The 70,272-nt window shown below is 40.3% G+C and overlaps 3 protein-coding genes, 1 long non-coding RNA gene and 2 pseudogenes across 8 annotated transcripts in view; 4 read left to right on the plus strand and 2 right to left on the minus strand.

Moving 5' to 3' along the window:
* Window positions 1–1,789: 1,789 nt before the first annotated feature.
* Window positions 1,790–4,984, minus strand: LOC113568948. Of its 5 annotated transcripts, none has more exons than XR_004776268.1 (7): window positions 4,032–4,984; window positions 3,877–3,945; window positions 3,691–3,783; window positions 3,549–3,578; window positions 2,956–3,062; window positions 1,938–2,265; window positions 1,790–1,836 (listed from the first exon to the last, which is right to left on the minus strand). XR_004776268.1 is itself a non-coding variant. In XM_035527969.1 (6 exons), exons 1-6 carry the CDS (start codon window positions 4,438–4,440, stop codon window positions 2,143–2,145), a joined length of 831 nt encoding a protein of 276 aa, XP_035383862.1. In that variant the 5' UTR covers window positions 4,441–4,984; the 3' UTR covers window positions 1,917–2,142. The 5 variants fall into 5 exon arrangements, 3 of the variants coding, with proteins under 3 accessions (XP_035383862.1, XP_035383860.1, XP_035383861.1); XR_004776267.1 differs by lacking the exon at window positions 1,790–1,836 and adding an exon at window positions 2,403–2,863 and having other exon boundaries at window positions 2,183–2,265; XM_035527969.1 differs by lacking the exon at window positions 1,790–1,836 and having other exon boundaries at window positions 1,917–2,265.
* A 5,381-nt stretch (window positions 4,985–10,365) lies between these two features.
* Window positions 10,366–12,237, plus strand: LOC118241708 (annotated as a pseudogene).
* A 365-nt stretch (window positions 12,238–12,602) lies between these two features.
* On the plus strand, window positions 12,603–26,963 carry LOC113569180 (antigen WC1.1-like). Its single transcript, XM_035528173.1, has 20 exons — window positions 12,603–12,687; window positions 12,855–13,163; window positions 13,426–13,728; window positions 18,116–18,246; window positions 18,493–18,799; window positions 18,909–19,223; window positions 19,326–19,685; window positions 19,918–20,232; window positions 20,648–20,953; window positions 21,074–21,136; window positions 21,347–21,661; window positions 22,489–22,542; window positions 22,634–22,777; window positions 22,867–22,965; window positions 25,062–25,124; window positions 25,383–25,439; window positions 25,536–25,610; window positions 25,903–25,965; window positions 26,077–26,139; window positions 26,534–26,963. The coding sequence occupies exons 2-20, from the start codon at window positions 12,869–12,871 to the stop codon at window positions 26,548–26,550; spliced, it is 3,345 nt and encodes a 1,114-aa protein (XP_035384066.1). The 5' UTR covers window positions 12,603–12,687; window positions 12,855–12,868; the 3' UTR covers window positions 26,551–26,963.
* A 4,682-nt stretch (window positions 26,964–31,645) lies between these two features.
* LOC118241709 lies at window positions 31,646–36,792 on the plus strand (annotated as a pseudogene).
* A 3,302-nt stretch (window positions 36,793–40,094) lies between these two features.
* Window positions 40,095–41,656, plus strand: LOC118241673. The gene is made up of 3 exons (XR_004776300.1): window positions 40,095–40,177; window positions 41,203–41,265; window positions 41,535–41,656. It is a non-coding gene; the product is annotated as an uncharacterized LOC118241673 (long non-coding RNA).
* Window positions 41,657–45,121: 3,465 nt separating this feature from the next.
* The window catches only part of LOC118241710 (protein O-mannosyl-transferase TMTC2-like), a 27,012-nt gene continuing 1,861 nt past the window's right edge, over window positions 45,122–70,272 (minus strand). Inside the window, exons 2-18 of the mRNA XM_035528174.1 lie at window positions 59,657–59,725; window positions 59,080–59,307; window positions 58,594–58,712; window positions 56,896–57,103; window positions 55,761–55,919; window positions 55,568–55,666; window positions 55,269–55,377; window positions 54,215–54,720; window positions 53,989–54,103; window positions 53,655–53,740; window positions 53,213–53,397; window positions 52,406–52,484; window positions 50,925–51,046; window positions 50,141–50,222; window positions 48,926–49,040; window positions 47,470–47,533; window positions 45,122–45,371 (exon numbers count right to left, since the gene is read on the minus strand). Coding sequence (XP_035384067.1) covers window positions 45,192–45,371; window positions 47,470–47,533; window positions 48,926–49,040; window positions 50,141–50,222; window positions 50,925–51,046; window positions 52,406–52,484; window positions 53,213–53,397; window positions 53,655–53,740; window positions 53,989–54,103; window positions 54,215–54,720; window positions 55,269–55,377; window positions 55,568–55,666; window positions 55,761–55,919; window positions 56,896–57,103; window positions 58,594–58,712; window positions 59,080–59,307; window positions 59,657–59,725 — 2,525 coding nt within the window. The 3' untranslated portion in view covers window positions 45,122–45,191. The remainder of the gene's footprint in view (window positions 45,372–47,469; window positions 47,534–48,925; window positions 49,041–50,140; window positions 50,223–50,924; window positions 51,047–52,405; window positions 52,485–53,212; window positions 53,398–53,654; window positions 53,741–53,988; window positions 54,104–54,214; window positions 54,721–55,268; window positions 55,378–55,567; window positions 55,667–55,760; window positions 55,920–56,895; window positions 57,104–58,593; window positions 58,713–59,079; window positions 59,308–59,656; window positions 59,726–70,272) is intronic.

Consider the following 70,272-nt stretch of genomic DNA (forward strand, 5'->3'; position numbering starts at 1 on the left):
TGACGCTGGGACACAAGGAAGGCCCACTGCCTTGTCCAGGGAAGCAGCTGTGAAGATACAAAAGGAGAGACAAATCAATTAGTCACACAGTTAGAAGTCAAACTTAAGGAAACTTATTACATTACTGTGAGTGTGCTTACCGCTTCAGACTCTCTGTTCAAGCTACAACAGAGGTCTTAGATTGGCTGCTTTTTAAACCATTCCTTGACAAGTCTCTGTGAAGCGGTGGGTAGGCAACACTGCCCTCGTCACTCTCTGGCAGTTTTTCCCAGAGAGCAACGATGCTGTCTACCCTCTGCTGTGTCACAAAGGCCTGGTGACGCAGGTCCACCAGACTGTTGGCCAGGTTTACTACGTGATGGTAACCTAGAACAGCAGCAGGTCCCAGGCTCTCCTGAAAATAAAAGAAAGAAAAATACACTTTTTGACTGAAGCACACAAACATTTAATGCTCTCATATATAGTTGAACACCATTTATTTTGGAATGGTTAAGACTTGTGTTGTACTGTACATGTAAACACAAAGTGAACAGAAAGAACTACAATGTACTTATATCCTCCTTATCCCCAGACAAAGCCTGAGTCTGGGTAGCAACTGGGCCATCAGGCACGGTCTGCTAGGTTGGCCCAGTTGCAGAGGATTTGGCTCGCTACAACCGGGTCCGCAAAGAAGCAGCCAGAGATCGAGGTCCCACTGCTGCGTGATGGAGATGCGGCAGTGGTTCAAGACTCATTGAACCCCACGTCCACATCCTTGAATCCATCGTCCTCCAGCTCTGGAAAGTCCTCATCGCTAAGCCCATCTGGAGCATCTGTATCCCTGCCGACGTCCTAATGCACAGGTACTCCACCCCGATGAGTTCACCTATACAAGTGTGTTGAATACATCCCAGAGGGGAAAAAAGGGCTATGTGTGTGTGTGCGCGCGTGTGTGAATATGAGAGAGCGAGAGAGAGCGAGAGAGAGCGAGAAAGAGAGAGATTGAGAGGATGTTACATGTATACTTTCCAGGCCTAGTGTAGTCCAGCTGGAGCCTAAGGAGTTGCTCGCTCAGCTGGTTGGCATAGTCCTGCAGCTGGCCGCTGTAGCAGACCTAAGTAGGATCACTTCCCTCCACTGCTGCTGCTACTCAGTCCTCGTTCCACCTCACCAACCGTTCAAGCAGGTATGCCTGAAAGTGCAGGGCACTTGCACTTGTACCTGCAGCAGTCAAGGAAAGGAGGCTTTTAGTAAACAGTGCTGACATGCATACCGAGAGCGAGAGAGAGGGACTTACCAGGTATGAATGGGTTCAGGTGCAGGTGGAACGACTCCAGGGAAGTGGAACCGCGTGCACAGCGATACACGGGCAGGACGACCCCTCCCCTGGTCACCTGCCCCACCCTCCTGTACAGCTGTACACCAAGAGGGTCCTGAATGCAGTGGAGGTGGCGCCTCTGGGTCTGCCACATGTCCTCCATCTTCTTGCGGTCCAGAAGCCTGACACACATTGTATCCGTCACATCCATATAGTCTTCCATCAGCTCCTGGATGAGCAGCTCGGTCTCCTGGGCCCTGCGTGTGCGGCAGAGAAGACAGTGCCAAGCCAGCTCCTTGATGGTGGGTCTGCTGAAAGACCCAGCGTCATTCAGGCGGCCTCTGGACTGAGGGGGCCTCCCCGCGCTCCGACTGCTTGGCCTCCTGTAGATGGGCCACATCATCCACGTCCCACTCGAAGACGCAGAAGGAGAGGTAGCCTATGAAGAGGCCGTAAAGCTGGTGACTGTCCATGGTGACACCCACTGCGAACCGTCGCATGAAGTGCCACACGTCCAGCCTGACAACCAGCTGGTCCCACTCGTGGAACATAGGCACACAACACGTCACACATGTGACAATCATGCATATTGTAGAGGTTACTGTTCAGCGGCGTGCGTGCGTGTTGCACCCTAGCTTACCTTCTTTGTGGAGTCCATCTTCAAAATGGCTCCGTAGATGGAGGTAACCCTGGCCTTCGACTGCTCAAGCTGTGACAGCACATCTTGCGCGTATACTGTCAGCAGTCATTTTGGAGTGGGCACCGACACCATCGGGGGCAGCTGGTGGGTGATGGTGCTGGGGTCGGTGCCCAGGGATAGAAACTTCTTGAGCACGAAAAGGTACTCAGAGGACTTGGCCAGCCACTGCTGTCTGTGCCTGATGCACAGATGCCTGTGCAGCGAGGTCACACTGTTCCCCAGAGAGCGACCCCACATCAGGCAAACGACCCCCTTGTCGCAGGACAGGCTAAAGAATGCCAACACAAAATCACACAGAGGAACCAACAGGTCACACATTAATCCATCACAAAATATCTCTCTCACACACACACACACACACACACACACACACACACACACACACACACACACACACACACACACTTGTATGTCAGAACCACTGGGAACTTCGCCCAATGGACGGGGTTCAGCTGATCCAATATGTCCTGCGACTAGCCCGCCACCTTCTTCTTACAGCAGCGGCACTACAGATTCACAGTGGCCATGAAGTACCAGCCACTGAAATCCAAAACCCTCCGGAAAGTCTTGTACAGCCCACAGGCCGTCAGCTTATGGACCAGCCGACGGCACTCGGGTTGTGCGTAAAGCAGCTTGAATGCCGACATGCGGTACGGCATCCACAGGAACAGTCTGCTGTGAAAGAAGGCGTTGAACGAAGACGGAGGTTGCATGTAAACCAGCCAGGGTCCGGGAGGCGACCACCACAGACGTAGATTCTTGGTCAGCACTGGCCTCCCAGACTGCTCTCTGTTGAAGAGCACCCAGCTCACCCACTGATGCTGCTCTCTGGGCAGCATCTGCTTCCAGCCCTCAGGCAGAAGCACCTTAAACGAACAAACAGATGCATCGTATATATGTGCTTGGTGTTTTCCTCAACCTACCACAAAAACACCAGAGGCGGGGTGGTGCTGCTCACCTCAGCAGTGGGCATTGGCTGCATTTGCGAAGTCTGCTTTTCCGGTTCAGCCATCTGCAGGGAGCGCTGGGGTGGTGCAGGGACCTCTGGAGTAGAGGACAAGAGAGCTGGAACAACACACATTAATGAGCTTAGAAAAGGGCAAAAGATGTCACTTGACATCACAGCATGGGTGCACATGAACCTGCAGGGACGACTAACACAGCCAAGAAGCTGAAAGTATCTAATGCTACTGAAGACTGAGCTGCTCCCAACCCACCACTCTATGACAACAGCAGTGTAAAGCAAATCTATATCATTATGTTTAGCTATGGTAATGAAATAAGCAGATGGAATGAAGATGATACACTTTACATTTAGCTGACACTTTTATCCAAAGCAACTTACAATTATTACTGAGCACAACTGAGGGCTAAGATCCTTGCTCAAAGGCTCAACAGTGGGCCTTGAACCAGCAACTTTCCAATTACAAGTCAAATACCTTAACCACTGAGGTACCAGTGCCCTGCTTTAGCCAGCAAATATGAAGAGCACCACAGAATGAATTAATAACCGTGCAGGTCATTCTAACACCACCATCTCACATCACCTACCTGACCGCTTCCAAGTCCTTCCCATTATAGCTGCATTACAATGTATCACAACAAAACATGTTACAGTCAGGACAAACAACAAGACAGACCTTCAATTTTATACTTGTGTAGTTCACTCAGTCCATTCAGCAGCACAGCTCACCTTCAGCGTCCAGTTCCATGGACACAGCCAGCAGCTTGGCGTAGGAAGGCTCCTGTGCGCGCCTGGCTTTGGAACTCCGATGGCTGAAGACGCCTGCGTACAGACACAAGGAGCAACTTCAGACACAAGAAAGGGATCACATTCAAAGGCACTCAATGAATCAGTCGTCCACACGCACACATGCACCTGCTTTTTTGCAGTGCCTCCATCTTGCTCTCAGGCCTAACCTTCTGCCGCCAGATCCACAGGACGTAACTGGATTAACAAAACGCCGCGTGTAACTGCAAAACCTTCCATGTTCCAATGCTGTTCTGTTCGTCATGCATGAATTCAACATCTACCTCCTCTTCTAACTGTCCTTATCCTCATACAGGTCCCTATACGAGACGCTCTGATGTTCCCCGAAGCCGACGAGACGTTGGTCCTCCCACCCAGGAGAGGAGGACCTGTCCCTGTTTGATGGACCGCCAACACCATGACGGCGTATCCCACTTCGTGGCTCAGCAGCCATTTAAATGTTTCGCCCCGGTACTGGACCGTGCTCTCGCTCAGCACTGGCCGGGCGTTCCCGGGATCGCCCACGCTCGCCACCACGCGGTCCTTGGCCTCCTCCGTCATCCTCTGGGCGCTCCAAACCCAAGACGGGGTCGGCCGACGCTTGTAGGCGTTGGACAGCTCCACGGTCTCGGGCGAAGGCTGGAGGGTGGGCTCGCTAAAGGTCTCTCGCCTGAATGCGGACTTGTCATCCATTCTGTCCAAAATGAAACAAGAGAGGAAAAGACACAAGCGTCGTGCACACGCACGCGCGTCTGCGGAGACAAAAGACGTCTTACTTGAATCGCTAGTCAATACACAAACTGTAGAAAGAAGAACACACACATCAGTGTCACATATAGAATATCACCAAAACGGTCGCGTTTTGCTTAGTGAACACTTCTAAGGAACGCAGTACACCGCTGCGCGTCTGCAATACATTAAATACATAGAATACAGCATTATAGTCAATCTCGAGTTGTAAAGCACCACTCCAGACGCGCATGCAAGCTATCTGGGTCCATTTAATCAGTCATTTTAATGTCATCTAGTCAGACACTGTATTTCGGACATAAACGACCTAGCTCGGTCGGTCGGTTCTAGCTGCTAATTAAATCTCACTTTTACAGTACATTATTGACGTACGTAGACGTAGAGAATAAAAGCCATGTAAAGAACAAGAGCGTAAAAGTTACAGAGAAAACGAATCGAAGAGCTAAACTTCAAACAATAGGCGAACCCGGCGTTACTTACCGCACGCCGTGAGAACTGACAGCAGTGTTGTGACAGCTACGAGACGGCAACCGTATAGCAACGAGAGAGCCAATGAAAAATCGAAAGTCACATTGGAACAGGCCAATGGCGCTCTGCTGACTTTGGAAAATAATTTGTAACAGACCAATGAGAGGACGCAAGCCTTTTAGAACCACTTGGAACAATTTGGAACAACATTGGAACAAAAGATTGTATGTCATGCACGCAATAGGCATTTAATCTCCCTACCAATTTGTAAAAGGTGTGGAAAGCAACGTTCACATGGAACATTTGTTGGTGGCATGCATTTTGCGTAGCGCATGCCAGTAAACCAGAGGAACATTATCTATATACACTTTCTATATAGTAATGTCACTGTAGCTATCCTAATTATAACTCTGCTGTCTCTCACTAGCCGATCAATAAATATGTTTTGTCTCTAACCTCACATATAGCGAATAATCATCACTAAACGCATTGTCAGTCGTGATGTCACTATATCTCTCAAAATCTCTCTCTTCTCACAAAAAACTTCCACAACAAGACTCTCAATTTTTCGTGACGTTTACGGTTCAGACTGATGTATGATCAGGTTTATTTCAGACACCGTCAATTAAACGTAGAAGCTGCCGGTCTTCATGCCACCTGTCGAAACAGGTGAAACGCAACAGAACACCCTTCACCTTTCGGAGCAATGTTTCGAAACACTGCGCTTAAGAAATTCAACACAAGAGTCGAAACATCCGTACCAAAGGTATCATTACTACTGTGAAGTAGTGTTGATTAAAACAGGAATAAATATTAATCGGAATTCTACTGTTGTGTATTTGTGGAAACTGAAAATTGTAGTGGGCTTGGAAAAAGCCATCATTTTTACAAATGATTTTATATTTGTATGTGTAACAGGCATGGTACAGACTAAACTAAAAAATAAACAATGAGCTCTTTTAGAAGAATGGAACTGTAGGGTTATAAACGGTGTTTCTCTCTTTACTACGCTCAGTTTTAGTATTTTAACCATTTTATAGTATATGTAAAAACAGCTTACGAAACCTTCCTCTTTTGCACTTTTTAGACGTCTCCTTAATGATTCGCTTCTGAAAAGCGTCAGTTTTCAGCGTTTCCGAACTTTTTCTCTTGAACGCAATTTCGCGGGCGAACGATGGGAAAAATTTTTATTTTACTGAGAATTCATCGAAAGAACATCATGCTACACTGAATCAAGCGAATAACAAATTCGCAATAGTACAGCGATAGTAATGGCCGCTTTCCACGTGTAGGGTGGGCTGGCTGAGTGCTTTCAATGTTCATTTGACACTGTGGGACAAGCCTACAAGTGAAAGACAATACGCTTACATTATTCACTTTATCGCTGACTCACAGGTTAAGGGAAAAAAGTCTATAAAGTAAATTCCGCTTTCAATAATTTGATGGCTACCTACGAAATTCTGAGTGGCGTTTGCCATGAGACTTTTTTTTCTAAAAGTTTAACTATTTTAAAATCCCAATCCCTACAGCATGATTACACCATTTACTATCATTCTGGATTCTTTTGGTTGGGGCTAATACCTTAATATGTGAATATGATGGAAGTTTCACATGTTTCCTTTGCTCCCTGATTCAGGTTTTAAAAAATAATAATTATATGTTTTAACTCATTTCTACGCATGTGTAGAGGAGTCGCGTTTGGCACCGGTTATTTATCAGTGCTTAGATCAGCTCTGTGCAGGTGGCATTAAAGCTGAATCTACACTGAGCGCTTCCTCTCGCTGAAATCAGTCTCCTGTATGCTGGTGACTTTCTCACCACACTCTCCTCAGTCACACGCCTCTAGAGACGGGAGGTGGAGTTCTATTCATCCGCCCTGACGTTCTTTTGATATATATGGAGAAATTTTTAAAAATACTTTTTTGATTTGTCACTGAAGATGTTTGATGATTATACTTCTCTGTCTAATAAGGTAATAGTGATTGTGATTGGTGGCTGTTAGAAACTCTCTCTCTCTCTCTCTCTCTCTCTCTCTCTCTCTCTCTCTTTATAGGGGGCTAGGGGGACCCAGTTTCTTCAGTCTCTCTGTGGTAGTGGAGTTAAAGGTTGCCTGCTGAGTTTAACAAAGAGTGTGTGCAGGGCAGAGGAAGATGGACAGCTGTCTGACTTTAATTCTTCTGATGTCCACAGTCACACTCACTACTGCTGGTAAGTCCTCATGTCAAAAACACATTTGAGCACATAATCATCATCATCATCATATTATTATTATTATTATTATTATTATTATTATTATTAATAATAATAATAATGTGTTTGCTTATATCTTAACACTATTGTAATTTAGTTATTCCTTGACTTTTTTACATCTGTAGCTACACATAAAAGAAGGGACAGAATAAACAGGCAGGCATACATAGCCATACATAACTCATGTGCAGTTAATATGGTCTTTTTATCTCTCTTTTCCTCTATCTCTGTCTCTGTCTCTCTTTTTCTATCTCCATCTGGTATCTTCTATTTGGTATGCAGACAGTGTGAGACTGGTGGATGGTGGTCGCTCCTGTGCTGGGAGAGTGGAGATTTTTTATAGACGACAGTGGGGAACAGTGTGTGATACTCACTGGGATATGAAAAAAGCTGCAGTGGTATGTAGAGAGCTGGGCTGTGGGGAGGCTGTAGATGTACTGGGTAATGCTCACTTTGGACCAGGATCAGGACCAATCTGGATGGATCAAAGGATATGTACTGGATCAGAGCCTACATGGGAAACATGTGGAGCTTCTAAAATTTTGAGACAACTTGAATGTAATCATGATAAAGATGCTGGAATGATCTGCTCAGGTAAACCGTACTTATTCTCATTCTGAAATGTAATTAATTTTTTCAGTGGTCCACTTTAAAACTTTGTTTAATTGTAACATTTTAAACATCACACTTCCTAAAATCTTTTTGCCAACTATCTTATTTATTTATTTATCTATCAAAAAAACAAATGCTAAATGATGAAAAAAGTCTTTAGAAGAAACAATATTAGATGAAATGGAGATACAAAATTACTGATGCAAATGGAGTCAAACTTTGTTTGGGAATTATATTAGGCCAGGGAACTATCTAATCTTTTCTTGTGTTAATCTCTTTCAAAGTTTACTATTATCTGATAGTGAACAATAACATTCAATAAAATACAGAAGAATGTATCATGCAACATTATATTTATATATTATGTATATTGTGTTATTACTATAGTATTATTTTTTGGTCACACTAGGGAACAAAATAACTATTAAAAGACTATGTTGATGTTATAATATTTGCAATCTGATGTATTTGTCCATTTCTGTAGTATGTGTATAATACACTATACAGTAATTATGCTAGGTTAGAGTATATACATTTAGAGTCTATTTAAAAAAACACAAAGGTGTATAATTAATAATATAAAGTAGTTTATTATATGTGCAAAGTACATAACAATCCACAATTTGGAATGACCTGAAGATTCCATATAACTGGTAAAGGAGTTTGTTTCCATATATAGTGTTGTAGTATATGAAACCATAAATTAATTGTCTTGGTCTTAGGGTAGGAGGACTCAGATTTGTAAGCTTCACATTTTCACTCGACCATCAGCAAATATGACCATAACAAGTAAATGATGTTCATAACTGTCACTGTGGTATAGTATTTTGAAAGATGTAGCATTTCCACAGACAATTGCTTCCAAATTTACAGTTTTAACAGACTAAGACAATCTGCCTTCTCAAAGTATAACAGGTGGTTTCATTTCATGTAACTTAAGTGATAGTGTTCGTATTTGCTTGCTGGTGCGTGGTTATGTGTCCTCAACAAACATAGATGGCAGCTTTGTAAAATTATTATTATTATTATTATTATTATTATTATTATTATTATTATTATTATTAGTAGTAGTAGTAGTAGTAGTAATAGTAGTAGTAGTAGTAGTAGTAGTAGTAGTAGTAGTAGTGGTGTTGGTGGTGTTGGTAGTAGTAATATAGCTGCATAATTTTATTATGTATTTCATATATTTGTAGGTTTTATGTATTATCATTATTATTATATCTATGATGATATTGCTCAGTCTTCCATTTTATCAAAACACGTGGAATTTTACGTAACAGAACGCATGTAATTGATCCTTTCCATAACAGCTTGATTTTTTTCTGTTCATTCATTCATATTACTCCTGTTTTCATTTAATAATACACATGAGTATATGAACCTCTTTGTTTGGTTTAAACTTAGCTGACCTAAATTGAGTTGACTTTAGGTTCTGACTTCTGAATAACTTTTATAAAAGTACACTAGGGACAGAAATGTCTTAATTATATCGTTTGCCTACATAAGTTTCAATACAGTTGGGCTGAAAATATCATATTTGACTATTTATAGATTATATATTATTTAATGTCACACACAACATACAATATATTATATACACAAATTTAATATTTAGTATATTTGAAGTATATCTAATGCATTTTTACAACATGCAAAAATATCGAAGTGGTCAATTTCAACAGTTCCAATGGAGGATGAAATTTAAAAAAATAAATCTAAATCAATCAATAAACACAACCATACATAAATAAGTTAATAAATGGGCACCATAAAAGCAATGTATTTATCGATTTATGGATTTCTTTCTTCAATATGGTAAACCAACATAGTAGAGAAAGCAATGTGTTCGATTACTCTTGTCTTGTTTTGAATCACATTGGCAGATTAAATATTTCACACCAGAAGTTTTGCGGCAAGGCGAGAAAGACGTCACAGCTTGTCACAACGTTTGCTATTTAATGCCAGCTTTTATCCCCGATGTATGTATTCAGATTTCTATGCCGTGGCGATTCTAACGTCTATTGGGGCCCTATGCAAAAATTCATAGAGGCCCCTCCAACCAGTGTTCATCGCCATTATCTTATAAATAATCTGACACCAACAAGAAATAGCAAAATGTTAACTTTTTATTTCAAAAGTTAACAGTACTATTATTTTCAGAATATAAATATAAATAACAACATTTTAATGAAAGTATATAGTCTTCATTATATTAAAACCATGACAGATATGGGAAATACAATAAAATACACAAACCTCACTGCACATATAGCACAATAATGTATAACAAACAATACACCTCAGTAATTCAGAGAACACTTTTACAAGCTTCTTTCCGTCTAAAGTTCATAAATTAGCATTCATAGCTTGACATTTAGCTCAGTTAGACACAGATTTCATCAGTTAACTAGTGAAAAAATTATGTTCAAATGATCTAATTCCCCCCTCCAAATCACTCCATTACCTATGCTCTGTAAAACTACAGGTAAAACATTACCTACTCTAGAAATTGCAGAGACCGTGTTTATTTCAGTAACAATGCCCAAGAACAAGTTGACTGGTTATGAAGTGTTAATACTATAACTACTAGCTTCTACGTTCTGACAGCCTGATAGGCTAGCTACACTACTGAGTCAACTAGCTGTCAACTACTGACTCTGACTCATGTCATGGAAAACTGAGCTGGACACACTAAGATGCTTTGCAAGCTAGGTTAGCTAATATTAAATGTCAAGGTAAACAAATGAAATAATGTAATTCTAGTGGATGTTATTCAAGTGTGTCTCTCCCTCATTTAAGGCTAGACTTGCAGGAATTAGTTATTAATAATTATATTTAATTAGTATTATCTGCCCCACTCACTAGTAATGCTTTTTCTCCTCATCCTCTTTTTTCTTCTTTCTCTTTTCACTGCCAGAAGGATAACTCCTCTTAATTTTTGTTGACTGACTTGTGTTGGTGACAACCCGTTGTCATTATTAAACAAATCTTGAACAATACTTGCAACAGGAGGGAGTGGAGTCAGACAGGGCTCGCTTAGGGAACTGAGGTCACAAACTGTCATTGCAAACTTTGCACATTGCCATTGATGTAATATAAAGTTTGTCAGTTTACAGAATTTAATGATTTTTGCTACAATTTCTCAGCTGTTTTAAGCTGTTACAATATTATGGAACAATTCACAAATGTATTTGGTTTGTGGAGGTTTAGAAACCCATTGGTATACCAGTCTGTTGTCTGTGGAATAGGATTACTATCATGCATGCTCTGCAGTGAGACTCCTCTCAAAGGGTTGGAACCAGCTGAGGGAGAGAGAGAAACAAAACAAAACAACCAAAAAAGAATAAATGAAAAAGAAAGTCATGAAGAAAAGGAATAAAAACATAGTTAAAATGAATCAAAAGTTAACATGGTTTTGTGAAATCTGTTTTAGCATTTCTTAGTCATTACATTAAGTTGCATTTGTCTCTATTCCTTGTACTAATATTTTAGGAGTGAGGCTGGTCGGTGGTCCTCGCTGCTCTGGGAGGGTAGAGGTGCTTCGTGGGAAAACCTGGGCCACAGTGTGTGATGCTGACTTTGACCAGCAGGATGCAGAGGTTGTGTGTAGAGAGATGGGCTGTGGGCCTCCTGTGGAGATGCTGGGAGCAGCTGCTTTTGGCAGAGGGGAGGGCCAGGTGTGGGCAAAGGAGCTTCAGTGTAGAGGCAACGAATCTGATATTTACTCTTGTCCGACATCTTCATTCAAAGACAGCTGCTCTCATGAAAACGATGTGGGTCTGTTGTGTGCTGGTAAGAAATACATTTATTTTAAGTAATTACATATTTCCACATCTCCCTTTGCTTATGTACTACACTTTCACATTTAGAATAGACTGTCTTCACTCTATTCATTCTGTCTCCCACAGACAGTGTGAGACTGGTGGATGGTAGTACTCACTGTGCTGGGAGAGTAGAAGTTCTTCACAGAGGACAGTGGGGATCCATGTGCGATGATGACTGGGATATGAGAGATGCTGCAGTGGTGTGTAGAGAGCTGGGCTGTGGGGAGGCTGTAGATGTACTGGGTAATTCTCACTTTGGACCAGGATCAGGACCAATCTGGATGGATGATATAGACTGTAGTGGATCAGAGTCTACACTGAAGAACTGTAGATCCGCAGGTTGGGGTAAACATGACTGTAATCAAACTAAAAATGCTGGAGTTATCTGCTCAGGTAAACTACAATACATCTGCATATGATATCTGTACTGATTGTAATTCACAACCTAATATAGACTTAGTCACTATGGCTCTACATTCAAATGTCTTTGGCAAATTTGTGTGTTTTTATAGGTATTATATTTCTTAAACCTTTCTGACTATTTGTGTTTGTCATGTCTTGTATGTTGGCAGTATTTTGTACATAAAGGTTTTTACTGATATTTTATGACATTAAAGAAAACCATATGAGCCATGCATTAATTAGAGCATTACCTTAATATTAATCTATTTAAGCATTACTTGGTCATCACAATAAGTTATATGTGTCTCTATTCCCCATAATAATATTTTAGGAGTTAGGCTGGCTGGTGGTCCTCGCTGCACTGGGAGAGTGGAGGTACTTCATGGGAAGACCTGGGCCACTGTGTGTCATTCTGACTTTGACCAGAAGGATGCAGAGGTTGTGTGTAGAGAGCTGGGCTGTGGGCCTCCTATGGAGGTGCTGGGAACAGCTTCTTTTGGCAGAGGGGAGGGCCAGGTGTGGGCAGAGGAGCTTCAGTGTACAGGCAACGAATCTCAGTTTCACCTCTGTCCCTCATCATCTACACTTAAACACAACTGCTTTCATGAGCATGGCGTGACACTAGTGTGTGGGGGTAAGATTTGGAGTAATTCATATATAAACATGTATTTCTCAAACTGTAATTATAAGTTATGTAAGATTTTAAAATTTTTTTGTATCGCTTGCACAACTGTCTCTTTTTCTGATTTGTTTCCATACCTCTCTGCCTCTTTCTTTCTTCCTAATTTTCATTTTGAACAGACAGTGTAAGGCTGATGGATGGTGGTGGTCACTGTTCTGGGAGAGTGGAGGTTCTTCATAGAGGACAGTGGGGAACAGTGTGTGATGATGACTGGGATATGAGAGATGCTGCAGTGGTGTGTAGAGAGCTGGGCTGTGGGGAGGCTGTAGATGTACTGGGTAGCTCTCACTTTGGACCAGGATCAGGACCAATCTGGATGGATGATGTGGACTGTACTGGATCAGAGTCTACACTGAAGAACTGTACATCAGCAGGTTGGGGTAAACATGACTGTAATCAAACCAAAAATGCTGGAGTCATCTGCTCAGGTAAGATGCTCTAAATTTCAATATAAAACTCAAATGCTAGAGTTTACTACTCAACATTTATTAATTTCCTTGCCTTTGTCATTTATGAATCTAAAAATATAATGCATATTAATGTGTTGTTCCCACCTCCATCTCAAGATTTTCCATGACTTTTAAGGGTTGAGACTTTAATTGTCCAGCAAATACATTCACATTTCAACATGTGAATAATAATAATTTGGAAGCACTGAATTTTCTTTGTTCTTTTAAGATAACACTTTAGGGGTCAGATTAGTTGGTGGTCCTCGCTGTTCTGGGAGAGTAGAGGTGCTTCATGGGAAGATCTGGGCAACAGTGTGTATTGAAGACTTTGACCAGCAGGATGCAGAGGTTGTGTGTAGAGAGATGGGCTGTGGGCTTCCTGTGGAGGTGCTGGGAGCAGCTGCTTTTGGCAGAGGGGAGGGCCAGGTGTGGACAGAGGAGCTTCAGTGTAGAGGCAACGAATCCCAGATTCACCTCTGTCCAAAATCATCTACTCTCAAACATGACTGCTCGCATGACAATGATGTGGGACTGGTGTGTGCTGGTAAGAAATGCATGCATTCACAGTTAATCTTGTATTTTTCTGACACTAATCATGTATGTTATTTACAATTTAAACCCATTGTTATATGTATATTTTTTTCTATATATGAATTATATATCATTTTAGCATTTTCTCTTTGTAATGGTGATGCTGAAGCTGGGGAAGTGTTATGATTAATTTGCAGATTTTTTGCTGTGGAAATAGTTAAAGAACACAGAGCAACAATAAGTGGAGTCTTAACAAGCATAGAGGCAGAAAACCAGGGAATTATTCTATATCAGGCAGCAATGCCAAAACACAAATGGCTAAGATCACAAACCAATAAAAAAGGAGGGTCAGAAACAAAAAGAGCCAAATGCATCAGATAAACAGTACAGAAATGCAGACAGAGAAAAGTGGCAAGACTTCACAATAAAACAAGCGAGTTTAAATAATACATTTAAAGAGTTCCAAACAGTTCTTAGTGTGCAGAGTTACGAACTATGGAAACCAGTCAGTATTCTGGAGCAGATGTGCTCTGGTGGTGGAAGTGGGAAGTGTCTAAGGCCTCCATCTGGTGGCCTGTGTGTAACAACAGTGACTTACATGACAATTACGCATACCCCCCTCCCTCCCAACTTAATCACTCTCTCTCTCTCTCTCTCTCTCTCTCTCTCTCTCTCTCACTCTTGCTCTTGCTCTCTCTCTCCCTGACAAACAGACATGGTGAGGCTAGCGAATGGCAGCAGGCCTTGTACTGGGAGAGTGGAGATTCTTCATCAAGGACAGTGGCGAACAGTTTGTGATAAAGGCTGGGATATGAGAGATGCTGCAGTGGTGTGTAGAGAGCTGGGCTGTGGGGAGGCTGTAGATGCAGTGGGTAAAGCTCACTTTGGACCAGGTTCAGGACCAATCTGGATGAATGAAGTGGCCTGTAGTGGATCAGAGTCTATGCTGAAGAACTGTGGTTCAATTGGAAGGGTTAGTGACTGTCATCATGCAGGAGTTATCTGCTCAGGTAAATAATACTAATCTTTAGAATGGATATATTTACCTCGACTGGCATTTCTGCATATTTGCTAGCTTTCAGACTTTGTTATACCAGTTATGACATTACAAATTTTGTGCATTTCAGTTGTATATTTGTTCAATAAAAGGAAAGCATGGCATCATTATCATTAGAAGCTTCTATGGACATGATCCTATGAATGTGACATGCTATGATAGATCAGTTGTTAACAATTCTTGTGGAGTTACTTTTTCAGATAAAACAGCTGTGCTTTCTTTCTTCAGCATTTGTAAAGGAAATTAAAATATCCCTTGTCACTTATTAGACCACCCACAAAACCTATTTTCTAATAATATATTTATTATTTGCTGCCATTAAAGAAGAACCATGCATGAACTAGATAGATAGATAGATAGATAGATAGATAGATAGATAGATAGATAGATAGATAGATAGATAGATAGATAGATAGATAGATAGACAGATAGACCGATAGATAGATAGATAGACAGATCACTTTATTAATTCCAGGGGGAAATTGACATATTGCAGTAGGTCAAGTTACAAAAAAGGCAACAGTGCAAAAAAGCAGATAAAACCAAAACAAATTACAATATATAAAAATAAGAAATGTAATAAGAACTAAGATACAAAGATATAGTATGTATGTCTTTTGCAAAGTGTAAAAATAGTGAGGTGTCCGCTTATTCCGCTCATTCACTGTTTACCGTCTAACAGGCAAAGTGACAGTGCAATACAAACATTCACTGAGGTGTGTATATATGATTGTGCAATGAATGCAGAAGAGAATGACAACAGAGTGGATATTAATAATAAGCACGATTATCTAATGCTCAATACTACTCAGTAGTGTCCCGACACAAAGAAGGATTGTACAGTGTGATCGCAATTGGAACGACTGATCTCCTGTACCGCTACTTACTACAGCAGAGCAGAATGAGTCTGTGACTAAAAGATAATAAGATAGCACTCATGGCAACAGACTGGTAGAACATTATCAGCATATTGATGCACACATTAAAGGAACTGAGCTTACTCAAAAAGTAAAGTCTACTCATTGCCTTCCTGTACACGGCTTCTGATGACACCAAGGTATTTGTACGTTACCACCTGCTCAACATCCTGATCCTTGATGGTAAAAGGACTGGTCATTGTCCTCCTCCTCTTGAAATCTGCCACCATTTCCTTGGTCTTGTCCACATTGAGGAGCAGATGGTTCCTCTCACACCACTCTACAAAACTGTTAACCGCATTTCTGTATTCTCCCTCCTTGATACATCCAACCACCGCAGAATCATCAGAAAACTTCTAAAGATGGCATAGGTCAGACCGGTACTGGAAGTCAGTAATTTACAGGGTGAATAAGAAAGGTGAGAGCTCAGTTCCCTGTGGTGCTCCAATGTAACTGACCAAGACTTCAGATCGGCTTGCTCCCAGCTGCACGTAATGGGGTCTGTCAGACAGGTAGTCCTTGACCCAGGTGATCATGGACATGTCCACCTGCATTCTCTCCATCTTCTCCCCAAATCTGAGAGGTTGGATGGTGTTGCAGGCGTTTGAGAAATCAAAAAAGGTGATTCTTACAGTGGAATTGTTCTGATCCAGATGTGCATGTCCCTTCTGCAGTAGGTAGATAACAGCATCATCCACACCTACCTGCTGCTGGTAAGCAAACTGCAGAGGGTCCAGGAAAGGGCTGACTATAGGTCTAAGATATGACAGCACTAGTCTTTCGAGGACCTTCATGACATGAGGTGTGAGCACCACCAGTCTGTAGTCATTCAAGGAAGAGGTAGTGGACTTCGTTAAAACAGGAACTAGGTAGGAGGTTTTCCACCGCATTGGTGGTCCACTGTTTAAGGCTCAGGTTATAGATCTGCTGAAGGATCCCACACAACTGGGTTGCACAAACCTTCAGTACCCTTGGGTTGATTCCATCCAGCCCTGCAGCTTTGTGGACTCTAAGATTTTCCAGCTGTCTTTTCACCTGGCTGGTTGTTACTACTGGGTGGGGGAGTTGTGAAAGTTGCGACTCAACAGATAATGACTGTAGGGTGAGAGGGGGTGGGTACTGATGTTTAAGAGGTGTTGATGTTGAGGAAGTGGGGGAGATGCCTCTGCAGGTGTGGACGGAGGGTGTTGTGCTGAACCAGTTAAAAAACACATTCAACTCATTGGCCTTGTCTTGACTGCCCCCAGCAGTCTGTTGCCTTATTTTGAAGCCAGTGATCTGATTCATGCCTGTCCACACCTCCTTTGCATTCTGCTGAAGCTTCATCTCCAGCTTCCTTCTATAGCCTTCCTTGTTCTCCTGGATTCTCGCCTTAAGCTCTTTCTGCACTCCCTTCAATAGTTCCTTGTCCTTAAGTCTGAAAGGCTGTTTTTTCCTATTAAGAAGTTCCTTCAGGTTTTTGGTGACCCATGGCTTGTTGTTAGGAAAACAACGTACCCACCTGACAGGAACAATGAAGTCAGTGCAAAAGTTGATATAGTCGCTGATGCAGTCTGTGATACTGTGATAATGTCCTTGCCAGTTTGTAGTCTCAAAGCAAACCTGCAGAGCCTCCTCTGCCTCTGGTGACCACCTCTTTATTGACTTATTTGCCACAGGTTGTTTTAAGACAACAGGCCAGTATGTGGGTGACAACAGAACCAGGTTATGGTCTGATATAGTCTAGTGAAATATTCTAAAAAATCAATAATGTAAGTAGTTTCTATGTTACTAGAATGTGTTCCATGGTCTCTATTCCCCATACTAATATTTTAGGAGTGAGGCTGGTTGGTGGTCCTCGCTGCTCTGGGAGAGTGGAGGTACTTCATGGGAAGACCTGGACCACAGTGTGTGATGCTGACTTTGACCAGAAGGATGCAGAAGTTGTGTGTAGAGAGCTGGGCTGTGGGCCTCCTGTGGAGGTGCTAGGAGCAGCTGCTTTTCGCAGAGGGGAGGGCCAGGTGTGGACAGAGAAGCTTCAGTGTCGAGGCAATGAATCGGATATTTTATCCTGTCCAACATCATCTGCAGTCAAACATGACTGTTCTCATGACAGTGATGTGGGACTGGTGTGTGCTGGTAAGAATTCTGTTTTTAAAAACTGATTTCACATTTTACATAAAACACATTTTCTGTGTTAAAAACCCATTGTACATGATGATCTGTCTATCTCTCTTTGTTACTCTATCATGTTCTTGTTCTTGACCATACAGGAAGTGTGAGGCTGGTGGATGGTGGAAGTCGATGTGCTGGGAGAGTGGAGGTTCTTCATAGAGGACAGTGGGGAACAGTGTGTGGTGTTGGTATAAGTACAATAGCTGCAGTAGTGGTGTGTAGAGAGCTGGGCTGTGGAGAGTTACTGAGTATTAATGCAGGTTACATACCAGGGTCAGGACCAATTTGGATGAGTCATGTGGACTGCAGTGGAACTGAGTCTACAGTGAAACACTGTGGATCATTGGGCTGGGGTGAACATAGCTGTCTTCATTATTATGATGCTGAATTATTTTGCTCAGGTATGTTTAAATCAGTGTGTTTATTCAATCAGTCTATTTTCTATTAATCACTTATAGAATGATTTGTATAAACATCTGAGAAATATCATATTTGTGATTAATTCTAGACCCATCACCCACAGAACATAGATGAGATGATTCCGATTTTAAATTTCATAGTATGTTTTAAGTAACTGAATGATTATAGACCATTTATTCTTATATGTGTTGTCCATGGTATTAATGATTTTACTTTACACACAGGTCACAAAATGCCCAGACTTACACATGGTCCTCACCTGTGTTCTGGGAGAGTAGAGGTGCTTCATGGGAATACCTTGGCCACAGTGTGTGATGCTAACTTTGACCAACAGGATGCAGAGGTTGTTTGTAGAGAGCTAGGATGTGGGCGTCCTATGAAGTTGCTGGGAGCAGCTGCTTTTGGCAGAGGGGAGGGTCAGGTGTGGACAGAGGAACTTCAGTGTAGAGGCAACGAATCTGAGGTTTCTCTCTGTCCAACATCTTCAGTCAAACAGAACTGCTCCCATTACAATGATGTGGGACTAATATGTTCAGGTTAAGTATTTGTCATTTTTCTGCCAGAAATATATTGTAACTATGAGATACTAAGTTAAGCTTTGTTCTTCTCATTTTAGAGATCTGTAATCAGTTCTATGTTTTACAGGTCACACAGCAGTACGTCTGTTGAATGGCTGGGACTCCTGTTCAGGTCGAGTGGAGCTCCTATACCTCAGTGACTGGGGCTCAGTTTGTGGGGCTAGCTGGGATATGAAAGCTGCCAGTGTCCTCTGTGGACAGCTGAAGTGTGGGAGTGCTGTGGCTTTGTTGGCGGCGGACTGGTTTGGGGAGGGGAGCGGCCGCACCTGGGCTGATATTTTTGATTGTCATGGGAATGAGACACACCTGTCAGAATGTCCCATCTCATCATGGAGTCGAGCAGCATGCTCTCATAAACAGGCTGCTGGAGTCATCTGCAGTGGTGAGCTCTTCCACTCATGTTCACCACATTAGTGAAATTAGTGATGTTTTGCATGCTAAAATAAGCTTATTAATTTACATGTTTAATTATATTCCCATTCAGGTTCATCTCAGGCCTTTCATGAGGGGCAAGTGCGGTTGTCTGGAGGGAGGGAGTGTGAGGGGCAGGTTGAGGTTTACTTTATCCAGGACTGGAGGAGAGTTCTCCTGGACTCCTGGAGTGTATCTGAAGCCTCTGTGGTGTGCAGACAGCTGGGCTGTGGCTCTGTACTGAACTTCTCCAGCTCCTCTCCATCCAGTCCTGATCAACACAGCCACATGTGTGTGAGGGGTTTCAATTGTTCTGGGAGTGAAGCTCATCTGGGGAACTGCAGCACTGCAAACCTCCTCAACCTCTCCTGCAGCTCCATGGAACAGCTGTCAATCACCTGCTCTGGTAAGTGTTACATTAACCTAAAAACTGGTAATTGTTAACAAAATTAATAACATGCTTGCCTATTCTACTCTAAAATCTACACCAGTTGTGTGAGGATTCATGACCTTTATGTCACATTAACAAAAATAATAACCTCATGTGCTTATTTTGGTGGAACAATTCTATGTAAATCAAAACCAGAGTTTAAACTGTCTGAACTGTTCTGGACAATTAAGGTGTGACTGTGTGTGTATACACACTTTGTGTGTGTGTGTTTCAGCCCACTCCTCCATCAGGCTGGTTGGATCTGGGGGAGACTGTGCAGGAAGGCTGGAGGTTTTCCTCAGTGGATCGTGGGGGACAGTGTGTGATGACTCATGGGATATTGAGGATGCCCAGGTGGTGTGCAGGCAGCTGCAGTGTGGAGTGGCCCTCAGTGCCCATGTACCAGCCTGGTTTGGTCCTGGAACCGGGCCCATATGGCTGAATGAGGTGCAGTGTGAGGGGAACGAGACGTCCCTGTGGAACTGCAGGTATCAGTCTGGAGGAAAGCATGACTGCAGACACAAGGAGGATGTAGGCGTCGTGTGCTCAGGTGGAGTATGCTGACTGCAGCTGTTCTTGAATTTGATTTGCTTGTCTTTTCTTCTTTAAAGTGTATAGTGATAACATAAAATGTAACACCAGTTGCACAGTTCAAAGGCAAGTGTCAAATGTAAAAGTCTATGACATTAAGCATACAAGAATGATATCTAATAATTCTGACAGAAGATAACCCAAAACTGCACCAAAGCAGTGTCATATTTAATAATGCTCATTTTAATTTGCTTTTAGCTATTTATGTTAAGAAAGCTAAGTTTCATATGGGTTTAAAGAAACATAAAAAAAACAGTAATTAAGACACTGATGGCAACTGTGCATTTATACTTTGGGTAGAGTGAGCTCTTGTAGAACGGTCTAAGAATCATAAAGATTAACAAAACAGTTGTCTGCATATTTTCTCTCACCAGAGTTTAAAGAGATCAGACTCACTGAGGGGTGTAAAGGGAATCTGGAAGTGTTCTACAATGGGACCTGGGGGAATGTGTGTGTGAATGAGATGAATGAAGAAACAGCAAGTTTGATCTGTCAAGAGCTGAACTGTGGGAAAACAGGCAGGGAGTCTGGGGCCAGAGCAAGAGTGGAATCATCTCCTAACTGGCTGGATCAGGTGAAATGTAGGAAACATGACTCCACTCTATGGCACTGCCCATCTGACCCCTGGGGGCACAACAAGTGTGATAATGACAAGGAGGTGGCTCACATTACCTGTTCAGGTAGGCAGATTCTCCCTGCATGTAAAGATTCTTGCAGATATCAAGTAGCTGAGAAGTTAATCATTAAATGCTCATGAGCGTTAAATCTGCAATCATAATTTCTTACCATACTCACAGAAGAGCAGAAACATTTACAAAAACATGTGAAATGCTCTTCATTTCCCCATCAAAGCCAGTGCTCAGGTAAGGATGCATTAATTAATGAGAGCATTAAATCAAAATTCTTCCAATATCTTACCCATCATTGCAAATTTTAATGGATTATTCAACATCAATACTTCACATAGTCAAAGTTGTCACGAAATGTGGTATCTGCTGAACCCAGACAGTTATGTTACTGCCCTAACTGTCCTGTGCAGTATTTTCTCCTCATGTCATATGTCTGTGGTATAGTTCTGCTGCCTCTCAGGCTGAGTGGACCAGAGGGAAGCTGCTCTGGGAGGCTGGAGGTTTATCATAATGCTGCGTGGGGCTCCATCTGTGATGATCAGTGGGACATCAGGGATGCTGAGGTGGTCTGCCGACAGCTGGGCTGTGGGAAGGCACTGAGTGCTAATGGGAGTGCTGCCTTTGGTGCTGGTGAAGGGGCGATCTGGTTGAACAGAGTGGAGTGTAGAGGGGATGAAATTCACCTGTGGGACTGCAGTTATTCACTGAAGAACCACACTGACTGCTCCCACAAAGAGGATGCTGGCATCATTTGTGCAGGTTAGAGGAGACCTCAGACAGGGTTTTGGATTCAATAAATAACTCCTTTGACAAATTCAGTAGCTGAAAAATAGAAATTGTGCTTGCAATGTTTTGATGTTTTTTTTTTTTTTTTTTAGTTTGTAGGCTAATTACACCTTGTTATGTATCTCTGGGTGTTGTACCTGGTGATGAGGGATAGACCTGTGCAGCACATCAATTATTAATGTTGCTGTAAGCAAGGACTCTCATTGGGTGGACGTTTTGTCACTGAGCCCTCTGTCCTCACATCTCATCCTTGCATCTCTTTGTCACATCCCCAGAGGGAGGAGTTAAGTCATGAGGAAGAGGTGCAAAGAAGTGAGAACAGTTAAAGAAATGAGAAGAACCTAGTAATGAAGTTCTTCCCTCCTAAGTAATGTATAGCCCTGAAAATGCATGTCCTTATACATTGAAGTAGCATTAGTATACAGTCAAATCTGAATAAAAAATGAGCAAATATAAATGTCATCTGCAGCTTCATTATTCATGAATTGCTTTTTGGCTTACCAGAACTGCCAAACTCACAATTAAATATTGACATTTGGTCTGTGACAATGAACACCAGTGACAATGATAAATGTTTTTAATAACCTGAGAAATGCTGGATTTTGCAGGTAAATCGTTGTCAACATCAATAACAACAATAACAATAATATCAAAAATGTCTAGAAAGAAATGTAAATTAAATGATATAACAGACATATACTTGCTAGGGTCAGTTAGAGAATAAAGCTAATTATGACTTTGATTTTGTATGTTTGTGTGAGTTCTGTGTCCACCTAACTGATTTGGTTCTCTATTTCTAGACATCTCCCTGACCCCTGTGATTACAAGCAAAGTAACCACCAACTCCATCTCAGGTCCTCTTTTCATTCCTCTGCCTCATTTTTTTTAAATGTTCAAATGAAAAATACTGTTTATACACGTTCTCCTTTGCAATTTCCTGTCCAGTTGGTAAATCTGAGATGACAACCAGTCGACCTCTACCTCAACCAGTTACCTCTTCAGTGGTCCTGCTGGTACTGGGAGTGCTGCTCTTCCTGGCCTTGGTGCTTCTCTCTGGGCTGGTTTACCAGAACAGAGTGCTCAGGAGAGGTAGGGAACATTCACATATAATCTATGGTTTCCGACATTTTACACCATTAATTTGCTGAAGCCATGTTTCCTCATGTCTTCACACCCAGTGCTCTATAAGAGGAGGCATAAGACTTTGCCTGAAGTAATCTATGAGGAGATTGACCACAGAATCACCAGTGGAAAAACTCCCATCTCTGTTCAAAAGGGTGAGTAATATGGAGGGTAATATTGCAGGCAATCCTAGTGTGTATGACACAGAGATAAAAGAAAAAGACAGAGTGAGAGAAAAATGAGAGCTTGTGTGTTATATTTGTTATTTTGAAGCTGTGTGACTGTATCGCACTCTTTTCATACCTTATGACATTTCACATCTTGCTGCTCACTGCATTAAGAGATCTGAGCAGTATCATAATAAATGTCTGCTTGTAAGGCAAGGCATGTTTTAATATGTAGTACCTTTCATGCACAATAGGAATTCAAAGTACTTTGCTCAAATGTATAGAAACATTGAGTGGAAAAAAGTTTTAAATAAAGGCTGAGATCTGTCACCTCAGAAAGGGCTTTAAAAAATAGGAGTAGATTTAAAGTAAAGTAAAATTACAAATTAAAAGATAAAGATACAAGAACATTGTCAATCTAAACAATGATTGCTGTTAATGGCCAAATGTAATCTCCTGTCTTTTCTTTGTTCAATTTGGTGCCTTTCCAGTTGTTTATCTCTAGGCACTTTTTTACATGCTGAATATGTAAAAGTGATGTAAAGTAATATATTTAAAGAATTATCTTCTAAACTGAGAGACACACAGAATTAAGGACATAGCTCAGCCCCTTTGTTTTCCAGTCAGTAGGAGGGGCAGAATTGCACATATGCATTTCTGTTGCTCCATTCCCTGCTCTCTGTAAGGTGGTCTCAATCCCAGGTTAGCTGGGTGATATCAACAGCCTACTGGGTGAGCAACCACGCTCTAACAATGGTGGGCCCGTTTGCCGAACAGTTAGAGCCTGGGTCAGGTAAAACAAAAGAAAAAACTAAACACCACGCTGAGCGTGGAAAAAAGGGAGAATAAAGGACGCCAGGGGAAGAAATGGCAACCCCGATGCACTGGGGAAAACTCAAACTAAAACTTCCCAAACAAAACCACAAAACAGGGAGGAACTTGAACGGCTAAGGGAAGCATCCGGAGAAAGACAGACTTGAGAGGGAAAACTGGAGAGGGGAGGGGACGTGTGAAAACACGGACACCCTCACAGCACAGAAGTGAGGTGTAGTACGAGAGCTCAGACCTCAATACCTTAAGTTACAGGCTAGGAGCTTAGCTCAGAACTTTGGCAAAGACCCAGCACTGAATGACTGGTTCACTGGGCTTATATAAGGTCTAGCCCAACTGTTGGGTGTTAAGCCTGATTAGTGGTGTGGTTGACTCAAGGCCTCCCTCTGGTGGCTGGAAGGGGCCTCAGCCTGGTGCCAACCCTTACACTCTCTGTCTCTTACTACTTCTACCTGTTCTGCATATGCTTTCTCTCTCCTTCTTCTCTTCTCACTCTTGTTCCCTGCTCTCTCATTTGTCATGTATTAAATGTAAATTACTTTTTCACATGTTACATTTAAGCATTTACATTTCATTTTAATACTATTTTCACATGTTCTCATCAAATAATCTTATGAAATGTTTCCTTTGAGAGATAAAACTACATGTGAATTGTGATTTTGTTTTTGCATCACCAGTTCATGCTAATTAAATAACACAAATTTGCAAAATGAATAGTTTACTGCTTATATTTCTCATTTTAAGCTTGTTATCTAGTTAGCAGTGCCCCCTTGTTAACTTAACCAGTGCCTTCATTTTAATGGTTCAATATGTGTTTTTTGGTAAGTGAAATGGTTATATGTGAGTACATTTTAAATGATCATTACCTTGTCTTCTGACTTGCTTTTAAATACTGGCATCACTATTATTATTAGCTGCTCAAGTGTTTGGAAAGATGCTGGGTCATTATGGGACCTGTAGTCCCTGTAGTGAATTTATATGGTATAGTTCTACTCAACAAGGTTAAAATATAAAGCATTATGGATTTTACCAGTGATTATAGTGGGGCATGGAAACATTTCAGTGGGGCACATGCTCCATTAAATTGGGTCTAGTGACACCCCTGGATTATTGTATTTGTATTGTATGGAAACATTGCAGTCAACTGGACAAATATTCTGTTGTTCTCACAGCTCATTATTATCCCTGAAGGAAGATGCTCGTGATTTCCTGTTTCAAGCATGTTTCATGATTGCTCTGTTCTCTTCTGATAGAATATATCGATTCAGAGGCTCAGCATTCTGGTTATGAAGATGTTGGTAAAGAGCTTCTCTCAGGTAAGGGTGGGATTACATCTCACAAAGAAATATTAGAATTGATAGAAATCATAGTGTTCTTTAATAATGTTACACTTCCAATCAATGCTGTTTTGTTGTAAACATACAACTTTTTAAAAACTCTTTAGTCAGTGTGCTGTGGGTGCCAGTTGTGGTACCTTGTAGAGTTTTGGTGACTGTTCTCATAGACAATTCTCTTTGGATGCAACATGTATCTTAATATAATTTACAAGAAATGCACTTTTCTTTCGGTTTCAGCAAAATCTGTCAGTGAAGAAAAGACTGAGTATTATGATGATGCTGTCACCAGTAGTGGTCTGTCATTTAAATTTGTTTAATTCCTCACTTCATTAAAATGAAAGAGATGATGATGACTGAAATTACTCCATCAGCTCATTTTATTTGATTTAGGTGATCTAGGGACAGAAAATCCACAGGATAATTACAATGACATCACACATGGACAGACACCTGATACTGTAGCAAGTATGCTTGACTAAAACCCCCTTGCTTCTGGAAAATGTAGTTCTACTAATAATTTCATTACTCACACTACTGCCCAAATAGGTAACTAATTTGCTGTCAATTTGCGACACTGATACAAGGCAAAGCTGCACAAGGTTGAAGTTGTAACATTGACAGTGATACATATACTATCAATTATTTTTCTTAAGCTATTTTTGTTAATTTTACATCAATTTGCACTGTAAATTTTAAACACATAAAATAACACTCAATGACACTGATGTCTGATGGCATTTATCTTGTGTTTTGATAGAGGATGTCATGGAGATCTATGATGATGCTGTTACTGTTGGACCAAACTTGCATGTTACAACAGGTTGGTTTCTCTTAAAATGATAAAGGAATTCTCACCACAAGAATCAACACATTATTAATGTCAGACTTGTTGCTCATTGGCATTAAAACTTGTTTACATGTGCTGGTGTAGCTCTCACTCCAGAGTACTATGATGATGTCATCTCCCCTGGACAAGATTCTTTAGGTGGTACAGGTGAGAATACAGTGGCGGTTTAGGTGGAGCCCATTATAATAGGTTTCTATTTCTCTTTACTTGCACATTCCAGCTGCACTGCTTATTAATAATGAGAGACTGGCCTTTCCGTATCATTTGACACATGATGTATTGTAGTGTAATGATAATGTGTGCTGTGAGAATACGGACCAATCTAAAACATTATAGACATGTGATCTGTGTGCTTTGAAGAATCACCAAATCTAAAAAGCATCAATAATGTATGTTTAAAAAAAGATTTGACTATTATATTATGTTTTTATTATATCAACACTGTTTTGTTATGTTGCAAGGCACCCTGTATTTGGAACATACAGAAATATTAATTTGCAAAACTAAATTGGTATATTTACTCTTGTTCTTTTACTTGCAGACTATGATAACCTGTAAGACACAGAGGAAAGGCTTCAGTCAGAGAAAACCTCATGAATGAGAGTGCTTTTGCTCAGGAAATGACATTTGACCTCTTGAAACTCAAACAGTGTTTAGATCACAAATGGTTCAATGTCTTGCTTTACCCTTTTGCCAGAACACATTTTTGAAAATCATTTTAAACATAGAAGCATCATAGAAATACAATATTAACCCTTTTATATACATATATTACATGCATAATGTTGAATTTGGTAGCTTGAAATGGCTGATATTTTATTTGTTGCAAGGGCTCATTTATCAGTATTCAGTGCATGTGCTCCCTGGGAATCAAACCCATGACCATGGTGATATTAGCACCATGTTCATAAGATTATTATGGGTTTACACAGTTTTATAAACAGTTAGCTAGCATTTAGATTCTGTTTTGTCCTGTATAAAGATGCACACCTTACTCTGTATAGGCCTACAACAAAGTCATCAGTGTTAAAAGATGGGTTCACTACTGAATCCTATAAATATGCACAATAGATACCTTGACCTGCCTTGACAACAGCCTTGTGAGTAAAAGCTTTGGAATTAATAAAAGGTTATTACACAATTACGAATGGCTTTCATTTCTGTGCGTTTTGTCTTGTGCTCATAAAGAACTCACATATTGTACAAGCTAAAAGTAGAATGTCTATGATTAAAACAACTAATGTTCCATTTAATGTCTTTTTTTATTACTGGCCTCCCCATAAAGACAGTGTGACGATTGGTCACCCTCCTAGTGTCTACATTCATATTGTCTACATTCATTGTATCAAATATAACTACTACAATGCATTGGACAGTGGACCTTGGTAGGAAACAGCTCCCCGTTGACAGTAATATGTTCTTCTGGATTGTAACACATATTACAGTTACATACAAAACATTGTCAAATGTAATGTTGCAGCAAATCTGTCAAGCTTCACACATTCCACACAGGTATAATCAAAGGACAACTGCTGCAGTTTTCTGAGATTCTATGCTGTATGAAGAGAAGTAAAAAAAATAAATGTAAATTGCACATAAATCAATAAAGCAGTCAAAATTTAAAACTTTTTTTTTCTAAACACCAGCAAAAGCTCACAAAAAAAGGTACTTCACAAACAAGAGATATGATATGCAAGGTGCCATATCTCTTGAAAATCTATCTATCTATTTCTCTCTCTCTCTCTCTAATATATACTTTTCTGTGAGGTTCACACATCACATGAACTGTAAAATCGGTTCGCGCTCCTAATATGTGCATGATTAATTAGAAAGCAAATAAGAAAGTAATAAGAAAGTAAAATGTGGTTAGATATCAATTATATTCTAAGAAAAAAAATGGCTAGCTAGCTACGTAGCTATAAACTACAAGCACTAGAAACATAAATGCAGCAGCTGAACTGAACTCAGGGTGTGCAGGAAGGCATGCCTTATGTTGTGGCATATTTTCAAGATTCTAAAGGTTCTGAGGTTATAGAAATTAAGGTTTATTATTGATTTTACATATTGATATTTATTTTTGACTACATACAGGTGCATTTGTTAGCTGGGCAATGAAGCATATCTAGCTACATAGCCAGCCAGTCTGACTAATTGGTCACCTAATTGCAATGTAAATATAATGAAAAGTAAAATGTCTAGTAAGTGACCTTTGGCAAGAGCTTGGAATATTCCCAGAAACTGTACTAATCACAAAGAGATTACCAAATCCAGTGTGATGCTTGTGTGTTATGTCATATACACAATGTTTAGCCGATATGAAAAACCTTATGTAGCTTAAACATAACACATGAAGTAAGTAGGACAAAGACCCAGAGCAAAGAAAAAGCTGTTTGTAAGAATTTCTGCATGCTGAATCCAAATATGTTTTTAGAATTTCTCTATTAACCTTTTTTGTTGTTGTTGTTGTTGTTGTTGTTCTCATTCCATTATATTTGCATCTACATGTATGGCATTTAGCAGAAATCTACCAAAGTGCTTTTAGTTGTCTACTTAACTGTACCAAGAAAAGTGCAGGCAAACTATTACTGGAGAAATGTTCAAGATTGTACATATTAAATTTAAGTGTAATAACAGCCTTATTTATTAATAAGTAACATATACTTCATGTAAAATTCACTTAAAAACCTTGAAACCTTGAAAGAAACATCTTTAGAAGTGATTTGAATTCAGTGTAAAAATTATGAGGGCCTCATATTTTATTTTGAGGGACACACAAGTAAAATTGTTGCCTTGTGTTAGTAAATGATTTCCAGTGAAGAAACTCACAACTTGAGTAGTCTTTTTAACGTATACTTTATTACTTTCACTAAAGTAATAATTTAAATGAGTACTTTTATTTCTACTTGAGCAATTTTTATTTTAAAGTAACAGTACTTTTACTTGAGTAGAGTTTTTGGTTACTTCACGCACTTCTGTTGGTGTGTAGTGGGTAGAACAGCGATCTACTGCAGAAATTCATAAGAAGAAAAATTATAAGGTCAACATTAAATATATGTGAAATTACAGTTGCATGCACTAATGAGAAAAAATGCAGAAGAGCTATCAGGCTATCAGTGTAAATTTTATGAGTCGGTAAGTAACTGAGGGAGCCATACTGAACAGTCAGAGAGACAGAGAGAGAGAGAGAGAGAGAGAGAGAGAGAGAGAGAGAGAGAGAGAGAGAGAGAGAGTGAGTGAGTGAGAGTGAGTGTTTGTATGTGTAGTGTGTTGGGGTGCATACAGTACAGCCGAGAACTAAGAACATGACGAACACGGCAATGAATATTATCTCCCTAAGAGAGACACTGTCTGTATGGCAATGGAAGAAAAAATATTAAATGCTTTCATCTTCAGTAAACCTATCTGTTATATCCCTGCATATCTGTAAAAACAGCATATAAAATACATCAAACACAAAAAAATTACCCCAAACAATTGAACCGCAGTTCCACGGTATTTTTAATGAAAATTTACGCTTACAGTAGACTCTCACAAAGCCCTGTGAGCAATTGCTTTGAAAGTGCTTTGAACTAAACAGCTAACTGCATCACTTTGTAAACACTGCTGCAGCCTTCTGTGTGTCTTGAGCCCATTTCCAATAGGATTCCATATAAAGTAGGTAGTGGGGGTGGAATGCTGCAAAGACTCTACGTCGCCCTCTGGTGGTGTAAACACCTTAGCTGTTATATATAGATAGATATTGTTTTAATCCTTTTGCCACTGCTTAGTCTGTGACCACAGGACCACTGCGGACAATGAGACTGCAATAATCATGCTATGGTAGTGAGTGCTGTGCTGCTATGAGCTTATAAGGTAACAGCAATGATGGTCAGGTTTTTACACCTTGGTTGTATGATGGGCCACTAAGAAACGGAAACTGAAATATTACATAAAGGTACAACAGCATGGATACAATAATACGCTGGGGGAGGGGAACGCTCAAACTAAAATATAACTCCATAGGGATTCTCCCTCGGTGATGGACACCGCGTCGGTGGATTCTGAGAGTGAAGGACCTCCGACGCCCAAGGTACCACCCAAGTCATCCGATGAGGACACTCCCTCCATGAAGGCTTGCAACCCCAGAGCTCAAATGCCTAAGCCTCGTAAAGGCAAGAAGGCAGTGTCACCAGTGCCCGCCCCTGAGATGGACAAATCAGCTGGTACGTCTCCGGATACGCGTGCGCCAAAGCCGGAGCAGCCACCACCACACAAGCCAGCAAAGGAGGATACGTCCAGCCGGGGCGGTCTCCGACGCAGCCAACGATAGGAGGACTGGCTGGGGCTCCTGCTACATTTCCCCGGACTGTTTAATAGTTCTTTATGTAGTCCGGTTCATATACCTGTCCCGATCAAAGTACCTATTACTGTGCCAGTTGCTTTGCCCCCCTTTGTGTCTGTACCTGTGCCCATCAGTGTGTACTTCCCTGTGTCTGTTGTCATCCTGGTCCCTGTCTTCCTCCCCTCTGTCCTGCTCGCGCTGGCATGTGTCGGGTCGCTCGGTCCTCCGGTCTCGCCATTTGGCATTGGTTTCAGGGCCGTAGCCCGATAGGCTGGAGCGCCAGAAGTCGCACCGTTGGGGAGGGGCTCTGTCGTGGTACGGCCCCTCCTCCCAAACGTCTCCCTGTGTCTGTGTGTGTGAGGGTGTGAGTTCGTCCATATGGCCGCGCACACCATGTTTCACACGTGCTCTTCGTTGTGTATCGTTAGCGTGCATGTATATAAGTGTTGTGTTTAAGTGTGAATGTTATCGATGTTTGAACCCTGTTAGCCTGCGAGTCACGTAGTCGTTATTGTGTGTGTTAATAAACGTGTTTTGTGTTCCACAACTCGTACCTGCATCCTGCTCTGCTTCCTCAGCGTAACATAAACATAAAAGAAAAGACAGAATAAACAGCTGTCTGCAGCCAAACAGCTATTTCTAATTCCTGAGCAGTTAATGTGGTCTTCTATTTTTTTCTCATTGTTTCTCTCTCCCTCCCTCTTTATGGTGGGCAGATAGTGCAAGGCTGGTGGATGGTGGTAGTCGCTGTGCTGGGAGAGTGGAGGCTCTTCATAGAGGACAGTGGGGATCAGTGTACAATGATGACTGGGATATGAGAGATGCTGCAGTGTTGTGTAGACAGCTGGGCTGTGGGGAGGCTGTAGATGCACAGGGTACATTTGGACCAGGATCAGGACCGATCTGGCTGACTCAAAGGGTCTGTAGAGGTGATGAAATGCAGAGACTGTGTGAAGGATGTAATCAAAATAAAGATGATGGAATGATCTGCTCAGATAAAATGTGTCAATTCTCATTCTCAAATTTAATGAGTCTTTGTCAATGGTACACTTGAAATTTTTTTGTTTAATTGCAACACACCTTTCACTTCATATACTTCCTGAAATCTGTTTGTTATTTATGTATTTATTTAAAAGGCTTACAGGGAGCAAGATCATTGAAGTAGCTGTTCATTTACAGGAAGGCCCTATTAAGACAAAAATATGACTAGTTAAAATGAAAGTGATGGAGGCAGGGAGTGAGTGAGATGCGAGTGCGGTTGAGCATTGTATTTATTTTCCATAACGATAAAGACAAACCAAAAGGCACAACATTAAGCCGGGTAAACAATGTATGTGTAGAGAGCTGGGCTGTGGGGAGGCTGTAGATGTACTGGGTAATGCTCACTTTGGACCAGGATCAGGACCAATCTGGATGAATGAAGTGGCCTGTAGTGGATCAGAGTCTATGCTGAAGAACTGTGGTTCAGTTGGCTAGGTTAGTGACTATCATCATGCAGGAGTTATCTGCTCAGGTAAATTATACTAATCTTTAGAATGGATATATTCACCCCAACTGGCATTTCTGCATATTTGCTAACTTTCAGACTTTGTTATGACATTACAAATTTTGTGCATCTCAATTTTATATTTGTTTAATAAAAGGAAAGCATGGCGTCATTATCATTAGAAGCTTCTATGGACATGAACATATGAATGTGACATGCTATGATAGATCAGTTTTTAACAATTCTTGTGCAGTTCCTTTTTTAGATAGAACAGCTGTGCTTTCTTTCTTCAGCATTTGTAAACGAAATTAAATTATCCTTTGTCACTTATTAGACCACCGACAAAATCTATTTTATAATAATATATTTCTTATTTGCTGCCATTAATGAAGAACCATGCATTAACTAGTGCAATATTAGAAAATCAATAAAGTAAGTATTTTCTCTGTCACTAGAATATGTTCCATGGTCTCTAGTCCCCATATTAATATTTTAGGAGTGAGGCAGGTTGGTGGTCCTCAATGCACTGGGAGAGTCGAGGTGATTCATGGGAAGACCTGGACCACAGTGTGTGATGTTGACTTTGACCAGCAGGATGCAGAAGTTGTGTGTAGAGAGCTGGGCTGTGGGATTCCTGTTAAGGTGCTGGGAGCAGCTGCTTTTAGCAGAGGGGAGGGCCAGGTGTGGACAGAGGAGCTTCAGTGTAGAGGCAACGAATCTGAGATTTCTCTCTGTCCAACATCTTTAGTCAAACAGAACTGCTCCTATTACCGTGATGTGGGACTAATATGTTCAGGTTATATATTAATCTTTATCTTTGTTGCCAGTGAACTATTGTAACTATGAGATACTATGACAACAATAGTGCTTGTTCTGTTTACATATCTGTAATCATTTCTGTGTTTTACAGGTTACACAGCTGCATGTCTGTTGAATGGCTGGGACTCCTGTTCTGGTCGAGTGTAGTTCCAGTACCTCAGTGACTGAGGCTCAGTTTGTGGTGGTAACTGGGATATGAGAGCTGCCAGTGTCCTCTGTGGACAGCTGAAGTGTAGGAGTGCTGTGGCTGTGTTGGGGGTGGACTGGTTTGGGGAGGGGAGTGGCCACATCTGGGCCGATGTGTTTGATTTTCATGGGAACGAGACACACCTGTCAGAATGTCCCATCTCATCATGGAGTCGAGCAGCATGCTCTCATAAACAGGATGCTGGAGTCATCTGCAGCGGTGAGCATTTTTACACCACATTACTTAAAAATACATTTTATGGGAAAATGCCTCCTCTGCTATTCTGTAAAAGTAAACATTAGATGATATCTACTGCATTCTCAAAAATATATATACACATAAGTATATAGCTATATACCCATGTTTTTATGCATGTTTCTGTTTCAGTTTCCTCACAGGCCTTTCATGAGGGCCGAGTGCGGGTGTCTGGAGGGAGTGAGTGTGAGGGGCAGATGGAGGTTTATTTCAGCCTGGGCTGGAGGAGAGTTCTCCTGGACTCCCGAAGTGTATCTGAAGTCTATGTGGTGTGCAGACAGCTGGGCTGTGGCTCTGTGCTGAACTCCTCCAGCTCCTCTTCTTCCAGTCCTGATCAACACAGCCACATGTGTGTGAGGGGTTTCAATTGTTCTGGGAGTGAAGCTCATCTGGGGAACTGCAGCACTGCAAACCTCCTCAACCTCTCCTGCAGCTCCATGGAACAGCTGTCAATCACCTGCTCTGGTATGTGTTACATTAACCTAAAAACTGGTCATTCTTAATAAAATTAATAACATGCTTGCCTAATCTACTCTAAAATGTACACCAGTTGTGTGAGGATTCATGACTTTTATGTCACATTAACAAAAATAATAACCTGGTGTTTTTATTTTGGTGGAACAATTCTATGTAAATCAAAACCAGAGTTTAAACTGTCTGACCTGTTCTGGACAATTAAGGTGTGACTGTGTGTGTATACACACTTTGTGCGTGTGTGTGTGTGTGTGTGTGTGTGTGTGTGTGTGTGTGTGTGTGTGTGTGTGTGTGGGGAGACTGTGCAGGAAGGCTGGAGGTTTTACTCAGTGGATCGTGGGGGACAGTGTGCGATGACCCATGGGATATTGAGGATGCCCAGGTGGTGTGCAGGCAGCTGCAGTGTGGAGTGGCCCTCAGTGCCCATGTACCAGCCTGGTTTGGTCCTGGAACTGGGCCCATATGGCTGAATGAGGTGCAGTGTGAGGGGAACGAGATGTCCCTGTGGAACTGCAGGTGTCAGTCTGGGGAAAGCATGACTGCAGACACAAGGAGGATGTAGAGGTCATGTGTTCTGGTGAAGTGTGCTGACTGCAGCTGTTCTTGAATTTGATTTACTTGTCTTTATTCTTTAAAGTGTATAGTGATAACATTAAATGTAACACAGTTGCACAGTTCAAAGGCAAGTGTCAAATGTAAAAGTCTATGACATTAAGCATACAAGAATGATACTCTTTTTAATTTGCTTTTAGCTATTTAAGTTTTATTATGTTAAGAAAGCTAAGTTTCATATGGGTTTAAAGAAACATAAATAACAGTAATTAACAGACACTGATGGCAACTGTCTATTTATACTGTGGGTAGAGTGAGCTCTCATGTAGGAACATTTAAGAATCATATAAAGGTTGACAAAACAGTTGTTGTCTGCATATTTTCTCTCACCAGAGTTTAAAGAGATCAGACTCACTGAGGGGTGTGAAGGGAATCTGGAAGTGTTCTACAATGGGGGAATCTGGGGGAATGTGTGTGTGAATGGGATGAATGAAGAAACAGTAAGTTTGGTGTGTCGAGAGCTGATCTGTGGAAGAACAGGCAGTGAGTCCACATCCAGAGCAAGATTGGAATCATCTCCTAACTGGCTGGATCCGGTGAAATATAGGAAACATGACTCCACTCTGTGGCACTGCCCATCTGATCCCTGGGGGAAAAACAAGTGTGATAATGACAAGGAGGTGGCTCACATTACCTGTTCAGGTAGGCAGATTCTCCCTTCATATACATTCTTTGGTCTGAAAGTGTATGTTAAGATTATTGCAGATATCTATGCCAGATGTTGAAATAAATGTAACAATGATCTAAATGATCTAATTTCATAATTAAATCCTCTGGAGTGTCAAATGAACAATCATAATTAATCTTGCTATACTCACAGGAGAACAGCAACATTTACAAAAACATGTGAAACACGCCTCTCAGACTGAAGGGACCAGCAGGAAGCTGCTCTGGGAGGCTGGAGGTTTACCATAACGCTGCATGGGGCTCCATCTGTGATGATCAGTGGGACATCAGGGATGCTGAGGTGGTCTGCAGACAGCTGGGCTGTGGGAAGGCACTGAGAGCTGATGGGAGTGCTGATTTTGGTGCAGGTGAAGGGGTGATCTGGCTGAACAGAGTGGAGTGTAGAGGAGATGAGATTCACCTGTGGGACTGCAGTTATTCACTGAAGAACCACACTGACTGCTCCCACAAAGAGGATGCTGGAGTCACCTGTGCAGGTCAGAGGAGACCGGAGACAGGGTTTTGGTAGCTAAAAAATTTCAATTCATGCAATGCAATACAATGCATTGTTTTGACTGATGTTTGTTTAGTTTGTACGCTAATTATACCTTGTTATGCATCTCTGGATATTGAACCTGGTGATGAGGGAAGCACTTGTGTAGCACATCATCAATAAGTGATGTTGCTTTAAACTGGTGTTTCAGTAATCATGGACTCTCATTGGGCAAAGGTTTTGTTACTGAACCCTCTGTCCTTACATCTCATCCTTGCATCTCTTTTTCATGTTCCCAAAAGGAGGAGATAAGTCATGAGGAAGAGGTGTAAAGAAGTGAGATAACCTAGTAATTAAATTTTTCCCTCCTAACTAATGTACAGCCCTGAATATACACACACTCGCCCCTTATTCATCATGCTACATACTATAAAAATCTGATTTTAAAAAAGAGCAAATATAAATGTTATCAGCAGCTTCATTTTTCATGACTTGCATTTTTGGCTTGTTAGTAGGGTCAAACTCACATTTGGTCAGTGACAATGTAAATCAGAATATTACTTTTTAACAATGAGAAATACTAGATTTTTCCATTAAATCTTTATTATCATTATGAATATGATCATTGCAATCATCAATAATAATAGTAAGAAAAATAATTAATGGTAAGAAATATAACTTTAATAATATTTGCAGATATGTAATTGCTATGGTCAATCTGAATTTGAGACAAGTTATTTAGGGCTTTGTTTATTAGGCTTTGATTTTGTATGTGTGTGTGAGTTCTGTGTCCACCTAACTGATTTGGTTCTCTATTTCTAGACATCTCCCTGACCCCTGTGATTACAAGCAAAGTAACCACCAACTCCATCTCAGGTCCTCTTTTCATTCCTCTCCCTCATTTTTCTAAAACTTTCAAATGAAACTGTCATGAGTTATACAGTTTCTCTTCTGCAATTCCCTGTCCAGTTGGAAAGTCAGAGAATATAACAACCAGTCATCCACAAACTCCACCAGCAGCTGCTTTGCTCCTTTCAGTGGTTCTCCTGGGAGTGCTGCTCTTCCTGGTCTTAGTGCTGATTTACCAGAACAGAGTGCTCAGGAGAGGTAGGGCACAATTCCAGATCAAAATACAGTTTCAGACTTCTTACATCATCAATCTTTCAGTCTGTCATCAATCTTCTGGAACAACGTTTCTGTCTTCACGCCAGTGAACTCTAAGAGGAGATATAAAACTCTGCCTGAGGTAATCTATGAGGAGATCGACCACAGAGGCACCAATGACAAAACTCCCATCTCAGCTCTAAAGGGTGAGTGATATGGAAGAAAAATATTGGAGGAAATCCTAGTATGTATGTATGTTACAGACATATGCAGGGAGCAAGATGGCACTAAAAACAATGTTTCATCGTGGACTGTCTTCAGAGCTCCAAAAGAACTCACTTGCTGAGGAGAATCGGCCATGCGGTCTGAACTCATCCAACTAGCTATTACTGTGGATGATCTCTGATGCACTCATCGACCCTCACAACACCAATGTACACCACAACCCCATAATTCCACTCCTGATGACCCTGTACATGACCCTAGTGAAGTTCCTGAATTGATGCCGCTGGGTTTCTTGCCCCTTACACCCCACACCCCAGGAATGATCAAGACACTTGGCATTCCCCATTCCCCCTAATTCCCCAATCAGCTAGTTTAAGTTAAACATTCAGAAGCCTCTGTGAAAGGACACAGAGTTTTTTGTTATTAATATGTCTAATAAAACGAAACTATGGAACAGAACAAAACACAAGACATAGAAAACATGGAGGGGATTGATTGTGACAACTTCATTTTAGTCAAACAAAATGACAAACATAGGAACTACATTTAACATTTATCTCTTTGCATGCTTTGTCCTTTTTATTCTGAGCTCTTTTGTCTTTTAGCTCTCTGCACAGTTTCTCATCTCATCTGTTTTTTTTTATCAAGGTGGGATTTTTCTATCACTTATTTTCATTTTTATAGCATGGGTTTCATTTCTATTACATTGTAACGATCCCACCAGGAACAGGCAAGAGGTAGAACACAAAATGCAGGAGGCGGTTTATTAAATGAGGAAACACGAACACGAAGGGTAAAGCAAACAGAAGCAAAGGGGTAACACTGAGGGTAAAATAACACAGAAAAGCAATGACGACGACAACAGTAAAACGATCATAAGGCAAACCTGACGGAAGGACGCAACTTGCCACAATAACCGACAAACTCGAAAACAAAACATAGGGTACAAATAACCAGGACAATTAGGCAATAAACAGACTCAAGTGAACATGGGGGATAGGGAGAACCAAAACACGGACTGGAATTAAGGAACAGATGAGGGGTGGTGAAAATGAAACTAAGGAGTGGAACTCGGAAGTAAAGGAAAAACAGGGATGACAGGGAAACCATAAAACATTGATGCCAGGAGGGTGTCCAATTGTTACAGAACCCCACACCAAAGCTCACAACACTGGGGCACGCAAAAAAAATTAAAAATTCTCAAAACACAGGACTAAGACGAGACACAGACAAGCGGAACGGGTAAGACACAGAGCAGGGACAAGACCCAGAAACAGGGGCAGGAGATCAGGAAAGACATAGAGCCGGAACAAAAGGGCTGTACGAGCCAGAGACAGGGCCAATAGGAGGAGCCAGGGATGATGAGACAGACGGGAGACACACGGAGCAAACAATGAAGCAGAAGCTGGGCCAGGGGTAGGATTACAAACAGGCATAGGAGACGGGGCAGGACTGCAGTCAGGGAATGCAACAGGACCAGGGGTATGGATGGGTCTCAGGGCTAAACCACGAACAAGCAGCAGAGTAGGGACAGATCAGGGGACAGGAGCTAGATGGGGAAAAGGAGTGGGACTGGAGACCTGGTCGGAATTGGAGATGGGCATAGAGACAGGCAGAGAGAGGAGAGGAGAACAACCAGTGTCAGACACAGGTACAGGCACTGGGGCAGGGGTAGAAGCAAAAACAGGGGACATGATGTGAACTATGATAGAGACGGGCACAGGACCAAAATACACGACAGGCATGGATACAGGTACTGGGACAGGCAAGAGAACACCAATACCACAAGGCAAGGTAACAGGATGGACAATCTTCACACAAACAGGGATAGACACTTGAACAGGGACAAGGACAAGACCAGGAGCAGGAGCAGGCAACACAGGAACTGAAGACCCAGAAGCAGACAAGGGGGCAGTAATGGGGGCTGGTGCAAAAGCCTCATGGGGCAGTGGAGGTAAAGGAAGGGCAAATGGTGTGGACACAGGAACTGTCGGGATCCGGGAGGCCGACAGAGAGGTCTTAAAGGTCATTGGCTTGCTGCGAGGTGTGGCTGAGGGAGTTCTAGATGTCTTTGGGAGCACACCTGTCGCAGCTACTGGGGGTACAGGGGAGTCTCGAGAAGAAACCACAGGGACAGGCCTGGCATGTGGCGCTGGGACTTGTGGAGTGGCCTCCTCCATTCTAGGAACAGTAAGGTCTGATGACGTGAAGTTCAGCAGCGGCGGACCCGAGGGCATGGCTGCGGCATTCAGCGGCTGGTCCGGGAGGCCTAAAGATGGGACTGCACTGCTCAGCGGTGCTGCAGGGTCAGGAGGTGCAGCTGTGGCGGTCAACAGTAGCAGGTCCGGAGACATAGCTGCGCTATGAGGGATTAAGGGAGAGGGATTAAGACCCTGCATCGACTACTGGGCTCCGAATGAAGTACTCCTACCCTCTTCCCTTCATTTCTCTAACTCATGAATGTCTGCTTGGAGCCACAATCTTCACTAAATTAGATCTGCACAGCACTTATAATCTCATATGCATTTGTGAGGGTGACAAGTGGAACACAGCCTTCATAACATCAAGTGGACATTATATGAGTACCTAGTCGTGCCAAAAGCCCCTCTGTTTTTCAGGCATTTATGGATGAAATCTTTCAGGACAGGGAGGCAAGTTCCTGATTGTTTATATTGATGATCCTCTTATATTTTCTGTCAGAAGCAGAACATGTGGAACACGTTACAGCCATCTTGACATATCAGAGACAGCTTCACCTGTACACCAAAGCATTGTTCAATGTGAATCTGTCAATTGTTTTGGTTGCCATCAAGCCAGGCAGCATCTCCCTGGATACGGATAATGTATCTGCCATCTTGAATTGGCCTAAACCCTCCACTATCAAGGAATTCCTGGGGTTTGCCAAATTTTATAGGAGGTTCATACAGGGGTTTGGTACCATCTCTGCTCCCTTTACTCTTATTCTCAAAAAACAGGGCAGCAGGAGGCTTCAGTTGGGTATGGCTGCTAATCAGACTTTCCAAAAATTGAAGAAGCCTTTACTTCGTCACGTGTTCTTCAACAGCCTGACCCTTCTCTGCCCTTTATTGTAGAGGTAGATGCATCAGAAGTGGGGATAGGATCTGTCTTGTCCCAGAGACAAGACACTCTACCACGTTTGTACAGTCTACTCAAGGAAACTACAACCCACAGAGAGAAATGATTATGTTGTTAACCGGGAGCTTCTTGCTGTCAAACTAGCCCCCCAGGTGTGTGCCTGCCTCTCTTAGAGGAACTCCTGGAATGGGTTCACATGACCCTGCGTAATGGGCATTCAGGCATCACACGCACATGAACTACACGCATGCTGTCCTGAAAGTTTTGATGGCCTTCCCTTCCTGATAATACGCGTGATTACATGTTGTTTGTGCTCAGTCATGTACCCCTTATTGTCTCCCCAGTGGTGAATTACAGCCCCTGCCTGTATCACATCTCCCCTGGACCCACATAGCAGTGGACTTCATCACAGACCTGCCTGCTTCGCAAGGGTACAATGTCATAATGGTAGTGGTTGACAAATTTTCTAAGACGTGTTGTCTCATTCCTTTTTCCCTCCTACCTACTGCTCTAGAAACCACTGAAGCTGTATTTACCTATGTGTATTGTATCTTTGGCCTACCAGAAGAAATCTTGGTTCCCAATTTACATCATAGGTGTGCAGGCAGTTTTGAAGAAAGCTTGCCATAACAGTCAACCTCTTGTCAGGTTATTATCCCCAGTCTAATGGTGAGGTTAAATGTGTCAACCAGGGAGTACGAAGGTTCATCCATCAATATTGTGCCTCACAGACTAACTGGCACAAATAGCTCCCATGGGCAGAATTTGCACGCAACTCTCTCACCTCTCTCAACTCTCTCACTCTTCCACTCAGCTGAATCAGCTTGAACAAGCTTGTGTTATCTAGTTAGCAGTGTCCCCTTTTGCTCAAATAACCAGTGCCTTTGCTTTAGCATCTCTTTGGATGCAACATGTGTTTTTGGTAGGTTAAATGGTTATATATGACTAGTCTTAAAGTGTATACAGTATTATCACCTTATTACCTTAACTTCTGACCTGCTGTTTAATTCTATCATGGGTCCGTTTCTACTGCTAACCAGAACAGAGAAGCTGAAAGAAACTGGCTCTGACTGAAAGTGTTAGCTGCTTGGTTTTGAAGTGTTTGGAAAAATGCTGGGTCATTATGGGAAATATAGTTCCTGTAGTGAATTTAGTATATGTAGTGAATTTATGTGGTGTAGATTTTCTCAGCAATCTAGGTTAAAACATAAAGCATTATGTCTTTCCTAATGATAGCCATGATTATAGTGGGGCATGGAGACATTATACTGGGGCACATGCCCCATTAAATAGGGTCTAGTATTGCCCCTGGACTAATGTAAGTTTCTGTATTCTCTGTAAAACTGCAGTCAACTGGTCAAATATTGTATTTCTCTCACACCTACCAAGCTCATTTATTATCTATAGGAGGTAGATGCTCATGATTTAATATTTCAAACATGTCTCATGTTTACTCTGTTCACCTCTGACAGAACGTATCAGCTCTGAAGTACAGCATTCTTGTAATGAGGAGGTTGGTGAAGAGCTTCTCTCAGGTAAGGGAGTACATCTCAAAGAGAAATATTATAAATTATAGAAATAACAGTATTCATTAATAATGTTGAATTTTCACAGTTAATGCTATATTGTCATAAACATTACAACTTTTTTAAAAATTATTTTGGACAGTGTGCTATGGGTGACAGGCGTTGCACCTTGCAGAACTTTGGAGTTTTGGAGATTATTCTGATAAAGAATTCTCTTTGGATGCAACATTTCTTTTAAGATAACTTATAAGAAATTCACTTTTTTCTTTCTGCTACAGCAAATTCTGTCAATGAAGAAAAGACAGTATTATGATGCCATCACCTGTAGTGGTCTGATATGTAAGTTTGTTTAATTCATCACTTCACTAAAATTAAAGAGATGATGACTTAAACTAGCTCATTTTATTTGATTTAGGTGACATAGAGACAGAAAACACACCAGAAAATTATGATGATATCAATCGTGGACAGGCTCCTGATAGTGTAGCAAGTATGGTGGTAGAGGTGAGAACACAGTGGCAGTTTAGGTGTAGACCATTCTAAATGTTTTCTCTTTACTTGCACATTCCAACTGCACTGCTTAGCATTAATAAAAGATGGGCTGGCCTCTATTTAGCATCTGACACATGATGTATTACAGCGTAGTGATAATGTGTGCTGTGAGAATACTGACCAATCTAAAACATTATAGACATGTGCTCAGTGTGCTTTGAAGAATCACCAAATCTAAAAAGCAACAATAATGTATGTTTAAAAATAATATTTAACTATATTATATCATCTGTTTAACAATTTGTTTTGTTACATTGCAAGGCATCCTGTATTTAGAACATACAGAAATATCAATTAGCAAAAATCAGTAATAAATAAATCAGTATATTTACTCTTGTGATTAGACTATGATAACCTGTTAAACACAGAGGAAAAGCTTCAGTCAGAGAAAACCTCATGAATGAGAGTGCTTTTGCTCAGGAAATGACATTTGACCTCTTGAAACTCAAACAGTGTTTAGATTACAAATGGTTCAATGTCTTGCTTTACCCTTTTTCCAGAACATATTTTTGAAAATCATTTTAAACATAGAAGCATCATAGAAATACAATATTAACCCTTTTATATACATACATAATGTTGAATTTGGGAGCTTGAAATGGCTGATATGTTATTTGATGCAAGGGCTCATTTATCAGTATTTGGTGCATGTGCTCCCTGGGAATCAAACCCATGACCATGGTAATATTAGCACCATGCTCATAAGATTATTATGGTTTTATACACAGTTAGCCAGCATTTAGATTCTGTTTTGTCCTGGTTTTGGTTTGTATAAAGATGCACACCTTACTCTATATAGGCCTACAACAAAGTCATCAGTGTTTGATTCACTACTGATTCACTACTGAATTCACTACTGAATCCTATAAATATGCACAATAGATACCTTGACCTGCCTAGACAACAGCCTTGTGAGTAAAAGCTTTGGAATTAATAAAGGATTATTACACAATTAGGAATGGCTTTCATTTCTGTGCATTTTGTCCTGTGCTCATAAAGAATTCATATTGTACAAAATGTAAGTAGAATGTTTGATTAAAACAAATAATGTTCCATTTGTTATCTGGTTTATTACTAGTCTCCCCATAAAGATAGCGAGCTAATTTCACATCCTTAAATTAGATGTCACTTTGTTAGAAAATTGTAATGAAGTGCTGCTATATTCTTGACACAAGGCCAAAATACCCTCCTCTTGTCCATCCTCACATGATCCTACATTCCATGGGCTACAGCTGCAACCCTAAACATGTTTGAAACCTAGTCTCAAGTTAGTAGTATAGTACCTTATTTTCTCAGATGATACTGTCCTGAACTTCATAGACATTGTAGCATTAGCATCTATTTTGTTGTTGAACCCATCCACTAGTATAATATTTAAGACACTGAATGCAACTTAACTTCTCACTCTGGCCAATTTGTAATCTATGACCATGAGGTAAGGGGTTCAGGTTTCTGGGTTCATGAAATATAGCTGTGGATATATTAATTCAGTAATTCAATAACACCTATTTAGCCACATATTTAAAATTAAACTTTAAAAAAGTTCATCTTCCTGGTAGACCTATTATAGGCAGACCCCTCCCCCAATCGTCATATGCACAAATCCATTTTATTGCCAAACAACTGGTCAGCAATAACCAGTCAGCATTTCGCAACCATAAGTCAGACCTGTATAATTATGGGACACATCAGACATCAGAGACTCATGTTGTTAGACTACTTATCTGTTGAACAGCAAGGGCCACTTCTAGGCTTCTTCTTCCCCTTTTACCCAATCCAAGATAAAAAGTTTTCTTATGGTTGATTCAGATGCAGCAAGTTGTGCTTCTGCTGAAACAACAGCTTTGGAAATGTGTACATACATAACTCTACAATGTGTTATGTGTTTAATAAATGTTGCCTTTATTTTTTGAGTCTGCTTAGAGGGAATCTGTGATAAAAAATAAACATGACTTATTTGGAATTAATTAAGCATATTTCACACACACACACACACACACACACACACACACACACACACACACACACACACACACACACACACACACACACACACACACTCCTTTCCTCTCCTTGGATACAGCGGTGGATACAGCTTTAATGCCACCTGCACAGAACTGAACTAAGCACCGATAAATAACTGACAAACACACACAACTAGATTGGATTAGGATACAGAAACGCTAGTTTTTGACTCGTTTCCTTTATTATTATCACTCAGAATATACTAAATTAAATCCAGTAACTGCTCAAATAAATGTTAATACCTTGAATGTTTTTTTTGTCTCACATAAACATCATATCATTGCAGAAATATTTAAAAAAAAGTTATTTAATAAGAGAACACAAACTTGTTATTCACAACTGTTTAATTTAAAACTTGCATGCATGGTGCCGTTTTGTTCTAATACATATTTTGTCCACAAGATGGCAGAAAAGCATTTTTAATTTGTTCACTAACTCCACTTTTCACTCTAATTGCCAGCTAAAGTCTCTACTAGTGTTCTATCATGGCTTTGGTGTTTTCCCGTGGTAAAATGGAACATTTCACTTGCCTTAAACGTTGTTATTTAAATTTGCTTTTATTTTATCAGCACATGATTTTAAATATCACTCATCTGCCTCTGTCCTTTATCTGGTCCTTTCAGTACTATTTAATGCAACATACATGTTAAGATGCATTTTATTATGTAGAAATTAAAGTAAATATGAGTGTCCATTCTAGAATAACAGGAACATTTCCAAGCAATTGGCTTGTATTGTTTTATTCTTGTATTTTCATGACAGTCATCCAATAAAATATTAATTTTTAAAAATATAATTACCAAATTATCAGGACACAATGCCCCATAATAAATTACTGCAGAACTAGAATCTATCATGTGTGGCTATTTTTAAACTTAATCTTTCAGTCCAGACATGACTGTATTATAAAAGGTATATAAATGACTTGTTTACCAAGATTCATGTTACAAGCAGTCTGCAGAAACATTTCCCCCAACCTACTGTTCTCAATGCATCAGATCAATTATTACATTTAAATATTTTTCACTTCCAAAATAAAATAAAAAAATCAACTAATGCAATTCCTTCAGCTGTGTATTATTCACAGACGAAGTTCCTGCAAATTAACAACTGATCTTTTCCACTGTTCATCCCTCAGACATAAGGATCTAGTTGGTCAGGTCAAACCTTTGATCAGTTCCCACCCAGTAATCAGAACCAAAGTTCTTAAACTGTCAAACTCATGAGCCCAATGGAAGCTTCTTTTGGTCTAAATCCAGTGGTGCTGATTCTGCTACGAGATCACCAACCTCACCTGCACCGGAGACTCACAAGTCTCAAACTCTCACTACTAACTGTGTGTAGCCATGGGGCTTGTGTCATGACCCCGTACTCCTCAGGCCCTGTTTGTGCATGATGTTCCAGAGTTTGTGCAGGTTGGACTGTGTGATCAGGTCGTCTGGTTTGAGCTGCAGTGCATGGAGGTAGTGGACCTCAGCCTCCTGAAGCTTTCTGTTGAGGTGGAGGATGGCTCCAAGATTCATGAGAGCAGCAGCATACTGAGAGAAATGAGGAAGAGAGAGGGAGAAAAAGATGATAATGAGAGAGAGAGAGAGAGAAAAAACAGCAAAAAGCCTGGAATTTAAATCAGGTATAGTCTCCTCATGATGTTAATTTCTTGATGACTGCTGATGAGGTACCAACAAAGGACACCTGTTTTTTTTTTTCTTTTCTGAATGGGACTGAATAGCTCTAGCATGTATGATAAATTTTACATCTAGAAATAACTATAACAATGCAGGCTAGAAATGTGGCTTTATCTGACGCAGTCAAATATAATGTCATTTAACCCTGATTTTTAAAAAGAAAACTACAGGTCATCATATTAGTTGCCTTCTCCAGTCAGGACTCCTTTTCAGTTACACAGGCATGAACGCATGCTGTAATCCTCTAATACTTAATGTTGATATTACTAGAGGGATAGTTTGTCAAAAAGTATTGGTAACCAACAATTCTTCTATTAGTTTCACACCAGAGCTCTGAGACTCCTTCAGCTTGAAAGTGGTGGAATTAAGTACATCAAAATATATTTCCTGTAAATACATACCCAGATCTTTACACTCCTGATTCAAACTGCATCCAATTCTGAAGTAATGTCATACAGACTTGCTGATGTGGTTTAGAATACAGTATGATTTACTGCAGTCTAAAAAAATGACAAAACTACTTCACTGTGTATTTGAAAGATGTAAGATTATTTGAATCATATATATATATTGGTTTCCTGGAAAATGAATCCACCAATATTCAATATATATATATATATTGAATATTGGTGGATTCATTTTCCAGGAAACCAATCCGATACATCACACATCCAGCCTGAAAATAGCACAGCAGTGATTTGCAGCAGCGCATGGCATGTGATAGCTGGATTAGATGGCGCATGATTTATACACTGCTGTAGTTTCTGTAGCGTTTTCTTCACAGTAACAATTAAAGCTATTATGTTCATATGCAAATATCCATGCACTTGCACATGTGTGATGATTTCCATTACTATCATTTTGATAACCCAGTGCAGCCCCGGTGTAGGGAACAGGTTATCTGCCTTCTGGTGAAAGCATTTAAACACTGTTCACTGCCATGGATCCACGATCAATGATGATTTGTTTATTAATCCGTTCCTTAAAAAAATAATGATTCTGGTTTGGCTGTAAAGTACAGGAAGTTCAGGGTCGGGGAAAGGAGAAATCTGACAAACTGAGCCGTAGAGGAGAAAGAATAACCAAAAAAGAAGCACTCTCCCTCTCTAAATTAATTAAGATAAATTTATGAAGTTAATTACTGCATGGCCTTACTATATTGAAATCGCATGAAAAAACGGAAAGATTGCTGTTTGCCATTAGTCCGCTGAGTTTTAAGGTGGATTGGAAATTTTGAATCTGGAGAATAATCTAACTTCAGCTAATTCTGTGCATAGATTTTTATATATTTTTTTGGCAAGAAAGAATAACCATCTTGTAATCACTATCAGATTAAATGTCGACTGGTTTCAACTGAAGAGAGACAGATAGTACAGAAAGCCTCTCTCTGCTCATGTATTGCCTGATGTGTAGCGAGTAGAACAGCGATCTACTGCTGAAATTCACAAGAAGAAAAATTATACGGTCAACATTATATTGATGTGGAATTAAAGTTGCATGCAGTAATGAGAAAAAAAATGCAAATGAGCTATAGTTGAGGAGTCGGTAATTAAGTGAGGCAGTCATACTGAACACAGACAAACAAAGAGAGAGAGAGAGAGAGAGAGAGAGAGAGAGAGAGAGAGAGAGAGAGGAAACATCCCAAAGAAGTCGTTTTCCACTTCTGTTTCATATGTTAAAGTATTACTTAATATATTTATTTGATGAAAACAGCTTCTATGTAGAGCAACATGCAAAACTAATGAATCACCAAACTTGATGAAAATTGTTTCAAGATATGATCTTTAATGCGCCCGGGTAGGTTGGAAAAACTACTGGTATGGCTTTGCAAGGTAATTTAAGGTCAAAATACTTGAGCTGGACACACATTGGATGAACTGTTAAAAAGTGAAGCCCTCCACTATAGTGTAGCTGATGTTTTAATGCTCTACAGCAATGCTGATGTACTTACATTCGGTCTAAGGTCTGCTGCCCTCCTGTAATACTTTTCAGCTGCATCGTTCAGACTGGCCTGTCTGCGGGGTATGTACACACCATGTGTTAAAAACAGAGGTTAAGAATGTTAAGAATATCAGGTTAAGACTAAGAACAATAACTACAGTACTGAAAACCTTGAGCTTGGCATATTGCATAGCTGTCATTTGTTAAATCAGTTTCTAAAGCATTTTAACACATCATTTAAAAAAATATTTTTTAATGTCTGTAGCTTCTTTACAGTTCTTAACCCAAAACACTGATATTTGCATTGAAGACATGAACTTAAAGAACACCAGGTGATCCCTTCTGTATGCAGTGCATTCTTATATAAATCACTTGAATAATTTTTTTATGGATTAATGGATGCAAATTATCAGCAATTTTTAGCAATTGAATTTTCAAACCATTGACATTAAAGCTGATATAATTGGCTAACCATGGATTTTTATCATGTGCATATTGAACCTTTGCTCAGATATCAGCACAGCAGACCCACCCAACAAAATGTCATTTCTGAAATAAACTGGACTGACACTAACAGGGATTCTGTCAGGAGACCTGACAGGGATCTATTTCCACTGTTACAATGAGAGTTTTCTCATTCTCAGATGGACATCAATGAAAACTTAATTACACTACTCTCAAAAAGCTCTGTTACAAGGTTACTAAATTTGAAGACATATGCCAACATATAACGAAGACATTTTACACTACCTGATGCTTTTACCCAAAGAGAATTACAATTATGACTGAGTACAACTTGAGCAATTTAGGGTTAAGGGCCTTACTCAGGGGCCCAACAGTGGCAGGGATTAAACCAGCACTTTCTGATTACTAGTCCAGTACCTTACCCACTGAGCTACCATAGTTTTTATCATCACTGTTTTGTGACCTTTGTGATCTGCTTTACATCAGGCCCAGTGTCTTGCTAAGCCAGGTGGGCTCTGTTCTTCGCCCACTTTGACTTTACCATCTCACATCGCCCAGCCTCTACATAGACATAAGCTATTGCACATCCATCAGCACAAACCATGACAAAGAGAGCAACCACTGTGCAAACTACCTGTTTGGTCACATACCTGCTGTACTGGAAGGGCTATGGAACAGAAGAACGACACATGGTCCCCATGGAACACATCCTGTTCCTTCTACAACTGCTATCACTGCTGTCTTTGAACCTTTCATGGTTTATGTATGTTTTGCTGTAGTCTTATCTCTACTACTGTTATCAGATATCAATGTCCTTGTGTACATACGTCCACCTACCTATTTCATGTTTGACAACAGGACATAAAGGTGTCCTGTTTGTGAGGTGTAAAACACCCTTTGCCTCTCTCTCTCTGACGGCACTCTAAAAAGGTTCTTAAACCTGTCACATCTCTCAGCATGCAGTCTCAGACTGTATAAAGTCATCTCCCTCACAAACACACCTGAGCATATGCGCTGCACTGAACACAACATCGAACTCGGAGCTGTCCAGGTCAGCTGCTTTCTCTGCCATCTCTGCTGCTTCACTTAAACGAGACTGTTCCAGCAGAAACTGGCCTGAGAAAGACAGATGGACAGAGAGAGATTTACTAGTGGACAGTTTGTTTAAACAGGGTTTATATGCACCAGTCTTGATGTCATGAGAATGAAAAGCCTGAAAGGCTGACAGAGGGTTATGACAGAGGCTGAAAAACTTCTGAAAGTGCAACTACTACTGAAAGTAATGTGTAAAGGTGTTTTGTGTGCGCACACACACACACACACACACACACACACACACACACACACACACACACATATATATATATATGTGTGTGTGTGTGTGTGTGTGTGTGTATGTGTATGTGCATGTATGTGTGCAAGTGCACATATGGGATGCCTGAATGCTAAGTATGCTCGAGGTCCGGAGGGTTGCCATTATACATGCAGCCTCTATAACTAAACAAATAGACACCTCCCTTCACTAATCACCATGTTCTATAACTCTTATGGCTATAAATTTCAGTCCACTCTGTAACCATGTACATACCCATAAGCACTTTATGTATTATAAAAACTCCATATATATATATATATATAGTAAGATAGTAAGATACATCGTTTGTGTTTATATGATATCTATAATGTAACATCTATCACCAAATTAAAAGCTCTGTGATACACAACCATGAATAACCTTCTTAGAAATCCAACTAACCCCATTCTAGTTTAGGTGTCTGATTGCTCTAGGATAACTAACCCAAGTCCCTATCCTCAGTGAGAGCTCACTGAGAGTTCCATCAGAGTTTAGAGATATTTCATAAGGGTATTTATAATAAATAAATAAATATATAAATAAATCATTTTAAAAAACCCTGCAAAAAGTACTAAAATTTCTAAAGATGTATTTATATACTGTAGACACCACACTATAGTAACACATCATACAGCTCTTCTTTCCTCAAGCCAAGCAAATGTTTGCACCAGTCATAATGCATGGGCACATAATTATAACAATACACCCCTATTCCCATTATGGATAAACTGCTATTTGCAGTATTGGCTCAGGCAGAGAAAGGCTAAGTCTTATTAAGATCTTATTAACTTATAGATAATTAGAAGGGAAGAAAAAGTACACAAAAGAACAAAGAGACAAAGGAGTAATGGGTTTGACCTACCATAGTGCATGTAGCAATTTCCCCTGGTGGGCTCAAGGTCTATGGCCTTCAGGAAATACTGCTCTGTGTCTGCTGTCTGGCCCTGTTAATGAGAACATCATCCAAGGATTCACACCACAGCTGCACCACAGCAGATGACACCAAGTCAAGTTCAAAATTCCCTGAATCAAGTCATACCTATTTAACTTTGTCGGCCAAAACCACCCACTGAATGTGGGAATGAGATTTGAGGGTAAAACCACCAACTGAATGTGAGAATGAAATACTATGTGCTAAAGGTGTGTGTGTAATATATTTTTATTTATATTATATATATATATATATATATATATATATATATATATATATATATATATATATATATATATATATATATAATTGTTTTAATTTATATTTTATATATATATATATATATATATGTATGTGTGTGTGTGTGTGTGTGCCTACCTTGTGTGCGTGCCTACCTTTGCTGTGCTGCTATGAGCTTATAAGGTAACAGCAACAATGGTCAAGTTTTCACACCTTCATTTTTAAACTGCTGAGCTGAAATTGTTCCACCATCCAAAAATTTGAATTTACTTAGAGATTTGTTTCCATGCACTTTGTTATGAAATCTGAAGCTCATTTTACCCTGCTCCTTTTGAAGTTTTGCAAATGATGTAATGATTAATACATGTAACCATAGCAATCCAAGTGACCTAAATCCATTTAAAAGGCAGTCAACCCCCAAATACACCACAGTTTAGAGAAGACTAAAATCTAAGAAGACCACAAGCTAACTCACCATGATTGACAGCAGCTTGCCATAGGTCAAATGGGCTGGGACATGGTCGGGTTTGGCCTTAAGCGACTCTCTGTACCAATACCCAGCCTCTTCAATCTTGTTCAGCCTCATATAAGCCTCACCTGAGAGGGGTTACACCAAAATTCAAAAGTGAAACATATGGAAATATACCCATTCTTGTAATTCAGACTTCCAGGTATGCAGGTCTTCATGATCTCACATACATTTTAGTCTCACATGAGAATGCAAAGAGTGAATTCGTTAATTGTGAAGTACACGATGGCACCACTAAATTACAGTGCATTTTTTAAACAGTGTGTCTGCTGGAAAGCAATTAACAATAAGCTGTATACTGAGCCAGTACTTGACACTGTGTGGCCTAGGTCTGGGGTCACAGTTCAGACTTTAGAACATGCTTTTCCTTAACTGCATTTTAAACTGACCTTTGGATTGAGAAATGTAGCTCCCTTACACCTCACCTATAGGTGTCTTCCCCAAAGGTTCAAACATCATACTGAAGCCAAATAAAAAACATACTCCATTCCATCTCTCCACTATTAGAACAGACACTATTTCCCCCTTCTTTTTCTTGTTCTTATTTACCTTACTGTCATGGCTACTGTGGCCACTGTGAATGTTCACCTGCTATCTAAGTCTTTTCTGTTGCATATCAGCCATGAATCCGGGACACTGACATCCTTTAACACACGTGTAGCCGATGTCCATCTTTTCCAGCTACCACTCATTCAGTGTCATAGGGCAGACGTTGAAGGTGAGTGCTAACTAGCACACTCTCTATTCATAATACTGCAGATGCCCACAAATGCCACTCAGTTACAGCTAAATTCTACAGGTTTGCATGTACACCACAAAGGTGAACAGAATTTCTTCAAGTAGTGTTGTCCATGTTCCTTGATCAACATGTCTATTAACCAATCACTGACCTCTGATCAGTATGTGTTTGATGTGTACTCCTCTGACCACTAAGCCATTTAAAAAATTCTCCCACCTCCACATTTTTGTTCATAAAATTCTTTAGATATATTGAAAATATTAAAAAAGTGAACATGTCAAATTTGAGTCTTTTATTTTAAATTACCATTCTTAATTGGGCAGGTTTTATATAAAGCTGAGTGAGCAGTTCTCATCTTATTTATGACAATCCAGAATTCCAGAATTGTTTGGAATCATCATTGTCTTGATCTCAGACCAGTCACTTGTGTTGATCCAGGACCATTACTATCATGTGTTTGCCACTGCACAAGCTAATGCAGATAGCTAGCTACAGATACATGAATGCCCAGAATGCCAAGTAATTCTGGACCATTTCTAGTAGTAAAAGATGTTCCCACAATTTAAAAGACTGCTGACATTTTCAAATGTAGTAAAAAACAGACAAGCAGACAAAAAATGTTATGAGGTTTTCTTAGAATAGTGGCAATGCCATACTTAGAAAGAAACATGCTCAGCTTACCACTCACCCATCATGTTGTAAAGGCTCTGAGGGGCAAACTGGTGAGGCATCTTCTTCACAGCTTCTTTATACATGGACAGGGCCTCCTGTGGAGTCCACAAGAGTGGAATATAAGAGAAGTGGCTAGAGCCAAGCTATGGCAATGCAGTCCGTAGCAGTCTAGGCCACTGAACTCAGCAAGACAAATGTGATTGCATATTACTACATGTAGTCACTTTGTCCTCCATGACTTAAGAGTTCTTGAATAATATAGGATAGGCCTTACAAGTACAGATACATATTCATGGTTGGCAACCTAAGTTGGCTTCTTAGGTTCAGAAGATAGATCAGCAGACATCCATATTGAGAGTTGTGCTGAGCAGGTGCTTAACATTTTTATGAATAGTAAAATTCTGAGGTGGCAAGATGTTTCTTGTGTGGAGTTTCGGGAACATGTTTCTTAGTTATGTCTAAACCACCCCTTTAAAACAATCACTTTCCTTTACACCTAAAGAAGTCTGCAATATAAAATTTGTCTTAGTTTTTTCCAGTCTGAGATGCAATCACTTTCATTGTCTTCCAGCCTATAAAACAGCACTTATTACCACAGCAATGTTCAGCAGGTGTAAGGGATTCTCACCAACAAGGTCACCAACACACCTCAAACTTCAAGAGGAAAGAAATGGGCATCTTTTCAAACCTGAGTAGTATCTTAAGTCAATTTAGAGACTGAGACCACAGTGTATTCCCTATAACACTGTTATCTAATCAAGATTGTTAGTGGTATCTGAGCCAGTCTCATCTTATTGGTTCGCAAATCCAGACTGCACAGTACCTCCTGCTGGCCCTGTTCATGTAGCAGCTTGCCCAGATTGTACAAGCAGCTAGTGACTGAGCTTTTGTGAGCATGGGGGTCCTTCAGATTCTCATCCGGGATGTCTGCACAGGTCTGAAATGTGTGCTTGGCCTCGTCCACGCTGCCTTGAGACACTAGAATAATACCAGTGTTCAAATATGCAGCTGTTAAGGAGACAGAAGATGCAAGAAAAAAAGTGAAGAGCCTGATGGAATTAAAATACGAAGTGTTTACTTAGTCAGCACACTTAAAAAGACTTTGATTCATTCATCTGTAAATCCTTATACATTATCATTAGTACAGCTTAGATGCAAGCTAATTAAAATCAGACCATGAAATGTAAGTCAATTGAAATGAAAGAGTAAGTTCAGTAACAATCTCTATTGTGGGTTTAATAAGAGAGACAGAGTTCGGATCTTACAGGCCAGGGTTGGTCTGCTCCCGACTGCCAGCTTATAATAATGAAGAGCTTCAGAGAAGCGATCATTCTCCTGCAGCAGCAGACCTCTGAGTCAGGGATGAAGGACAAGTGATGAGATGGACTGTTAAGGTGTGTGGACTGTTTAAAGGCTGAATAGTGTGGGTTACTGCACCACTTTAAAAGTAAGCAACAGGAGCCCATGCCTCCACTCTCCAAGATCAGCTAATCAGGCTTGAAGAAATAGCAGTCTCACAATTTGGCAGGGACACAGGAGAAATCACTTTTTCAAAATGGGTTTCAAAATGATTGATAGGATGGTAAGACAGAAACTCACAAGTTGTAAAGAATGTCAGCCATGTTGCCACGGTAATACAGGGCATTTCTGTACGCTTCCTCTGCCTCTAGCATCTTACCTTGGTTCTTCAAGACATTGCCAAGGTTACCCCAAGCTGAGTGACAGAAATGTTGCTTAATTATTTCTAGAAAATGTGTATCCTTTTCACAACTTTTGAAAATATTAATATCAAAATCTTAACATCAAAACCACAGTTCTGTCATACCTTTAGCGGGGTTCACAGTGATGCCAGACCTGTAGAGCGAGTCCTCATTCTGCCAGTTTTGGTTTCTGTGCACCATTCTGAGGCTATAGAGCAGGAGCAGCCCAGCAGTACAGCCCAGCAATAGCGTCCTGGAGCTTCTCTGCCTTGCTCGTACACACAGGGTCCTCAGCCCCAGCACCACCAGCAGACAGAAGCCCATGCTGGGGATGTAGAGCACCCTCTCAGCAACCACAAAGCCCACGTAGAAGAACATGTTGGTGGCAGGCAGGAAGGGCAAAGCCAGCAAGCCCAGGGAGAAGACCACCATGTTTTCTTTGGATGGCAAAGATGCATGAGTGGAAGTGGGGACGTGTCTGGAATACCCATTCTCGGTATTCTCAGGAAATTCTACTGGAGTGAAGCCATTGTGGTGGTGACTGCTGTCATGGTGATGATTGCTGTCAAGGTGATGGAGACTGTGGCCATTAGTCAGGACCTTTCCATTGGTGACATGGGATTTTGCATTGGTCAGTGCAAGAGTATTAAAGAGAATCTCATACTGAGATAACAAATATCGGGATATGTTTCCAGTCAGCAACCCATAGCAGACTGATTAATGAATACTATAATCTCTATAATTTTCAATATTTATCTGTGGGTTGTATCCGCCTCCCTTACCTGAGAGAAGCTCTTCACCAACATCTTCATAAGCAGAATGCTGTAACTTCAGAGCTGATATGTTCTATCAGAGATGAACAGAGTAATCATGAGACATGTTTGAAATGTTAAATCATGAATATCTACGTCTATAGATAATAATGAAGCTGGGTAGCTGTGAGAAAAACAGAATATTTGTCTAGTTGACTGCAGTCTTACAGAGGATAAGAAAAATAAACTAGTCCAGGAAGTTACCAGTCGACAACATTCTTGTTTTTATGTGCCTTTATTTATTTATTTTTAAATCCTCTCTGGGGTGATAGTTATTTATTTATTTTTAAATCCTCTCTGGGGTGATAGTTCTCAGCATATAAATAGTGTATTATTAAACACTTTATTCCACTCATTGTTTCTATATATTTCTGTAAAGCTCTTTGAATTCCTATTTTGCATGAAAGGTACCATACATATAAACTTGCCTTGCTTTACAGTCATAAGGCCGACATCTATTGTGATACTGCTCAAATCTATTAGTGTAGTGAGTAGCAAGTATCAAGTGTAAAGTGTCACAAGGAATGAAAAAAGTGTGTGATATAGTCACAGCTTCAAATTAACAAACACAAGCGCTCTCTTTTTCTTTCAATCTGTCATTCTCTCTTTATCTCTGTGATATACACAATAGGATTGCCTGGAGTATTACTCTTCCATATCACTCACCCTTTTGCACTGTGATAGGTGTCCTTTTAGTGATGACTCTGTGGTCAATCTCCTCATAGATTACTTCAAGCAGAGTCTTATGCCTCCTCTTAGAGATCACTGGAGGAGAAGACAGACAGAAACATGGTTCCAGAAGATTGATGAGAGACTGAAGGATTAAGGAAACAGTAGATGATGTTTGAATATGTCCCACCTCTCCTGAGTACTCTGTTCTGGTAAAGCAGCCCAGCAAGAAGCACTAAGGCCAGGAAGAGCACCACTCCCAGTACCAGCAGGACCACTGGAGGGGTGGACAGAGCAGCTGCTGGTGGAGGTAGTGGATGACTGGTTGTTATCATCTCTGACTGACCATCTGTGCAGGGAATTGCAGAAGAGAAACTGCAACTCATGAGTTTAATTGAAACGTTTTAGAAAAATGAGAGACAGGAATGAAAAGACAACGTGAGATGGAGTTGGTGGTTACTTTGCTTGTAATAACAGGGGCCAGAGAGATGTCTTGAAACAGAGAGCCACATCAGTCAAGCGAATACAGAACTCACACACATACAAAATCAAAGTCCTAATTAATGAAGTCCCTAATTAAATAAATCCGTAATTAGTTCTAGTCTCAAATTCTGATTGCCCCTAGCAATTACATGTTTACAAATATGATTGAAGTTACATTGCTTACCAGTAATTGTTTTTTTAAATTATTTTTATTGATAATGGTAATGATGATATTTATAATGATGATAAATATTTAATAGAAAAATCCAGCATTTCTTTGGTTGTTAAAAAGTTATACTCTGATTTACATTGTCACTCACCAAATGTGTGCTTTACCCTTCTGACAAGCCAAAAATACAATTCATTAATAATGAAGCTTTATATGAATAATGACATTTGTATTTGCTCATTTTTTGATCAGATGATTATTGTATACTACTTTGATGAATAAGGGGTGTGTTTGTATATTCAAGGCTGTACATTAGTTAGAAAAGAAAAACTTAATTACTTGGTTCTTCTCATTTCTTTAATTGTTTTCTCACTTTTTTGCACCTCTTCCTCATGACGTAGCTCCTCCCTCTGGGGACGTGACAAAGAGATGCAAGCTTGAGATGTGAGGACAGAGGGCTCAATGACCAAACCTCTGCCCAATGAGAGTCCTTGCTTACTAAAACACCAGTTTAAAGCAAAATCACTTATTGATGTGCTGCACAGGTGTTTCCCTCATCACCAAGTTCACCAATATTCAAAACAATGAATATACAATTTGTATTTTTTAGCTACTGAATTTATCAAAGCAGTTATTTATTGAATCCAGAACCATGACTACCATCTCCTCTGACCTGCACAGGTGACTCCAGCATCTTCTTTGTGAGAGCAGTCAGTGTGGGTCTTCAGTGAATAACTGCAGTCCCACAGGTGAATCTCATCCCCTCTACACTCCACTCTGTTCAGCCCTTCACCAAGACCAAAGGCAGCACTCCCATCAGCCCTCAGTTCCTTCCCACAGCCCAGCTGCCTGCAGACCACCTCAGCATTCTTGATGTCCCACTGATCATCACAGATGGAGTGCCAAGCAGCATTATGGTAAACCTCCAGCCTCTCAGAGCAGCTTCACTCTGATCCATTCATCCTGAGAGGCAGGTGAACTACACCACAGACATATGACATGAGGAGAAAGCACTACACAGGACAGTTAGGGTAGTAGCACAACTGTCTGGGTTCGAAAGATACCACATTTCTTGTCAAGTCTCACTGCATAAAGTACTGATGTAGAGTAATCCATTAAAATGTACAATGAGTAGTAGGATAGTGGAATTTTGATTAATGGTTGTCAAGCATCCTTACCTGACCACTCTCTTTGATCGGGAAAGAAAGAGCTTTTCACATGTTTTTGTAAAGATCACTGCTCTCCTGTGAGTATGATAATATAAATTATGATTATGTATTTAACATTCCAGAGTATTCAATTATGAAATTCTCTCCACTACTTTTATTGCAACATCAGACCTTGATATCTGCAAGAATCCTTACATGCACTTTGGAATCAAATACATGAAGAGAGAATCTGCCTACCTGAGCAGGTAATGTGAGCCACCTCATTGTGATTATTACAGTTATTCCGCCCCCAGGGTTCACATGGGCAGTGCCACAGAGTGGAGTCATGTTTCTTACATTTTATATGATTCAGCCAGTTAGGAGATGATTCCACTCTTGCTGTGGCCTCAGACTCCCTGCCTGTTCTTCCACAGTTCAGCTCTCGACAGACCAAATTTACTGTTTCTTCATTCATCCCATTCACACACACACATTCCCCCAGGCTCCATTGTAGAACACTTCCAGATTCCCTTCAAACCCCTTAGTGAGTCTGATTTCTTTAAAATCTGGTGAGAAAAAGATGTGTAGGCAAAATCCATTTTATAAGTCTCTCTAACATTCTCAACTGTTAAAATACCCTTTGATTCTTTCTTTTTTTTAAACATTTTTTTTAAGTGAGACCTTTCTTTTTCGCCTACCACAGTTGCTATCAGTATCTGTTAATATTTGTTATTTACTGCTTTGTATGTTGCTTTAACCCATGAATCCTATGAAACTGAGCTTTGTTAATATAATAAAATTTAAATAGCTAAAAGCAAAAAAATATGAGTGTTATTAAGTATGACACTGCATATAGTTTTGTGCCATCTTCCTTCAGAATGACCATATATCATTCTTGTGTCCTTAAATTTCATAAACCTTTAGATTTGACTGTTGTCTTTGAACTGAGTATTTGACAATTCTTGATCCAGGTTTGAAAATTCTGTCAACGTATGTGTCTTACTTACATTCTTAGTGATCACTATAAAATTTAATTAACAAAATGACAAACAGTTGCAGTCAGCATACTTCACCTGAACACATGACCCCTACATCCTCCTTGTGTCTGCAGTCATGCTTTCCCCAGACTGATACCTGTAGTTCCACCGGGACGTCTCGCTCCCCTCACACTGCACCTCATTCAGCCAAATGGGCCCAGTTCCAGGGCCAAACCAAGCTGGTACCTGAGCACTAAGGGCCACTCCACACTGCAGTTGCCTGCACACCACCTGGGCATCCTCAATATCCCATGAGTCATCACACACTCTCCCCCATGAGCCGTTGAGGAAAACCTCCAGCCTTCCTGCACAGTTTCCCCCAGAACCAACCAGTCACACACACACACACACACACACACACACACACACACACACACACACACACACACACACACACACACACACACACTCTGTGTGTAGATATGCAATTACACCTTAGATGTCCAGATAGTCAATTCTTTTATTTTGTTAAATTAACAAACTCCAGGTTCATAAATCATGAATCATCACACAATAAATGCATATATTAGGGGAGATTATTTAAGAATGTTAAATACAACACATACCAGAGCAGGTGACTTGACAGCTGTTCCCCGGAGCTGCAGGAGAGGTTGAGGAGGTTTGCACTGCTGCAGTTCCCCAGATGAGCTTCACTCCCAGAACAATTGAAACCCGTCACATACATGTGGCTGCATTGTTCAGGGTTGGATGGAGAGCAGCTAGAGAAGTTCAGCACAGAGCCACAGCCCAGCTGTCTGCACACCACAGAGGCTTCAGGTACACTTCGGGAGTCTAGGAGAACTCTCCTGTAGCCCAGGCTGAAATAAACCTCCATCTGCCCCTCACACTCACTCCCTCCAGACACCCGCACTCGGCCCTCATGAAAGGCCTGTGAGGAAACTGAAACAGAAACATGCATAAAAACATGGGTATATAGCTATATACTTATGTATATATATATTTTTGAGAATGCAGTAGATATAATCTAATGTTTACTTTTACAGAATAGCAGAGGAGGGCATTTTCCCATAAAATGTATTTTTAAGTAATGTGGTGTTAAAATGCTCACTGCTGCAGATGACTCCAGCATCCTGTTTATGAGAGCATGCTGCTCGACTCCATGATGAGATGGGGCATTCTGATAGGTGTGTCTCGTTCCCATGAAAATCAAACACACACTTCAGCTGCCCACAGAGGACACTGGCAGCTCTCATATCCCAGTTACCACCACAAACTGAGCCCTAGTCACTGAGGTACTGGAGCTCCACTCGACCAGAACAGGACTCCCAGCCGTTCAACAGACGTGCAGCTGTGTAACCTGTAAAACACAGAAATGATTACAGATATTTAAACAGAACAAGCACTATTGTTGTCATAGTATCTCATAGTTACAATAGTTCACTGGCAACAAAGATAAAGATTAATATTTAACCTGAGTATATTAGTCCCACATCACGGTAATGGGAGAAGTTCTGTTTGACTGAAGATGTTGGACAGAGAGAAATCTCAGATTCGTTGCCTCTATACTGAAGTTCCTCTCTCCACACCTGGCCCTCCCTTCTGCCAAAAGCAGCTGCTCCCAGCACCTTCATAGAATGCCCACATCCCAGGCCCTACAAACAACCTCTGCATCCTGTTGGTCAAAGTCAGCATCACACTGTGGCCCAGGTCTTCCCATGAAGCACCTCTACTCTCCCAGAACACAGGTGAGGACCATGTGTAAGTATGGGCATTTTATAACCTGTGTGTAAAGTAAAATCATTAATACCATGGACAACACATATAAGAATAAATGGTCTATAATCATTCAGTTAATTAAAACATACTATGATATTTAAAGTCAGAATCATCTCATCTATGTTCTGTGGGTGATGGGTCTAGAATTAATCACAAATATGATATTTCTCAGATGTTTATACAAATCATTCTAAAAGAGATTAATAGAAAACAGACTGATTGAATATACACACTGATTTCAACATACCTGAGCAGATTAATTCAGCATCATCATAATGAAGACAGCTATGTTCACCCCAGCCCAATGATCCACAGTGTTTCACTGTAGACTCAGTTCCACTGCAGTCCACACGACTCATCCAAATTGGTCCTGACCCTGGTATGTAACCTGCGGTAATACTCAGTAGCTCTCCACAGCCCAGCTCTCTACACACCACTACTGCAGCTAATGGATTTCCACCGACTTCCACCAGCCTCACACTGCCTGTGTGTGACCAAGAAGAAGAACATGATAGAGTAACAAAGAGAGACAGACAGATCATCATGTACAGTGGGTTTTTAACACACAAAATATGTTTTATGTAAAATGTGAAATCAGATTTAAAAAACACAATTCTTACCAGCACACACCAGTCCCACATCACTGTCATGAGAACAGTCATGTTTGACTACAGATGATGTTGGACAGGAGTAAATATCTGATTCATTGCCTCTACACTGAAGCTCTTCTGTCCACACCTGGCCCTCCCCTCTGCCAAAAGCAGCTGCTCCCAGCACCTCCACAAGAGGCCCACAGCCCAGCTCTCTACACACAACCTCTGCATCCTGCTGGTCAAAGTCAACATCACACCCTGTGGTCTAGGTCTTCCCATGAAGCACCTCCACTCTCCCAAGGTGGACTGCTGTTATTCTGTCTCTTCTTTTATGTTTAGTTGCAGAGGTAGAAATTAATTCAAGAAATTATTTTTTTACAAATGTGTTCTGATGCAAATAAATACATTTTAAAGAATAATAATAATAATAATAATAATAATAATAATAATAATAATAACAATAATAATAAGTATTATTATAACTATTATTATAATTATAATTATAATTATTATTATTATTATTATTATTGTTATAATAATAATAATAATAATTATTATTATTATTATTATTATTATTATTATTATTATTATTATTATTATTATTATAAGCATTATTATTATGAACTCAAATGTGTAAGTACATACCAGCTGTAATGAGTGTGACTGCAAAAGTCAGTAGAATAGGAGCCAGACAGCTGTCCATCTCCCTCTGCCCTTCACACACTCGACTCAGCTGGCAACACAAACTTCACCTCCACTCCCCCAGAGAGACTGAAGGAACTGGGTCCCCTCAACCCCGCAATATAAAGAGAGAGAGCTCCTTGCAGCCGCCAATCACATTCACTATTACCTTATTGAAAAGTGAAGGGGAAATCATCAAACATCTTCAATGACAAATCAAAGAAGGCATTTTTAAATCTCACCCCAAAAATTCACTGTTTTGTTCTGCTGCAGTAAGTTAGACATTGCTGTCTAGTCATGCTGCAGAAGTGGCGGAAAATAGTTCGGTTTAAAAAAAATGCACATGTCTAACTAACGCCACTGATGTGGTTTTTAATTTTAATTTTAATTTTAAATGAATTTACTTGATAGACTTGCTTTCTCTGACCCTGTCAGTCTGGGATAAAGAGAATAATGATAGCGCATCGTCTTTGTAGTAGGCGCATCCCACAGTGTCAAGTAAATATTATAAGCATTATATACTCACTCACCCCACACTATACGTGTAAAAAGCTCATTACTATTGCGGAAAAGTTGTTTATTCGCTTGACGAATAAAGTAAAGTATCGTGTGATGTTCTGGAGTCAAGTTCTCACTAAAATAAACGTACCAAATGTATCAAATCCTCTAGCATAAAACGTATTTTAAACTGTTCTAACGATAAATTTCGTTCAAGAGAAAATGCTGGGAAACGCTTGAACTTTCCTCAAGAGAGTCATTAAGGAACCGTCTAAAAAGTTCAAAAAGCGGAAATGTTCCTATACTGTATTTTCCACGTATTTATCTAACAAAATAATTGACCGTATCAAAATTGACCTTCGTGAAGAGAGACGCGCCCCCACTTTACTACAAATGTAATTGTCTAAAAGAGCTCTTTGTTGGGTTTTTAAAAAAAATATTTTAGTTAGTGTACACAACTGTAAAATAACTAGTAAAAATAATGTTTTTTACAAGCCCACTACAACTTTCAGTTTCCCCAAAAGCACAATAACAGAATTTTGTAGAATATTTATTGTTTTCCTAATCGCCATTCCTAACTTAGACTTAGACTTAAATTTGTTTGATTCCAAGACAATTATAAATAATGAAACATGATAGCCTACTTACTCATTGATTTACAAAATAAAAAGTACAGTATAAGATTTCAAAAATTAACTAAAAACATGCAATGCCTCAACAAATAGTCTTCATTCAGAACTTTACTTCCTCACCCTACAAGTACTCAGCATGTGTGAAATGTCTTGAAGACATTATAGGTGGTGCCTCATGAAGCTGTTTAAAAGAACACCAAGACTGCAGAGCTGGCATCATAGTAGGGTGGTGACTTTGAAGAATAGTTCAAGTTTGGTTTATTCGTCACATACATAGTCATACACAGTATAACTCGCAGTGAAATGGTGTACAATCTAAGAGAGTCACTACTCATTTTCCACAGGATTTTTACCTTGAAAAAAAACTAGAATAGCAGAAATGAACAGCTCGACGAAAAGCTATCCTGAAAGTAGTCCTGAAGCGGCTACGCTTACCCAACAAGCTCTAAATAAATCTTCACAGGGGTCTGTACCTGAAAAAGTGCGCCTATGAGACATCTAGCTAGCTAGTCCTTGCTCAGGCCTGCTTGTGTTGCTGGAAGCACCATGTGGTGGAAACAATCGTGTTACTACTCTTGTTAGAAATGGAAGCTGTAAATTAATTAATAACAAATCGACAGGGACATAACTAGCTATCAAACTATCTAGGTAGATAGCTAGGTGGCTAACTTGGGATCCTGTCCGCTATTCTAGTCTTTTTCATGCGCGCTTTTGCTTGTATTGGGAAGGATTGTTCGACTGTTTTACCCTGCCGCTACAAAAGGTGGCTCAGTCACCCTACTGAACTATTGACCAAGCTCTCTGTCCTCTGAAGAGTGAAAGTAACATTTCAAGGCTTATTTTATATTGTCGGTAGCGTCATTGAAATAAATAATTAAATAAATATACATAGTTAAAATCACATTTTATGACAAATATAATTATTTACACTCATTTTACTATTATTTATGTACCGCCGCATGATGGCCTACATTTGTCACGGGCGCAGACCGTGCAGACAAAAAAGTAGGAAGCAAAGGTACACGTCTCCAACTGAAACGTTTAATGAAAGTAACGAAAAGAAACGGTGCACCAACTACAACAAAAGAAGCCACGTAATATAAAAATGACCTACAACGGTCATGAAATTAAAGACGGCTTAAATAGAACTAAACATAATAACCCCCAAATGGTGTGACTACTTATGTTTAATACCCACCACCTGAGGGAGACGTGGACAAACAAACGAAACGTGAAGCAAACATAAGCGCAAACAGAAGTCCACGTTTTCCGTCGCATACCGCTAGCCGTCAACAGGGGGGCCCGCACCGTGACAATATTTATTTATTTGTTGATTTAATTTTGTCCCAAAAACCCTCCATACATAAGCATGTTCCGCTTGAACCTGTTAAGTAAAAATTCGCGTTACATATTACCCCGCGTTAGTTTGAGCTTCCTTCCCCAATTTATTACTGTATCCTTGCTATTGTACCTTTTATTTAATGTTTCTGTTGTAGTAGTTTCGTAGTTAACCGCTATACAACCTGCAATGTGTTAAAAGTTCAAATGACTTATTTTTATGGTTGAAAAAATAATTTATTTTATATATATATATATATATATATATATATATATATATATATATATATATATATATATATATATATATACACACACACATATGCTGTCAAACGTGTGTAAGAGTTCCCCCTAGCTGAACTGTACCCCTCAGGTAAATGATTCTGATAAAAATGGTCCAGGACTTCTCCATTTATAAATAGCGTGTTTGTAGCCACTGTCTGCTTTCATAAATGAGCTGTTGCATCTTTGGTGTAATGCCGCACCCCTTACCTGTGTTGCTCTCCACGTGGTTCCCTCTTTTTTTTTTCTCCTATCATTTCCATGTGTGTTGTATTTAACCTTTTTGTCCCCTCATACAGGTTTCCCTCTGTCCTACTTGTGTTTTCTTTCTTACCTGTATATATCCCTCGTCTCCTAGTCTCTCTTGGCAGTCAGTATTTACATTTGGAGTTTACTGTGTTTGTGTACACCCATTATTGACTATACATGCACCTGCCTTCATAATCTGTTCCCTGCTTTGTTTTCCAATTTCTGTTCAATTTAGCGGTTGAATAAAACAGCTCCCCTGAAATTTATTGGGCTGGGGGGTTGGGGGGTGCCTGTGTGCTCATGCCAACTAGTCCTTGCCTGACTTCTATCTAGATGGGCCAGTTGGTCTGGGAGGACACCCAGGAGTCTGTCTGGCATTGTCTATGTTTCCAGCTTCCAGTGTTGTGTCCTCCACACCATAGCAACCTGCAGGCACTCCCCAGTAAATAGTGAATTTTGAATACCAATTTAATTTACAGAAGATCTATACTGTAAAGTGGCATTTAGTATCTTTTGACAGACACTGAAAAATACAGGATTTCTTTTTAAGAAATGAATTTTGTGAACCAGGAACAACCCATGTCTGACCTGCACCTAACCTGTATCAGAAAACAGGTGCAGAGCATAGAAACGGGCTCTTACTAAACTCTTCATTGTTCAGAGTGACCAGCTATGTACTATGACTATGTAGATAATTGCTAAAGTTAATGTATATGCATATATAAATATATCTTTACTGCAATAATGTAAAGGGAGTTTGAGTCCAAAGAGTATACTTACCTGTTTTATCCAGTGGTGCACAGTATTGAAGGGATTTGAAATTTTTGGTTCACGTTATCGGATCAGGTAATTTTCCAAGCAGAATGGGGGAGGACAAAATCTTGGTTAATGGCTCTATATATTTAGATATGTATATATTTATTTAATAAGGAAGTGCTGTATAACTGGAACATGTTTTTGATAAGCCTTTATCAAGACAAAGACAATATGGGGGAAATATTAAGAACGTAATAATTTAACTACCTGTAAATAGTCCGGTCCAAGGGGCGAAAAGTATATATAAGGAGCGAGGTATTGTAATGGCCCGAGTGCCGCAGGGTGCAGAGCAGGACGCATAGACTCTCTTGACAGTGACAGACGTTTATTGGTAGCCGCACACAACAGTGGCACTTACACATAATGTGAACAGTGAACACGAACAGAAACAATGACCGACCGTGATGCACACAATGACAGGGGTTTAAATACATAAACACAGAACAACACTAACTAGGTACAGGTGTGTGCTAACATGAAGACCCACTGCACGTGACAGGTATAGACACAGGCATCTGGAAGTAGATGGTAGATATGCGCTGATATACTACTATAACTGGAATGAACGTTGAGCTACATTTATTTGGGCTTTTTAATTTTTTTGTTGACTGAATTTATTTTCTTTCTTTGGTAGTTTTCTTTGAAATTTAATTTATTCTATGTCTGCTTATGGCATGATGCCCCCTGTCACAGGAGTTTTGGGAAAATAAATCCCCATCATTTTCAGAAATACCACCTGTATCGCACTCTGTTTGATCTCCCACTGCAATCTTGTTACATTCCCCATCTACAATTTGTAAAAGAAGTTACAGAGGAGGCCCCTACATTAGGACGTGTACAAAATGTTTGGCTTTTGTTTTGTTTTGAGAGGGAGTATGGTCGCTTCTCATAAGTATTTGTGTAAAAAATGTGAAGACACCTAAGAAAAAGCCTGTCTTTAACCTACAGTTTATTTAAATACCTGTGACTAATAATGTTTTAAGGGAAGAAGATGGCTTCATACACCAAGCTCATACTGTCACGGAATGTTCACCTCCCGTGAGGCACGTGGTTTGGCCAGCCATGTGCAGTAGGAGGACCTTTGTTTGTGGCCACATCTGCACACACCTGCACCTCATTTGTTAGTGTGTATGTAAACCCAGGTCAGGGAATGCAGCTGGTCATTGTTACCGTAACGTGTCAATGTGGTGTGTAAATGTTCAATGGTGATGTTAAACATTATGTTTGTTTTTCTTGTTTAATGTTGATCATTTCTCATTTGTATTTATTGTTTGTGAATCTTGTGAGTGCCATTAGTGTTCTATGTTAAATGTTAATAAATGTATGTCCCAGACGTTGTAGTCTGTGCGTCCTGCCCCTCGCCCTGCGGCACTCGGGCCACCACACGTTACACATACCCATTTCTGGAGAGTCCTCAATCTTGATTTTATGCTTTTATTTCGAAGTGTTGATTATAAACTGGACTTCAGTTATTTGTTGACTGTGATGTGCAGAACAAGATGAATTGGAAAGTTCAAATTGAGCATAGGAATACTCCAAAAGTTGTACTTGACATAGAACTTTACTAAACATGTGCAAATCAATAGATTAAAACTTTTGCTATATAAAGTGTTATCATGGCTGCAGATTTGTTGGTTTAGAATATAACCTCAGTTTATTGGAAGCAGAGTACACAGAATACCAACCTCAGAAACATTGAATTGCTGATTATTATCAATGAATCTGCAGACATTTGAATTGTAGACTTGTATCAGTTCCATAACAACACAGTCACAATTATTGTTTTTTTTAGCATAAAGGTTAGCACACTGGTCAATGATGCACTTTGGTTAGAAGGACATTGGTTAAAATCCCATATCAAATTATTATTGGGAAGTATCAGGTACTTTTTTAAATTAATTTATGAGGTGCATGTGTGTTAAGTACGCTATGAATATGTAACCAGTAGCTAGAGATAGCTGAATTAAGGAAGCAGCATTAATCTGTAGATATGTGTATGGAGAGTGTATGTTCACAGGAGACCTCAGAACAGTCCCCAGTGCAAACTTGCCCAGTGCCTGACTGCAGACAGGTGGCCAAACATGTTTCTCTGTTATGTATGTATTTTTCATAAACAGATGTAAAATATCCTATATATTATTTATGAATAATGCAGAAAATATAAAAAGAACATCAATAACTGTTCAGTACCATGGACAGTTCTGAGATCATCTCACCTTTGGAAATAATTACAATATAAGACAATGTCCCTGATCTGTGTTTTTATGTGGGCTTATCTGCTCATTAAAATGTCTGTTTTTACATATATTTACTGCAATTTTGTGTTGTGTTTTGGTGGTTTACGCCAATTATGTTTAGCACAATTTGCAATTATGCAAAGGTGCTGATATTGAAAGGTCACCTTACTAAATTTGCACTTTTAAAACAAATTGCAATTATGGCAGAAGTTATGGCTGTGCAGAAGGTCAGGACCACGGACAGTTCTGTGACCATGTTCAGGACCATGGACGGCCTAACACTATTATTCTTATAACCAAAGGTAATTTAATCATCTCATCATCTTCATCATATAAATTATGTCTAGAATTTGTAATGTAGCAAAATTCATATCAATGATCAATTTTAAATGATTATTAAAAAAAAACCTGATTTCGGAAATTATATACCATACCATGTGAAAACACTTTCACATGCTAAAAATTACAGCCAGATATCATGTGTTATGACTGCTGAACATTTAAATTCGACTTTTGATAATCAGCCATGTTTTTGTTATGAGTTCTCTCCTCTGGGATTGCGGTTTCTGTATTGATGGTCTCCTTGTGGCCTTTGTTTATGTTTTTGTTTTGTTCCTTGGTTTCACTTCTGATTTTGGTTTTGTTCCTGGTTTTCCTTTTTGTTATGTTTTGTTTATCCCCTGGTGTTTCCTGATGTCTTGTAATCCCTTTGTGTATTATGGAAAACAACATAGTGCATCTGAATCAACCATAAGAAAAACTTTGTGTATGTCTTGGATTGGGTAAAAGGAGGGTGGTATATGACATCACCTAGAAATGGCAGTTGCCCAGAAGAGCTGAATATCCTAAAGTAATGAGTGTCTGAGGTCTAATTTGTCTATGATACAATGTTCTCATGTGTCCCATGATTATATAGGTCTGACATATGGACGCAAAATACCTACTGGCTATTTGGCAATAAACAGGATTTGGGCTGCTGTCACGGTACAGCCCCTCCCGCCTCAAGCGTGTGTGTGTGTGTGTGTGTGTGTGAGTGTGTGTGTAAATGTGTGTGTGTGTGTGTTTGTGTTGCCATGCCCTCTCGTGTTGTTCACCTGATCCTTGCTGTGCGTAATTGTCATGCGTGTATATAAGTCTCGTGTCATATCGTCAAAGCTGTCGGTGCTTGACCCAAGTAATGTGTTAATGTGTTTTGAGTCGTGAGTGTTAAATCAACATTAAAACATATGTCTTTGTTTGACATGCCTCGTCCTCGCATCCCTTTAAACCTTAAACGTTACAGAAACACCGACCTACCAAGGATGCCTGAGAAAGGCAAAAAGAAGAAGGGGAGGAAAGGAAGTCAATGCCCTCCCACAGCATGTGCAGTGAAGTCTTTAGTGTTCTTGGGCACCCTCCTGACTCCAGGTGCAGGTCCATGTGCGGAAGAAGGGGAGTCATACGGAACCCCGGCGGGCAACCTGGACTGGTATAATGAGTTCTATTTCTCGGAGTCGGAATCTATGGACTCCTACTGTCTAGCGGAGAGACCTTCCCTCTTCCTGGCCTCGCTTCAAGGATCTACAGGGAGGGAGGAACCCACTGAACAATTTTGGGGGGCCCTGTGCATTGTCTGGGATCGGACATTGTGGAGTCCTATGGAGAACAGCTGGAGCAGGAGGAACAGTACTCGGAGATGGACTCTGCTGGGTCCTACGACCCCTGCCTGGACGATCAATGGGGCTACACAGATTATGGAGAGACAGGGGAGTGCAGCGATTATATACATGTATTGTCATGCATGTATATAAGTCTCATATCATATTGTCAAAGCTGTCGGTGTTTGACCCAAATAGTGTGTTAATGTGTTTTGAGTCGTGAGTGTTAAATCAACATTAAAACATATGTTTTTGTTTGACGTGCCTCGTCCCCGCATCCTCTTTAACCCTTAAACGTTATAGCTGCCCTTTGCAAAGTTTTTAAAGACAATAAAGGACTATATTGCTAACTTTAGACTGTTTCATATATGTTTAGGGCTGCAGTTGATGCTCATGGAATGGGATAATGTGAGTATAAACAAGGTTTCCAGTGGGAGAGATATGCTGGCACATTTGTCTACAACTTATCTGCTTGTGAAATTTTTACACCCAAGTCAGCTGTCTACAGGCTGATCTCAAACCTTAGATTAATTTCCAAGATCCTAGAAAAAGCTGTATCTCAACAGCTAAGCTCCTATCTGAATCAGAACCAGATAGATGAAGTCTTTCAGTCAGGGTTTAGGCATAATTGCAGTACAGAAACTGCACTAATTAAAGTAGTTAATGACATGTTGTTGGCTTCTGACCAGGGTTATGTATCTTTGCTTATATTGCTTGATCTGAGTGCAGCACTTGACACTATAGATCACAACATTTTACTAGATAGACTTCTTTATATATGCGACCTCTATGTGTCATTTTACATGAACACTGTGGTAGTTTCCACTGTTACGCTGATGATGCTCAGCTGTATGTCTCAGAAAAACCAGAGGACATATATCAGCTTAGCATTATTGACGAATACATAAAGGACTTCAGACACCAGATGTTGAGGAACTTTCTCTCACTTAATCCTGACAACAGAGGTGCTTCTATTAGGCTCAGAGACAGCTGGGTACTCACTCTCTAATTACTCAATTAACCTCAATGATCTCCAAATCACATCTCTAACAGTTGAAGCTCTTGAAGTTATGATGGGTCCCAGTCTCACATTTAAAGCTCATGTAAATAATATTTCTAGGACTGCCTTTCTCCACCTTAGGAACATTTCAAAGATTAAGAACAT

The sequence above is a fragment of the Electrophorus electricus genome, chromosome 7 (genome assembly GCF_013358815.1).
Source record: "Electrophorus electricus isolate fEleEle1 chromosome 7, fEleEle1.pri, whole genome shotgun sequence".
In the NCBI taxonomy this organism is placed as follows: Eukaryota; Metazoa; Chordata; class Actinopteri; order Gymnotiformes; family Gymnotidae; genus Electrophorus; species Electrophorus electricus.

What these genes read in the sequence shown, in the direction of transcription:
- LOC113568948 (XM_035527967.1), bottom strand. Translation starts at nt 4,440, where the DNA reads ATGGATGACAAGTCCGCATTCAGGCGAGAGACCTTTAGCGAGCCCACC. An exon ending in GAGGCACTGCAAAAAAGCAG is followed by an intron (nt 3,784 to 3,876) that starts GTGCATGTGTGC and finishes GTCTGTACGCAG; the next exon opens with GCGTCTTCAGCCATCGGAGT. An exon ending in AGCCAATGCCCACTGCTGAG is followed by an intron (nt 2,864 to 2,955) that starts GTGAGCAGCACC and finishes TGTTCGTTTAAG; the next exon opens with GTGCTTCTGCCTGAGGGCTG.
- LOC113569180 (XM_035528173.1), top strand. Translation starts at nt 12,869, where the DNA reads ATGGATGGTGGTGGTCACTGTTCTGGGAGAGTGGAGGTTCTTCATAGA. An exon ending in TGTGGGACTGGTGTGTGCTG is followed by an intron (nt 13,729 to 18,115) that starts GTAAGAAATGCA and finishes GTTACATACCAG; the next exon opens with GGTCAGGACCAATTTGGATG. An exon ending in GACACCTGATACTGTAGCAA is followed by an intron (nt 25,611 to 25,902) that starts GTATGCTTGACT and finishes GTGTTTTGATAG; the next exon opens with AGGATGTCATGGAGATCTAT.